This window comes from Prionailurus viverrinus, chromosome A3, assembly GCF_022837055.1.
Source record: "Prionailurus viverrinus isolate Anna chromosome A3, UM_Priviv_1.0, whole genome shotgun sequence".
NCBI classification, from domain to species: Eukaryota; Metazoa; Chordata; class Mammalia; order Carnivora; family Felidae; genus Prionailurus; species Prionailurus viverrinus.
This window is the reverse complement of record NC_062563.1, coordinates 91,573,741-91,645,829: the sequence shown is the minus strand read 5'-3', so window position 1 is coordinate 91,645,829 and position 72,089 is coordinate 91,573,741. Positions and strand designations below refer to the sequence as shown.

At 41.7% G+C, this 72,089-nt stretch overlaps 2 protein-coding genes across 3 annotated transcripts; both read right to left on the bottom strand.

Annotated features, from left to right (window-relative positions):
* Positions 1 to 38,465: 38,465 nt before the first annotated feature.
* On the bottom strand, positions 38,466 to 50,409 carry POLE4 (DNA polymerase epsilon 4, accessory subunit). 2 transcript variants are annotated; one of them, XM_047851156.1, is made up of 5 exons: positions 50,169 to 50,409; positions 49,503 to 49,587; positions 48,837 to 48,878; positions 48,249 to 48,395; positions 38,466 to 38,829 (listed from the first exon to the last, which is right to left on the bottom strand). In XM_047851156.1, the coding sequence occupies exons 1-4, from the start codon at positions 50,376 to 50,378 to the stop codon at positions 48,292 to 48,294; spliced, it is 441 nt and encodes a 146-aa protein (XP_047707112.1). In that variant the 5' UTR covers positions 50,379 to 50,409; the 3' UTR covers positions 38,466 to 38,829; positions 48,249 to 48,291. The 2 variants fall into 2 exon arrangements, with proteins under 2 accessions (XP_047707112.1, XP_047707114.1); XM_047851158.1 differs by lacking the exon at positions 48,249 to 48,395.
* Positions 50,410 to 60,216: 9,807 nt separating this feature from the next.
* LOC125162567 (60S ribosomal protein L12-like) lies at positions 60,217 to 60,726 on the bottom strand. The gene has a single exon (XM_047853742.1). The coding sequence runs from the start codon at positions 60,709 to 60,711 to the stop codon at positions 60,217 to 60,219; it is 495 nt and encodes a 164-aa protein (XP_047709698.1). The 5' UTR covers positions 60,712 to 60,726.
* Positions 60,727 to 72,089: the final 11,363 nt, after the last annotated feature.

Sequence of the window (72,089 nt, the reverse complement as noted above, 5' to 3'; positions counted from 1 at the left end):
AGTAGTGACTTCTGTTAATGATTACAGCATGCAAATAATGTACAAATTTGAGATGCTGTGCTCCAAAAAGCATCTGAGAGGGGGAAACAGTTCATAACTGAGACATTCAGTCTGAAGACATAGAGATAAAGCAGGAGTTACCCATTTGGTAACTTGCTAAGATGGAGAAACCAGGGGGCTAAAGACTGATGAGTAGAAACACAGGATATTTCCAGAACCCCAGAACTAGGTCACATGGCCACCTGTAGACCAATCACCAGAAGAGAATAGGATTGCCTCATTGGTTTAGATACCCACTGTTTGTTTCTTAGGGATCTGCACAGTACCCTGGGAATAAATTGAAATTCAATCACTAAAGAAGTAGAGCAGCTGTAGGGGGATTACACACACTGTTTGCCACAGCCAAGCATGAACAGCATGGTGATGAACACAATACACATAGTCTCTGCCCTAAAGGAATTTATACTTTAATGATAGTGGCAGATAGGAAACAACTCTTAAATATATTATGCCACATTGCATTAATTGCTATGAATGGAAAGTTGGGTTTTATGGGACAAAAACCTCATTGAGATTAGAAGGTAAGATAACCTCCATCATTCATTACTTCCAACTTTCCATCTTTCATTGTGTGGCAGCAGGCCTGGTTTCCCAAGCCACTTGTTTCAGACAAGACCCTCTGGTTTGAGTCCAATGTGGGAGGCAGAAAAATGCTCCCCCAAAGATGTCCATGCCCTAGTCCCTAGAACCTATGAAATGCTATCTTTATAAAAGGGACTTTGCAGATATGATGAAGTTAGGGATCTTGAGATGGAAAGGTTATCCGGGATTACCCAGATGGGCCCAATGTAATTAAAAAGTTCTTTAAGAGGAAGGCAGAGAAGGAGATGTGATGCTAGAAGCAGAGTGATGTGGCTACAAGCTAAGGAAAGTGGGCAACTCTAGAAGATGTTAAGGGCCAGGAGCAGATTCTCCCCGACTGCCTCCAGAAGGAACACAGTTATGCTGACATCTGACATTAACCCCATACATAAGACCCTGTTTCCAAATTCCAAAACTGTAAGATGATAAATGATATTGTTTTAAGCCACTTTGTGGTCATTTGTTACAGCAGCAATAGGAAACCAATACACCTAATCAGTCCCCATTCAAACTCTTCACACATGTGTGCACCTATAATTACCTGCAGATGAAAGCCAGGAAAGCATATCACCTGGGAACTTGGAGGAAGGGGTTCATGTCAATCATTTTGGTTTGGTTTCACAGCTTTTATCTAATGGTAGGTGACATGAAAAGAATTGCTGTAACATTTGTATGAATCTTTCTTCTTCCTCCCTCTAAAGAGATATAAGGGGAGGTTTGGTGCTTTACACGTGTTCTCTGAAAATACATTCTGAGGAGACGGTTATATTTGTCCCTCTGAGCTGAACTTCCCAAGTGCTCATCCTCCAGTGTACATAATAGAGAACATGATTTAAGGTCATAATTTTCCTCTCAGAGAAACAGAACAACAGCTAACAGTATTTTTCCAGCAGTTCTCCAGAACTGATGCCAGTGCTGGACACAGTCCATCTCCAGAGGAGGATTCTGACCTGCAACTCTCCTGTGAATTAATCTTGAGCCTTCCCTTGTGAATTGAATGAAGATCAAGAGGTGGATGCCAAGAAGGTCCTTGTAGAACTGAGGAAAAAAATCCAATGAGAAAAAGGCAACAAACCACCATCATTTGGGGACAGAAAGTATTACTAGAACACAAGTCTAAAAGGCAGTAAAATAAGTAAAAGTGGAACATTTAAATAAAAATTTAAAAACTCCTAATATGAAGTACAAAATCCCAATGAACAAACTCTTCAAAGAAGGCCCAAAATGTCATTTTAAGGAATTTAAATAGCAATCAAAAGCCTTTATCTCCTCTACATCCCTTCCTGCCCAGCCCTATGCCACTGGCATGGGCTCTTGACTTCTCTTGCCTTAATAATGAAATAGCTTTGTAACTCATCTCTCTGTCTCATCACTTTCCAGCCCACTTCCCACACTGCCACCAGAGTAGATTTCAAAAACATAGATCTTATCAAATCACTTCCCTGCTAAAAACAATTTGTTGACTCCCAACACCAGGCACATCTGGTAGGAAATGGCACATATAACCCTGTCTGAGCCAGTCCAGCTCTCATTCGTTACCTTCAGCCCACAGGTCAACCATATTGAGCTGTCTGAGCACGCCATATTGTTTCAAGACTTCATACATTCACACATGCTCTTCCACCTATCAGAAACGTCCTTTCTGCCACCTCACCCTAAATCCACCTAGCAAATTCCAGTTCATTCTTTCAAAACACAGACGTCTTTCAGTAGTCTTCTTGGCTCATTCAGAGTTGATTATCCTGATCACTGGTGCTTACCTCTATGGTAGCTATTATCAGGGTGTATTACTATTTTATTTTCCTTCTGAACCTGACCATGAGCTTCCTGAAGAAAAGACTCTGGCTTATTCACTGTTTTGTCCATGACAGCCAACACAGAGCCAGGTACTCAGTAAATTTTTACTGAAAGCAAATTAGCAAAAAGCTGTTTAGCTACATGTAACAAACACAAACAAATATTTGCGGGAATTATTTTTTCCTAGACTTAAGAAGTCTAGAGGTTGGAGTATCAGCTCATCAGAGCAAAACTTTCCAAATATATTCCTGGCAGACTTGTATTTACATCTCAATGGCCAGAACCATGTCACATGACCACCCTTAGCTGCAAGGACAACTGGGCAATGTTTGTTCACTGGTCACATTGCCATTTTGAACAAAATCTGTGTTTTCTTAGAAAGTAAGTGTATTGCACTGTATGTTAAGCAACTAGAATTTAAATAAAAATTTGGGGAAAAAAAGAGAGCAATAGTGAATGAACATTGGGTACATAATGAACACAGAATGTATCCTTGGGAGCATGCCTGAGAAATTGAACCTTAATAAGGCACTTAAGACAGCAATTCCTTTGCAAAGGGTATACTCAAAGCTTCTGAAGGTTATGGTGCCCAATCCAGAAACAAGCACAGAAAACAATTACTCTGATGGTTCTTCCCAAGTTGCAGAATTTTTGAAAATGCAGATGCCCACACCAAACCCTTGTGCCACAGAATCAGAATCTCAGAGGTTGGGGATCTAAAATGCAGGTCCAACAAGTATAACTGTGTACAGCTGATGCAACCAAATGGAACAGCCCTGAAGACATTATGTGGCTTTTGAAAACTCTACAAGTATTTCTACTACATGGTCAGTGTTCAACGTCTGCTTTAGACTCTTGCCCTTTGGCTTATGCCACAAAGCCAAACCTCAGATGGGAAGATGGAAGTACAATGCAATGGTTAAGTGCATGGGTTCTGGAGTCAGTCTGTCCTAGCTCCTCCCCTTATTAGCTGAGCTTAAGGAAGTTAGTTGATGTCTCTGTGCATTTTCTCACCCTAAAAATGGGATAATGGTAGTATGACAAGGTTATTCAGAGGATCAAATAAGACAACATCTATACAGAAACTGAATTGGGGGCTGACATTCAATAGGTGTTAGGTACTGATATTATTACCCTAGATCTGTCACCAAAGAATGAAGAACTTTCATTCAATTGTTTTTTTAAGATATCTTTTATAAGGTTAAAGAAGTTCCCTTGTATTTCCATTGTATTAAAAATTGAGAGTCTTGGGGCACCTGGGTGGCGCAGTCGGTTAAGCCTCCGACTTCAGCCAGGTCACGATCTCGCGGTCCGTGAGTTCGAGCCCCGCGTCGGGCTCTGGGCTGATGGCTCAGAGCCTGGAGCCTGTTTCCGATTCTGTGTCTCCCTCTCTCTCTGCCCCTCCCCTGTTCATGCTCTGTCTCTCTCTGTCCCAAAAATAAATAAACGTTGAAAAAAAAAATAAAATAAAATAAAAAAAATTGAGAGTCTTTAATCACAAATGAGTGTTGCATTTTTTCAAATCCTTTTCTGCATCTACTGAAATGGCTATTCGATTTTTCTCTTTTATTCTGTTAACATGATTATTGGACTGACTTTTTTGAATGTTCAATCAAACTTGCATTCTCAGAACTAAACCCTACTTGGTCATGAAATATTATCCTTTTTTTGTTGTATTTGATTTCCTAATTGTCAAGAATTTTTGTGGCTCTATTCAGAGGGTTATTAATCCACATTTTTTTTCCTGTTATGTCTGTCTGTCTGGTTTGGATACCAGAGTAATGCAGACCTCATAAAATGGGTTGGAAAATATTCTCTCCTCTTCTAACTTCTGAGAGAGTTTATATACAATTGACATTATTTCTCCCTTAAATATTTGCTAGAAATGGGGGCGCCTGGGTGGCTCAGTAGGTTGAGCATCCGACTTTGGCTCAGGTCATGATCTTGCAGCCTCTGGGTTCGAGCTCCACGTCGGGCTCTGTGCTGACAGCTCAGAGCCTGGAACCTGCTTTTGATTCTGTGTCTCCCTCTCTCTCTCTCTCTCTCTGCCCAACCCCTGCTCTCTCTTGTATGCTTTCTCTCTCTCTCAAAAATAAATAAAAACATTTTAAAAATATTTGCTAGAAATCACCATTTGGGCATAGAGTTTTCTTTGTAGAAATATTTATAATTATATATTCAATTTAGTGAGACATATGGGACTATTGATTTTATTCCATTCGAAATAAAACTCTCAGCATCTGTGAAGATACATCACAGTCCTGCTTTCAGTCTTCCTGGTAGGGAACACTCACAGTTATACACAACCACTTGGCTAAGGCTTACCCCATGGAGGCATGCTGCCTGCTGCAACACTGCTCACGAGAATTCAGGTCCTCTGCTTAGAGTCCAGACAAGTTAAGGAGAAACCCCCAACAGGTATGGGCTTTCCCACCTCTTGGCTCATATGGGGAAAAGATTAACCAGGAGGCTGAAAATAGGTCCACTTGGTCCCAGCTGGGGCCACAGGTGCAACTGACCATGCTAGATACTGCACAACTCTAGGGACCCCACTTGCATTAGAGATATAATAATTTGCATATTTGTAACAATGGTTTCCAAGCAGATGTTAGGGAAGCATCTCATATGACCAGTGAGGCCCATGGCAGCCTTGAAGAGTCTTCTGTGGCTGAGACTGCAGACAGGATCAACCAACTCAATCATTCAATCATTCAACAAATACATACTGTGTGCCTTCTATGTGTCAGACACTGTTCTAGGAGGTGGTGTTTTCCAGATGCATGTGTTAGGAAAATAACTCCACCTCAGAGTAAACCCAGATATGTTACTGAGTCAAGAGCACAAGTCAAAAAACTTTGAAGATAAAATAGAAGCCTTCAAAAATGGTTATGCTCCCCCATCCCAGCCTTGGACCTCCAGACCCTTGCAAGACAACATAATCCTTCTTTATTTGAAGGAGTCTGTAAAGGAAAATTTCCTTAAGGGAATAATTATCTACAACAACAATATCAAAAGTTTATGGAAGTCAGCCATCAATGGTAGTATGAACATTTTTATTCAAGTACATACACACAGAACATTTGCCAAAACTGAAAATATAATACTAGGCATAAAATAAGTCCCAATCAACTTCAAATGTTTAAAAGCATATAGAATATATGCACTAACCATAGGAAAATTAAAAATGAAAGAATTAATAAAAAGATAATGCAAAAAATCACAAATTAAGCAACGTGTTTTCTAAAAAAACAAAAGCACGAGGTCAAATAAGAAATCACAACAGAAATTACAAACTATTCTAAATGAAATAATTACAATATAACATATCAAAATTTTTAGGATGCAGCTAAAATAGTACTTAGAAGAAAATAGAGAGCTTTAAATGTTTGCATTTTTAAAAGGCTGAAAAAACAATGATCTAAGTATATATTTTAAAAGTTAAAAAATTAGCAAATTAAAATATATTCAAAGCAGGATTTATCTGGTACATTATAAGTACTATATACATGTTAGCTATTATTGTTATTATTATTATTACCTAGCTTAGTAGGAAAAAATGGGTGCTACATATGCTACATGGTTTACCAAAACTAACCAGATTCTCTATATTGGAATTTGGGTTTAAAGCCCTATATAGCAATAAAATAGCATGTGTAGTTTTTTTAATTAAGTGACACAAGGAACAATGGTTAAGATATACAACAAAGCTCAACTGCCTAGGTTGGACTCCAGGATCTATGGCTGGCAAATTACATGACTGTTTCAATTATCTACCACTGCACAACAAGCTATCCCAACACTCAGCGGCTTAACATGACACCAATTTATCTGTGCACACTTTGTGGGCTAGTAATTCAGGCAGTACTCAACAAGCAAGTCTCTGCTCCGTGTGGTGTTACCACAGCTCCTGCAAAATGGCCTTCCCCACAGGACTGGGCTTAGGTAGGGCTGTCCACTGGCACACTGTGGTTCTCCTCCTCATGGCCTCTTTCTCCACATGGTCCCTGTTACTATATGACCTCCCTCTCCAGCAGGATACCCTGGACTTCTTTCTTTACATGGGAGTCAGGGTACTAGGAGAATAAAAACAGATACTGCGGGGTGCCTAGGTGCCAGTTGGTTAAGCATTTTGGTTTCGGCTGGGTTCATATTAACGAACCCATGTGGGTTCAAGCCCCACATGGGGCTCTGCACTATCAGTGCGGAGCCTGCTTGGGATTCTCTCTCCCTCTCTCTCTGCCCCTCCCCAGCTCACGCTCTCTCTCTCTCAAAATAAATAAATAAACTTTAAGAAACAAAAACAAAAAAACGATACTTCAAGGCATCCTAAAGCCACCATCAGGAGGTGCCCCATATGCTTTCAGTGCACTGCATTGGTCAAAGCAAGTTACAGATGAGTTCAATTCAAGAAGAGAAATAGACCCCACTTCTTGCTAGAAGTGGCAAAGTCATATTGGAAAAGTAGGAATGATTGTTGTCAACATCTTTGAAAATAATACACCTCAGGGACCTTGAGCAATTTACTCATTCTTTCTGTGCCTCAGTCCCCATCTGTAGAGGAGCTAATACTAGTTCTTAGGTTAAGGATTGTTATGAAAATTAAGTGAGAAAAATTACAAAGCACTCAGATGCATCTAGTAAGGTGATTCTCAAACTTGGTGTGTATAAGAATCACAAAAGTCGGGAAGGAACACTTATTAAAAAGAGATTTCCGGGGTGCCTGGGTGGCTCAGTCAGTTAAGCGTCCAACTTTGGCTCAGGTCATGATCTCACAGTTCATGGGTTCAAGCCCCACATCGGGCTCTGTGCTGACAGCTCCGAGTCTGGAGCCTGCTTTGGATTCTGTGTCTCCCTCTCTCTATTCCTCCCCCATTCGTGCTCTGTCTCTGTCTCTCTCTCTCTGTCTCTCTCTCTCTCAAAAATAAACATTTAAAAAATTAAATTTAAATTAAAAAAATAAAAAGAGATTCTTAGACCCCATGCTCCAGAATTTCTGATTGAGCAGGTCCAGGGAGGGCCCTCAAATTTGCATTTTTACCAAATTTGCATGTGATGCTGATGCTGTTGGCGTTCGACCACATGTTAAATAGCAATGGGGTAGTATACAATAAGCACTCAATAACTGTCAGCTATTTTTTTAAATTTTTTAATGTTTATTTATTTTTGAGAGACGAAGAGAGAGTATGAGCAGGGAGGGACAGAGAGAGAAGGAGATGCAGAATCTGAAGCAGGCTCCAGGCTCTGAGCTGTCAACACAGGGCCAGATGCGGGGCTCGAACCCACAAACCGCGAGATCATGACCCTTAACCGACTGAGCCACCCAGGTGCCCCAGCTATTTTTATTTTAAAAGAAAAAAGAGAAAGAAAGTTATAGACAGTTTTGCTATTTAGACCCCGAAGGCACTTTTTTTGTCCCCACTGAAGGGGATAGTTTACATGTAAAAACAAACACTGGTACAAAGGACAAGAGGCATGAGGGAGACTTTCAGGGCTGTGGTTCGCTGAGGGCTGGTACCATAAGGAAGGCCACCCTGACAGAGTGAGTTGGGAGCTCTGCAGTGAAGGAGGGTAGAAACCAGACAAAGTGGAGTGCCTTCTAGGTAAGGGGAACACGCGATTAGGGGTTCATCAATCACAGTCACTGTGCGAGCTGTTTAATTTAATGAATTTTTTTTTAAATCAGGCAGTGTGGCAGAACTATATAGGCATAAAAGAATATTCATTTTGACCCAATCTCCAGGCCTCCACAGCCCCATTTTTCTCATCTAGAATCAGGATGCCAAGCTTTGTCAGCTCCACAGTGTCATCAGCCAGCCTGGGCCTCTCCAAGTTGCCATGGTAACAGAATACCCTCATCCCTCTGTTTTTTTCTCACAAAATATTCAAAAGAATGAAATGCCATGACACCAGGATTTCTCCCACTTCCCAGCTGAATTTCTTTAGAACCTGCATGTTCTCAAGAGCAGCTTCACAAGTTACTGGGGTTGGGCCCTCTTTTGTGGATAACCCTTATCAGAAACACATCCCACTGTGTTCTGAAGTAATGTATGACCTCGTATTTCAGCTCTGAGAGGCTTTGACTTTTGTGGACTGAGCCCCATGTTCCCTGTGGCTTTGAGTGTATCTCGGTTTTCTCAGTGAGAAATAAGTGTCTGCAGTTTTAATACCAAATTTATTCCAGCCCTATGCCATATCACCCTGCTCAATAAAAATCCCTAGACAGTGAAAAGGAAAACACAATTTGCCTTAATCTGATACTGTAAGGGTTGATTGGGTTTTTTAAGAGGCAGCTCTCATGTTTCATTCCATTTTACAGTCCTCCACTCTACCAGCTGAGCTATCAAAGGGGGCACTCATTCCATTTTAAGAGTATCCTCAAAGTTGTATTATTTAGATCACCTATGCCAGTGGTTCTCACATTTGAACCTGCATCAGAATCACCTGGAAAGCTTGTTGAAACACTGACTGCTGGGATTTCTGATCCAGCAGGTATGGAACTAAGTCTGAGACTTTATACTTCTAACAAACTCCTAGGTGATGTTGATGCTGCCGGGGTAGGGACAACACGTGGAGAATCATCAATGGTCCCTGAGGCTGGTAGGTAAGGCTATGAGTGACCAACTATTGTCAAACTCCTGGAATGCACCTCTGGAAAGGTACAGGGTGTGTGGGGCGGGAGACAGGGGTGGGCAGGGAAAGGGCTCTCAAATACTTGCAGATGGAAGATACTGGCTGCACAATATCTTTTCCTCCCCTGGCTAAATAATAGGTCACCTGAGGCAAGTCATAAAAGCTCTCTAAGCCTCAATCTGACCTTTAAAAAATAATAGTAATATCCCCTTACTTAACCTTGCAAAGTTATTGTTCCAATTAAGTAAGATAAAGTGTGTGAGGCTGCTCAGTCAGCAGGAACTGCCATACACATACAAATTGTTAAGAGCTTGGCTGCCAAGACTAATTATTTTTATAAACTGTTGCTCTGCCAAGACTAATTATTTTTATAAACTGTTAAAGTGAAATTGTATTCATCTTTCAAGGCTATCTCAAAGGTTATCTCCTCATGGGTATGGTCCCTAATACCCACAGAGATAACCGGTCATTTTCTCATCATAAAGCTCATGTTACCTGATTTACACCTCTCTCTTGACAATTTTTGTCAGGTTTAAATCTGATGCCTGTCTCCCCCATAAATTCTGAGCTTCTTGAAGACAGGGTACTTGGGTCTTTTTTTTTTTACCTTTCTGTGCCTCACACCCCAGCTTAATTCTTAAGTACAGTGTTATGCACTCTTAAGCATTTAATAAATACTTGTTTGAACTAATAAGTAAATGAATGAAAAGCTTAAGATTACATATCCCTGATTTTAGCTAAGATTGTAACATATACAGTATCTACCTGTATTCACCCACATGAACTCACCACCCAAATATATATATAAAATACATATACTATATATAATATTTAATACATCATATTATATATGAAACCACATACACACCATATATGCAAATAATAAAGAGTGAGCTCAAGAAACTAAAAGTTGTGGCCAGCATGGCTGGCCTGAGCCGGGCTTCCTGATCCAGCATTGCTCTGCCAGTTGCCATGGTTCAGGCTCCTGCAAGGTAGACTCTTGGGAAGATGGAAGCAAGCTTGACAGTGAGTAACTCCCATCCCCAAACCAGATGGTTGACCTCTACCTCTACCAGGATAAGCTCCCAAGAAAAGAAGCAACAGGACAGAGACTATCAGACCTCAGATCTCCCTGATGACCCTCAGTGTTATTCTGTGGGCATTGGCCTTGACCATGCAAGCCTAAGTAGGGTCAGAGAAACTAGAATTCATGAGGATCTATAGTTTTCAGCTGTCTGAGTCACTAGAATTCTGCAACTGCAGGACCCTACCTCACCTGCCCTTCTTTTTTGAGATCTTGGTTAGAAGACTGAGTGGAAAGTAAAGAACAAAACATTGTAATTATCACGAAGCCCATCCAGGAATTACTGGATGCCTTCAAGTAACCAGAAAGCTCCCACACCTTATTGGCATTTTGGCTGGTAGAGAGGGAAAACCTGATGAAGTCCTTCCATGAGCAAGTTTAGATGACTTGTCAATAGCCTTGACCTCAATCTCCGTAGGGAACACCAAATCAATGACACAGACCTGAACATAATAGGAGTTGCTTCTTTCTCTCCCTATGTGGAAACATCTTCCCCTAAGCAGCATGTTTATCTAGTTTATCTGGTTTTCTGATGGAAAACCTAGGCAATGCTAGCTAGCTACTGAAGTTTAAGATGAAGTAGAAGAGACAAGTCCTTCAAATGGCCCAGCTAGGGACCTCAGCCAAAGGAAGCCATGGGTGGGTCAAGAAGGGGTAGACCAAGGACAGTAACAGTGGGCAAAAAAGCACCTTCTCATCCTTGCCCACAGCCTTATGCAGGGGTGACCTCCAAGGTCCTTCTTCCTACAGAGGTAAGGAGTACCCATATGCATAAGTCTTCTGTGGATTTGGTTTTCATGAGACTGTCTCTGAATTTCCAGCACACAAAGACCTAGCCATGGACAGGATGGCCCAACACCTCTGGGGCCCTGACCTAAGCATCTAGATGGCCTTCTTCCCTTTCACCCCCTCTGCCATTCTCTTTAATGCCAACAATGAACAGAAAATATTTAAACAAAGCTTTCAAATCTGGTTTAAATTGTTTAAATATTTTAATTAACTCCATTTTTTATCACCTAAAGTTGAACACCACTTTGTTATCATCATATAAATATTCCCAGAAATACATTTCCTCACTTAAAGACCTCAGAAAATTGAATACCTAGGAGGGCTGTCATTTGTAACTGTCATTGAACCCTTCTACGTTCAGCAAGATAAATGAGTTATGGAGAATTTTCTTTATGTTCTGTACCTTCAGTGTCTGTCTGCTCACCTAAAATAATTCTTTCTATGTGCTGTAAAATATGAAGAAAGAAAATGTTCTGGTTATTTTTTAAAGTATATTTCTGATAATACTTTGTATAAAAATCTCTGTAAGATTCTCTCCTCAAAATGTGTTTACTGGAGCCCTGAGTGATTTTTTAAATCATCCTCAATGTCCTGGGTCCTTTGACACTTGTCCAACTTTGGTGGATGTGTTCACTAAAGCCTTGCCTGTCATCTTATGTCATTTAAGGAAATGGCCAGCCAGATACACAAAGCCTTGTGAGTTGTCAGAGCCTTGATTTTTTTTTTATGATTTTTTTTTCGATGAAGTAATTTGAAAGTTGTTTCTTTAAACCAGCTAGAAAGCTATTTCTGAATGTGACCCAGATGAAAGAAGACAACAAGAAAGCACTTCGATGGTCCATCAGAGGGAAGCTTGTCCAGTCCAAGGCACTTTTTGATCAGCTACACTTGGCCCAGAAAAAAATAAGGAAGAGAAATAAAATGCATAAGGGGTGGATAAAATGAGCAGTATTTACTGGTGGAGTGCCTGACAGAAAAGCAAGGATTTGATAGCTATTTGATATCTTTACTGTTAGAGCATTTCTAACTATTCAAAGTCATTTTACATGTTTTATTTCTTTGTGTTTTTCTAGCAGGACAGCAGGAATGCTTGTTATCATTCATGTTATTGTTGTTATCCTAATTGCTATTTCAGCTTAATAGAGAGCAAGATCAGGGCTGGAAGAATCTGGTAAATCACCTAGTGTACCTCAGAGCAAGGGGCTACATCCTTCAAGTCTCTTCTGTTGGATGCTTCTGTCTTACATATTATGAAGTATGATTTTTCCAAAGTCCCTCTTAGCGAGCACAACTAAAGATGGAACATGGTTGGAAAGTGAGGAAGATAAGGCACTGGGCAAGAAGTGGGATATAAAGTAGGCAGAGCAAATGGCTCATCATGTGGGCTGTGGACAGAGGTGACCCAAGCATGCTGGAGGCAATCACAGCATCTGGCTGGAACCAGAAAAACCCGCTGGCCTCACAGCCAGCTGGACAGAGGATGGTTGGGTTGTCTAGATCTAACCAGGAGATTCTAAGAAACATGGGGTTTACTGGGAAATGGGCGATGCTACACCAGCAAGCATCCATCTGTGGTCCCCAACCCAGACTAGAGTATATTAGGGAAAACTCTTTTGGTGGCAGACAGAAATTTTTCATCATTATAGAAAGTTCTACTAGACAGTGCTGGTCTAGACCATGTTTGAAATTATCTAGGCAGTAGACAATATCAGGGCCTTGAAGACAGTGGTATGGCTCTGAGCTAAGTCATCACCTTGTGAGGCTAACAGATCTGCCTGCAGGACTCCCCAGGTAGACTTCGAACTGGCCCACTGGGTCAGCACTTGCTCATGCAAGAGTGAATGGCTAAAAAGGAAACTACCTAGCAAACACTGGAGAAACAACTTGTCTTCTTGCAGACAATGCAATTCTAATTGAAAAGTCCTTTCAGAATCTCTGTATTGCTGCCCCTCTCCTCCAACCTCACCCATTCCTAAAAGGTTTTAGAAGGTCAGTTGGCAATACCAACAGGGATAGAGAAGAGATAAGGAGCTCCTCAAGGAAGATCCCCTCTTTCACCTGTCTCGGGACATGAATCTTTCCTCCCAGAGGCTTGTGTTTTCTTCTCTAAGAATGAGGAAAGATGGTATCAGAATTCCATTACCCACTTACTGTGAGTCTGGTTTGGGGACCACAAATGGGTGCTTGCTAGCACAGCACCAGCCATTTTTTCATTAAACCCTACATTTCTTAGAATCTTCTGGCTAAATCTTTATGACCTGCAAAATATACATCTCTCCCTATATACCAGTTGGCTGTCCCATGTGATTTTATTCAAGCTCAGCAAACTCTTGGGCCTATCAGGTCCAAGCAAGTGCCAAGACATCAGAGCCAAAAATAGTGATGGTTTATGATATTACTATGAAGGCTGGAGTCAGAATGAAGCAAGATGATATTGAAAGAAAGAAAGAAAGAAAGAAAGAAAGAAAGAAAGAAAGAAAGAAAGAAAGAAAGAAAGAAAGAAAGAAAGAAAGAAAAAATTTCAGAAATAGTAGATTCAGGTAAGAAATCAAGATCCAGGACAAAGAATGGAGCATGGAAAAAAACCCCAGAGATGGGTGGTCTAAATATCAAGGAGGGCACCAAAACAAAGAGCCCAGGACCTCCACAGAACTGTGCCTGGGGTCCAGTCTATCAGGGTGGTCATCTGCCCACAGCACCTCTTCTAAGTCTGATGGCCACATTGCCCTTTGGACATAACAAGTGATCACATCCTGGACCCAATACACACAGTTAAGGAGACCAGAAGCTACATCAAGGGCTTTTCTTTGCTCTCCACATCCCCTTCCCCCATTCCACCACAGCCATGTTCCTTCAAGAATATACACCACAAACCCCCAACCTAGAACTAGGTTATTTGGTCACCTCATTTACTTTGAATATAGCTGAAAGTCAAGTCTGAGAAAACATCATCATAAAGGCCTCCAAACAACCAAAACAATGGTGTTAACATTAACGCATTCTACCTACAGGATTAGTCTTCAAGCTCTCACTCAGAATTTATCAACCTTATTTTATACCACACAGTAACAAGCTTACCCGTCTGGATTACCAGTCCACAGCAAACAGAAAGCAAAAATTTGGAGAATTACGAGAGACCAGACATTATAACAAGCAGAAAGATGGTCACCTCTTAAAGCACAAGTTGAGGCCACTGGTACAACGTTAAACTGTTCCACTCTAGAACAGTAACTCCTGTTAATGCACAAAATGACTAAACTGTGTCTTGGTTTTTTTCTGCGTAAATCACATATTTGTCATACATAGTAACTCAGAGATTACAGATACTGCTTTATATGCTAAGCTGCATCACTTTTTTGTTTTGTTTTGGGTTTTTTCTGTTAATCTTGAAGAAAGGAAAAACAAGCTGCTTTCCTCTGTCCAGACCTGGAAGAGGTAGAGGCCCAGACCCAGCATCTGGAGAACTCTTAAGCTTGATCCTGCAAAATGATAACCCATTCATGGGAGTGGAATACACATCACCAGGGGGCTGTGGGAAGGGAGGTGTGGGGAGTTATTGTTTAATGGGCATAGAATTCTATTCAAGATGATGGAAAGGTTCTGGAAATAGAGAGTGATGATGGTTGCACAATTATGAATACAACTAATGCCACTAAATTGTACACTTAAAATGGTCAAAGTGGTAAATTTGATGTTATGTGTATTTTATCACAATAAAATGAATGAATGAATGAATGAATGAACGAATGAATGAAAAATAAAATGATGGCCCAGCCAAGGAGCTAGAGACAGAGGTGGGGGAGGAAAGAAACCTCCAGGGAGAAACTCTGCAAGGTACTTTGGATTTTCCTTTCTGTATTGTAATCACTGCCTCTTCTCACCACACCTTCTGTGAAAGCCTGCCCTAAGCTGTTTTCTGGAAAGAAAAAGTGGGTCACTCTTGGACTGTGACATTACAGTGAGTACCGTAGTCACCTGGGAAAACTGTAACAAGCAGCACTGACCAGCAGAGCTGCTTTGCACAAGGGCCAAAACACTGACTGGGGCTGCAGATGGGAAGGAAGGGCTGTGGAGGGCATGCGGGATTCCCTGAAGCCTTGCAGGAACAGCAAGGAGGAGATTCCTTCATAGTCTGGACCCCCACCAGACCACAGAATGTGAGCCAGGGACTGAAAGCTGCACCTACCATCCTAACCTCCTCCCTAGCTCCAGCATCTTCTCGGATCTCACCCAGTCAGGGCCCTACTACCAGCCCCACTAGCGGTCTCTTAGGGATACCTTGAACTTGACTCCAACTTTGCCCAGTCCCCCTACAGCTGAGACATTCTGGTCAGCTTCCCCCACCCCACCCCCCACCACCAACCCATCCTCTTCCCCTCACCCCCCAGCTCTCCTTGAATCCTCACCTCTCTTACCCTTGGGATCCTCACCAAAGCCAGATTTTCCCAAGCCCCAGGAAGGGTCACAGTGCTGCACTGTGGCTGTCACCTCTTCCTCAGACACAGAACCCCTTCTGCTGGTCCAGAGCTCCATCCATTCAATACAACCTTCTCAGCTCTGTGGTCACCAGGGTCTAAAGCACTCACTGCCTGGGTGCCATAGCCTTTCTCCACCTGGTCCTGGCTGCTCTATGGGACAGCATGGAGCTGACTGGCCTCTGGTACTACTCTGTGGCCCCTCCTGGACGTGGCTGAAGACTCTAACACCAGCTGTGGGTGCTGCTCAATCACTTTCCTTCTGATATAGGACCCACTGGATGCAGCTAAACACAAGGTGCCTGCATCAGTCACAGTCCCTAAACAGAAACAACATGTGCAACTTTGGACAATTTGTGGGCAGTTTACTAAAGAGACTATTTACAAAGGTGTAGGCAAGAAGTAGGGAACTCACAAGGAATACTGTGGTATCCCCAAATCAGAAATAGCCTCCATCTCACCCCTAGGCGGGAAGGGATGAGGGAAGGTGTGAATAAAGGAACTAAAGATGGGGTGGCTAAGTTGCGAGGTGGTTGCAATGAACTGAGACCTTGGGTCAAGGTACAAAGCAGACTGTGGCAATCCCACAGGGAGAAAGGAAATGTACACTGGCTTCCGTCTCCTTTCAATCTCCTGTGGGGCTCCTCACTGAGTGAACCCAACCAGCAGCTGGAGGGCAAGCAGCCCAGTGATGTAGGGCCTGCAGGCTGGCTTCCCAGGACACAGGGAAGTGTGGAGAAGGTCCTGCACAGTGCCTTTCCCTCTGTTAGTAGCACAACATCACTCACCTGCATGGTTCTGGCTAATGTGTACCCAGAGGGCTTGGTGCCAGGGCAGGAGGGGAGACAAATCCAGGGTAATCTGGTTTTTGCCGAATTTCAAACCCCGATGTCTAGACACAAACACAATGACAGAAGGAAGGGAAAAAAGCAGATTAGAGATCCTGGCCATATTCCAATGCCCCCATACGGGGTTCAGCTCACCCTCTTGTTCCTTACCCACTCACTCACTGGCTGAGTCAAAAACATAGCTAACAACACAATTTTTAAAAATCAATCTACAAAGACATATACATGCAATTTATAGAAAAATAAATACAAATGACTTACAAACATAAGAAAAGATGCTCAATCTTATTTATTATTTATGAATTACCAAGGTACTATTTTTTTAACCTTTCTTAGTGGCAAAGATGAAAACATCTGATGACACACTGTATCTGCATGGTTATGAGGAAATTGTTGGTAGCAATACAAATTGGTGCAATTTCTTTGGAGGATCATAAATTTAAACTTTACGTACTGGTTAATTTAGCAATCTTACTTCTAGAAATGTATTCTATCTTCCCACATGTAAGTAAAAAAAACTGAACATAGATATTCACTGCAACATTGTTTGAAAGCAAGGATTGGAAAAATCCAAATTATTTACCAAAAGAGGAATGGCTAAATAAATATGGTTTGTACATACAGTGGAATACTGCATAACAGACTTAAAAATAGGTGCATGTGGGTACACCTGGGTGGTCCAGTCAGTTGAGCTCTTGGTTTCAGCTCAGGTCATGATTTCACCATTTGTGGGATCAGCCCCCTTGTCAGGCTCTGTGTTGATAGCACAGAGCCTGCTTGGGATTCTCTCTCTCTCTCTCTCTCTCTCTCTCTCTCTCTCTCTCTCTGCTCCTCCCCTGCTCACATTTATTCTCCCTCACAAAATAAATAAGGATTTTTAAAAAATAGGTGCATGTGTGTGCTGGTAAGAAAACACCAGGTAAAAAGCAAGGTACAAAAGTCTGGGCACGATATGGGGGTGTTGTTTTGGGGATGGAGCCAGATTCAGTTGGAACAGGGTGCATGAAGAAAGTAAGTTCATTCTTTCCCACCACTTCTGTTTAAACTCACACTGTGGATTTGTTCTGGCTCTGTTCTAGGATGACATTGCTTGCAGGTCCATAGTTTTCTAGCTACTCCTAGATAATTTTGAAAGCCCCTAGTCACATTCACTTATAAGGAAAACCTCATTTTAGTAATTTAACCATTCAGTGTAACAACTAAAACTCCAGTCTTGTCCAGTGTACTATTTCTGTTTTTCTGTCAGTCTGGGCCTGTTTTCTGCAGGTGGGTGCTGTTGGGGCTGGGGGCAGGGGTGGATTTGGTTGTTTCCCTCTTCCCCACTAACCTCTCCAAACCACTTGCTGGCTATGGTTTCTGACCATGCCCTCACCCCACCTTGAGATGTGGGGGAAGAGGGTCTGGAGAGAGAGGGTGGTTTCTGTGGCTGGTGCAGAGGTTATGAAGATGGCTTCTTAGAGTGTGACAGACGCAGATCTTCCAGATGCTTGCTTTACATAAAGTTGTTCTCAGTTTTGACTTTTCTTTTTTTCCCTTCTTTGGAGCTTCTCCCACTGGGGACCCATGGGTATGGAGCTCTTACAACAGGAGCTGCCTCTTATCTGGCTATGGCCAAACACTCCCTTGGGCCCACAGACTCATTATGTAGGGATCACATGGCTCCACCAGGAAATCCTCTTGGGTGGGACCCAAGACAACTCCAGGCTGCTCCCCAAACCCAACAAAATCCAAATCTGGTACTCCCAAAACATGAACCTTTGCCCCACAGCTACTGAAAATGAAATCTCAACTCCAGGGCAGCTACCCCTCTTCACTCAACTCCCTGGTAGGCAGTTTCAAAACAGCCTTATCACCATCTCCAGGTAGAAATAGATACTATCTTTATTTCTAGCAAATGCCAGGAAACAAGAGTCCAGCTCTCTGGGAGATGGCCTTGACAGAGGTGGCCTTGAAGCCCCATTCACTTGGCCAAGCATACTGACAATACTCTCCAAAAAAATTCTCTCAGCCCCAACACCCTCTACTCCTATTGGCCAGGGGGAGGGTTGCTAATGCAGCCAATGCTCTCTTACAATCTCTTAGTACAACCTACAAAGGCTGTAAAACCAGTGCAAGTATAAGGCATCTACAATGTTGTTGCAGGCCTTTGGGCCTCACTCAAAGGGAGAAAGAGTACCATTTCAACATCTTTTTGCATACACATATACCCATGTATATATTTTTTTAAGTTCTGGAAGGATTATACAATAAATAATCCACAATAATCAACTGGGGGTAAACTAGGGGACAAAGATGAGAGGGAAATTAACTTTACATTGTATACCCTTTTATACTTTAATGATTTTTTTTTAATTTTTTTTTCAACGTTTATTTATTTTTGGGACAGAGAGAGACAGAGCATGAATGGGGGAGGGGCAGAGAGAGAGGGAGACACAGAATCGGAAACAGGCTCCAGGCTCTGAGCCATCAGCCCAGAGCCTGACGCGGGGCTCGAACTCCCGGACCGCGAGATCGTGACCTGGCTGAAGTCGGACGCTCAACCGACTGTGCCACCCAGGCGCCCCTATACTTTAATGATTTTTATGCTGTTATGTATTGCTTTTAAAACTAAACAAAAGTCTAGTTAAAACCTTTTTAAAATATGAAGGAGATTTGTACACATCAAGATCAAAAAGACCTCATTTGATACAAGGGCAAGTGAAACACCTGTTACAAAGCATACAGAAGAAATTATCTCATTTATAACTAGCAACCAGAGGGGCACCTGGGTGGCTCAGTCAGTTAAGCATCCGACTTTAGCTCAGGTCATGATCTCGCAGTTCATGGGTTCAGGCCCCATGTCAGGCTCTGTGCTGACAGCTCAGAGCCTGAAGACTGCTTCAGATTATGTGTCTCCCTCTCTTCCTGCCCCTCCCCTGCTCACGCTCTGTCTCACTCTCTCTCAAAAATAAACATAAAAAATGTTTAATAATAAAATAAATAGCAACCAAAGAGAGAAAATACAACACATGAGTAAAATCTATAAGCAGGAAACTTTTAAATTCTACTGAGGGATATAAAAGAATAATTGAATAAATGGAAAAGCATATTCTGTTCTCAAAAGACTCAATAATTTAAAGATGTCAGTTCTTCCTAAATTAAACTATAAATTTATATGATCTTAGTTAAAAAAACAAAAACAAAACAATGGGTTTTGGGCCTACACATGCTGACTATAAAGTTCATATAAAAAATAGCAATGAAAGATGGGCCAGGAAAACTCTTTTAGACCCTGCAGATAGCAGAACATTTTGTAGTGTTCTGGTAATTAAATTATTTGGGAGACTCCTGTGCAAACACAGCTATAGAAACACCACCAAAGGACAGTGAAATACTAATCAAAATTGAAAATCCAAAGAGAATGGTAGGAACAAAGAAAACTATAAACTGGTTTCCTTTATCGAGTAGAGGGAATTAAAAATGAGAAGGGATTGTCCCTACCGATCCTGATAAAGCTTCAAGAACAGAGGAACAATGCTCTGAGGAAAGTAGAAATCAGGCAAGAGGCTGAAAACATGTGATTGAAAGTCTATTTACAGAGAGGTTAGTATCCCATGGGTACCTTCTCCAAGGCTGCTAAAATAAATAATGTTCCCTACTCTCCCACCAGATGCCATTGATTTATTATCTGGGAAAAGAGAAGTTGAAAATTAAACTGATTTTCAACCTAGCATCTAGCCTATACTCAGCCAAACTATCAAGTCAACCTGAGGCTAAAATAAAGATATTTTAGGGCATGCAAGGACTCAGGGAACATACTGTTCCTGATTCTAGTTCTAATTCTAGTTCTAGGATCTAATTCTAGGATCTAGTTCTAGGATCTAATTCTAATTCTAGTTCTAATAAGGTGATTCTTGGTGGGCTCCTAGGTGTGGGTTGGTCACCAGAAAGACCAAGCCATGATTAGAAGCTTGAAATTTTCAGCCCCACCCCCATCCTCCAGAGAGGAGAGAGGGACTGAGAATGGAGTTAATAATTGATCAGGCCTGAGGAAGCCTCCATAAAATCTCAATAGTAGGGGTTCTGAGAGCTTCCAGGTGAGTGAACATATAGACATATGGGAGGGTGACACACCCCAATTCCACAAGGATAGAGCTCCTGCACTCAAGACCCTCCCAGACCTCGTCCTCTTCGTCTGGCCTTTCATCTGTATACTTTATTATATCCTTTAATAAACTGGCAGACATAATCATTTCCCTGAGTTCTGTGAGCCACTCTAGCAAATTTATCAGATCAGAGGAGGGTTCATGGGAACCTCAGATTTATAGCTGATCAATCAGAAACACAAGTGACCACCTGGGCTTGCAATTAGCATCTGAAGTGGGGGGTAGTCTTGTAGGACTGAACCCCAACCTGTGTGATTTGATGCTATTTCCTGGTAGATAGTGTCAGAACTATAGGACACCCAGCCAGTGTTAGAGAATTGCTTGGTGGGGAAACTCTCCTCACATCAGACATGAGAAGGGCTACAAGTGTGATGGTATGTGAGAGTGAAGAGTTACACCAGAGGAAGCACTGAGGATTTACCTCAAGTGGTGTTTCTCAAACTTTTCCTGAACATAAGAACCACCCGAGGATCTTATTAAACTGTACATTCTCATAGCCTGAGGGTCCACATTCCTAATGGATCCTGATGATATTGGTGCTGCTGGTGCCTGGACCATACTTTGATTAACAAACTACCACAACAGCAGTTTTCAAAGTGGGGCTGAAGGACTTCAGGGGACTCTGAGGTTCTTCTAGGGATCACTGAGGTCTTTGCTTTTCTAACTATATCTGTGTTGAGACCAAATTTTCTTCATACACTTCAACTTGAACAATGCATTGCAACAGGTATGAGCATCTGGCTGTCTTCTACTAAGCCAGACATTAAAGAAATTTGCAAAACATGTAAAACAATGCCTCTCTTCTCAGTAATGGTTTTGTTCTTTTAAAAAAAACTATACTTTTGATAAAGAATTTTATGTTAGTATGCTATGTGTTTTATCATTAATACTTTGAAATGAACTATTGAATATTTTAAAGATCTTCCAGCTTTAGTTTCTAAAATGGTAAATATTGATAGGTACAACCACATCAACAAATGTTCTTTGGGGTCCCCAATAAGTTTTAAGAGCATAAAAGTCTCCTGAGATCACTATGGTAGAGAACATATTCCAGGAAGAAGACAAAAGATCTAGAAAGTAGGGACTCTAACACAAGAAAGATGAGAGGAAGTCCATGATGACAGCTGTACTAGTTTCTTCTTGCTGATGAAACAAATCACCACAAGTTTAGTGACTTAGCACAACACAAGTTTATTATGGCACAGTTTCTGCAGAAGTCCAAGCACAGTGTGCCTTAGCTGGCTCTCTGCTTAGAGTCTCACAGGCCAAAATCAAAATGTCACAGGATGCATTTCTTTCTGGAAGCCCTGGAGATGACTCTGCGTCCAAGCTTACTGAGGCTATTGGCAGAGTTCAGTTCCATTTGGTTGCAGGACTGAAGCCCCTGATTCCTTTGGTTCAATCTCAGTTTCTAGACCACCCTCCAGACCATTCCTTGGCTCATGGCTTCCTTCCCTCATCTTGAGGGCCTGCAATGGCAGGTCAAATCCCTGTCACATTTCAAATCTTTCTGACCTCCTCATGCCCCCATCTTTACTGCCACATCTCTTTTTCTGCCTCTCTCTTCTGCTTTTAAAGGCTCATATGGCTACACCGGGCCCACCAAGATAATCTCCCTATGTTAAGGTCAGCCAATTAGTGACCTTAATAACACCTACAAAGTCCCCCATAGTAGTACCTTAAGTCATGTTTGCCTGAATAACCAGTGGATGGGAATCTTGGGGACCATCTTTACAATTCTAACTACCACAACAGCAAAGAGAAAGTTCCAGATGATGGCAGATAGCTGATCTAGGCCCCAAAGGTTCTGTATTGAAACAGGCAGACTGAACTCTGGAAAACAGTGTGGAGGTTCCTCAGAAAATTAAAAATAGACCTACCCTATGACCCAGAAGTAGCAGTGCTAGGAATTTACCCAAGGGATACAGGAGTACTGATGCATAGGGGCACTTGTACCCCAATGTTTATAGCAGCACTCTCAACAATAACCAAATTGTGGAAAAGGCCTAAATGTCCATCAACTGATGAATGGATAAAGAAATTGTGGTTTATATACACAATGGAGTACTACGTGGCAATGAGAAAGAATGAAATACGGCCTTTTGTAGCAACGTGGATGGAACTGGAGAGTGTTATGCTAAGTGAAATAAGCCATACAGAGAAAGACAGATACCATATGTTTTCACTCTTATGTGGATCCTGAGAAACTTAACAGAAACCCATGGGGAAGGGGAAGGAAAAAAAGAAAAAAAAGAGGTTAGAGTGGGAGAGAGAGCCAAAGCATAAGAGACTCTTAAAAACTGAGAACAAACTGAGGGTTGATGGGGAGTGCGAGGGAGGGGAGGATAGGTGATGGGCATTGAAGAGGGCACCTTTTGGGATGAGCACTGGGTGTTGTATGGAAACTAATTTGACAATAAATTGCATATAATAATAAAAAAAAGAAACAGGCAGACTGAGGGCATAAAATAAAGAAAACAGAGATGTTTAAGCATATGAAAAATTTTAATGAAAGGCATGGTACATAGATGTAGAGTGTCTGGGTAAACTTAATAAGAAGCTTGCAGAAAGCTAAGCAAATGAAAAAGCAATATGCTTATTACTACAGAACAAAATTAGGAATTTAAAACTAAAAGAGGCTTGGGGCACCTGGGTGGTTCAGTCAGTTAAGCATCTGACTCTTGATTTCGGCTCAAGTCATGATCTCAGGGTTTATGAGATCAAGCCCTGCATCAGGCTGTGCACTGACAGGGTGGTACCTGCTTGGGATTCTCTCTCTCCCTCTTTATGCCCCTCCCCTGCTCATTCTGTCTCTCCCTCTCCCTTTCTCTCTCTCAAAATAAATAAATAAATAAACTTAAAAACAATAAAAGAAAAAGATACTTAAGCATCACAAACCTCTTGGCATAGCAGTGAACAATTTTTGCACACTCATAAGCGCTGACTATTGACTTAAAAACAAAAATACATAACTATGATGGCAGAGAAAGAAGGGGCGAAGGTAGAAAGGTAGTCAATTGATAATTTTTTTAATTGTTTAAAGAGAAAAAGTAGAATGGCTGCAGGTGGTTGTCTCTAAGGAAAAGGACTGGAAGGGTGTGGAAAGGCATGGCTATTTCTCATTATAGGACTATCCCTACCCATCCACTCTTCACCCTTCTCAGCTCCACCCTGAGTCCCAGTAGGCTGGTCTTGGTGTTCCCTTACCCCTGGTTCTGCTTGAACTCAGTCAGTGGAAGGCACTGCAGAAATCAAAGGGTAGAAGGAGGGAGGAGGCTCCTGCAATCTCCCTGCTCTGAGAGGGTATTTCTGAGCAAAGGATACAATTTCTTCTCCAAGTTCTGGCTCTCACCAGCTCTCTCAAAATGCCCCCTCTCCTTGCTCCTTCAGGCCCAGGACTGGGAATATCTTCTCAATGTCCCTGTGTCCCTTAATCTTGCCCACACCTCTGAAAATTATCCCTTTACTAAAGTCTCTTTGGCTTCCTGAAGTGCCTTTGTTTCTGCCAGTGATTGATACAAATACTATATTATGTGACTTTTTAAAAGTTTGTATATGACCAAATAATAGTCTACAAAAATTAATGGGTAATTTTCTTAAAAAATGTCAAAATCATGAATAACAAATCTGAAGATCTGATACAGATTAAAGAAGACAAAAAAGATATGGAAACTAGATAAAAGAAATGATCCTGGTTTGCATGTGGACAAGAAAAAAATACTATGAAAATTACTTTAAAGGACATTATTGAGACAATTGACAGAATTTAAATAAATCCATACATCAGATAATAGCACTGCAATGACTTTAAATTTCCTGATGTTTATCATTGTCTCATAGGTATATAAGTGAATGTCCTTGTTCTTTTTTTTTTTTTAAGTTTATTTATTTTGAGAGTGACAGAGACAGAACAATTGGGGAAGGGACAGAGAGGGAGAGAGAGAGAATCCCAAGGAGGTGCACACTGTCAGCCCAGAGCCCAACGTGGGGCTCAAACTCACAAACTGTGAGATCATGACCTGAGCTGAAACCAAGAGTCCAATGCTCAACCAATTGAGCACCCAGGCACCCCATGAATGTCTCTGCTCTTAGAAAATAGTTACTGAAGTTGGGGCGCCTGGGTGGCGCAGTCGGTTAAGCGTCTGACTTCAGCCAGGTCACGATCTCGCGGTCCGGGAGTTCGAGCCCCGCGTCGGGCTCTGGGCTGATGGCTCAGAGCCTGGAGCCTGTTTCCGATTCTGTGTCTCCCTCTCTCTCTCTGCCCCTCCCCCGTTCGTGCTCTGTCTCTCTCTGTCCCAAAAAATAAATAAACGTTGAAAAAAAAATTAAAAAAAAAAAAAAGAAAATAGTTACTGAAGTATTTAGGAGTAAAGAGGTATCATGTTTGTAATCTACTTTCTTTTTTTTTTTTTTGAGAGAAAGAGAGAGAGCAGGGGAGAGGGGCAGAGGGAGAGAGAGAGAGAGAGAGAGAGAGAGAGAGAGAGAGAATCTCAAGTAGCCTCCACACTCAGCACAGAGCCTGACACGGAGCTAGATCCCACAACCCTGGCATAACCTGAGCCAAAATCAAGAGTTGGACACTCAGCCAACCAAGCCATCCAGGTGCAACCTACTCTTAAATGGTTCTGAATAAAAATTATAAAATAATAACATATGTGATAGAGAGACAAAGCAAACGTGAATCCAGGTGAAGGGAAGATAGTTCTTTGTCCTAGTCTTGCAACTCAAGTTTGAAGCTACTTCAAAATGCAAAGTTTCAAAAAATATGTATCAGTTATTTTGACAAAAGCTGTAAATATGCAATTTGGTACTAGTACACAAATAGATCAGTGGAACAGAACAGAAAATCCATAAATACATATATCCAAACACATATGAGATTTAATCCATTTAAAGGGTGGCATTTCGAAATATCATGTGCTAAGCAGGGATGGAGACATATTATTTCTTAAATGGCATATGGAAAACTGAGTTGCCACCCAGACAAGAAGTAATTATGGATCCCCATGTCACTCCATGGGCCAAAATAAATGCCAGATGGATCAAAAACTTAAGCATAAAAGAAAACAAAAAATACTAGAAGAAAAATCATGAGAGGAGCAGACTTAGCGGGGGGCAGAGGCCACCTCCCTGGGAGTCAAAGTCTGCAGACACCCGCAGGTGCAGTGCCTTTGCAGCTGACTTCCGGGCTCCTAACAACAGGGCCAGTCCTCTGACAGAGCCTTTGCACAGAGAATGAATGAATCAAAGAGCAGGCAGGGGTGGTGGCAGCAGCGGCAGCATTTGCTGGTCAGGGGCAGCTCCAGCAGCAGTGAGCAGCACCCGACAGAGGCGGTGGGGCCTGGCTGAGGAGTGCTGGCTCAGGGGACAGCTGCAGTGTCCGCACCAGACTGCCCTGTGGACTCTGGCTGTGGGTTGATCATCCAGCCTCCCGCTCTTCCCATTTCTCAAGCCTGCTTCCTCAGCCTGCTGCCACTTCCGGAGCTAGTAGACATTAAATTCCTTTTCTGTTTAAAATCACCCAAGTCTGTTTCTGTTGCTTACAACTTAGAATGTTTACTACACATGTGTGTGCACACACATGCACGCATACACAAAAATGGTGTGTGTGTGTGTGTGTGTGTGTGTGTATCATACATATATTATATGGCTTGTTTTTTCCTTTTGCCCTAAAATTACATATGCATGAATATAAGCATGTGTACAAAACTGGAAGGCTAACATAGCAAATGGGCAACAGTGGACACCTATGGGGATGCTTCATGGTGGAGTTGGACTAAAAGGAACTTCCACTTTGAATCTATCTTCAATGTTGTTTAGGGGTTTTTTTACAGTAATCATAGATTTACATACTACTTTTTTCAACTGTAAATATTTTAACACAATTTTTTCCAAACAAACCTTTTACTTGCCTCGCACCAGAGCCAGAGTGGGGACACCAAGGCCTTAACAGAGAAGCAGGCAGACACCATCCCTTCCTCACAGAGCAGGAAACCTAATGGGGACACATATAGGGCACCAGGCACTGATTCCACAGTGAGATGAGCCTTAAGAAGGGGAGAGGTGGGCCACCTGGGAGCACAGAGGAAGGTCAACCACCCTCACCTAGAGGGCAGCCAGGAAAATTTTCCCAGCCTTAGACTTTAGGTCAGCAAACAGGAAAGAAAAAATGAACAGAAACATACAGCAGGCAGAGGGAACAGCACCTCCCAAGCACAGAGACCATGGCTCCTGCAGGAAATGCCTTTGCTGGACCACTAGGAGGGCAGGGGAAAGAAGCAAGCATGGAGAGGTGGACAAGGTCCATCACAAAGACTTTGTGAAGAAATATTGTGTAAAATCTTCTTAAGCAAGTCAGACTTTACCCTGAAGGCCAATAGGTGGTCACAAAGGACTCTGAGCAGAAAGGGCTGGTCAAACCTGGCTTTTGTCATAATCAGTCATCAGCATCTTCCGTCCGGTTTACATCAGCTGTGAAGCAGGGCATTGTTCTTTTCAGCACACCCGACAAGTTTCCCTTATCTTTCAGAACACTGGGTAATGTTTTCCCACTGTCAATGGAGGAGAAGCATCTACCCATCTCTCCCAGTTTGTGACTGCTGGCTGTCAGGGCCAGCCTTAGTAGGTAGGCACCTTCCTCGGGGCTATTTACAGCATCATTCCTAAACCACTAGCTATATAAACTGATGAGAGTCAAACCCCAGGAATATCTCAGCCCTTTCCAGAAGTTTAACACAGAGGAATCCCCTGGTGAAATCCTCTGAGGGCAGGCCCGTTCAGCCACCGGAGGCCCTGTAGGCCCCTGGCTACCTTGGTGACCCTTAAGGCATACCACCTTCAATTCCTCACTCATCCTTGTTAGCACACATACTGATTTGCTGGCACCTGCTGGCATATTTGCTCTCCTCTCCCTTCTCCCAGTGCCACCCCAGCTTAGGATTTCCTCTTGTCTTATTTCCAAGTGTCTGCTATTAGGCCACAGTCTATGTGTCATGCTCTGAGCTTGAGGGTTTCCCATGACATTGAGCTCTTGGGAATTTTCTCTCTCCATTTCGGTTATGTCTGACATTTTTCTCTATTAGGACACACATTCTGACTTAAAGACCTTTTCACATTTTATGAAGTGCTTCATGAAATCACTGTGATTCATGTCACTCACAATTAGGAATGACAATTAGAAGAAAAAACAATTTGGCTTCTTGCTTTTAGTTGCACCATATAGCAACAGTGGCATGAGGAGGAAACCTGAAATTATCCCTAAGATTTCAGCCAACATTCACCAGATGAGTATTTTACTATTTCAAAGCACCAAAGGCACAAAGATTTTTTTTTCCAGCAAGGCAAATAAGCAATACAATTGCGCATTGTTTTGAAATAGTTTCACAGTTGTTTATTCTAAAATGATGCATTTCTTTAAAATGCACTGAGAGTCTTTGGTAAATTCATTATCTGCATTGTAATTTAAACAGCCAAACTTCCATCTCTGCTTTGTGACACTCTGGTGTGACATCCCTGAGGTAAGGACAGATGATTTCTACAACTCTCCCTGCCCTGTGGAGCCCTGATCAGTCTCTACTTATTATCTCTAACAAGGTAGAGATGTGCTAATTAGCAGCTCCTCAAGAAAACACCACGAAATGATGGACATAGATAACTTTTTAAAAGCATGTCTTTCCCCACTCACTGGACTAGACTCGATTAGGGAGTGGAAAGCAAAAGGGGCTTGTTGTCTGTCTTGGGTAAAAGCTCTCTAGCATCTCCAAGAGGTGCTTCACATTGACATTAATAAGCTCAGTGAGTATGTCTCAGGCTAAGAAACCTGGGACTGTCAGCACATCAGGATGAACCTTTTTCTCAGAAGCAGACTCTCATTAATGAAGCTCAATGTCTGATGTGCAGACACACTCCATTTATGGCGTTACCTTCATGTGTCTTTGGAAGAGTCCTCATTTCTTATTTAGAGCTTTTGTTACCACAGGTGAGCGATGTTCAGAATAAAAAAGGGCTTCATTGCTCAGTAAGCATTGCTGAAGACTTATGCTGCAGTTGGCAAAAGTTGTAGTAACAATGTCTAATGTAGGCTTGGTACTATGTGCCCCACACAGTGCTGAGGGCTTTATTAGCACTATTCTATGACCCTCCATATGGTGTAGTGACCGTTACTGTCACCGAGGCTTAGAAATATTATTGTGCCTACAGTTTTACAGTTAAGAGTTTCAAAGAAGAGATTCTGTGGCTAAGACTTCTGGTTATTTAAATTTAAATTAAGTAAAATTAAAAATTTATACTCCTGAAACCAACATTACACTATATGTTAACTAATCAGAATTTAAATAAAAACTTGAGAAGGAAGAGTTAAGATGACAGAGAAGTAGGGAGACTGGGATTTCCCTCATCCCTCAAAAACAACAGTATTGAGGTCAGAACACTTGGAACACCCACAAAATTAGTCTGTGGAGTAACAGAAAACTCTCCACAGGTGGATGGAGACAGCTTGGAGGGACATAGGTGTATGTATGCGAATTGGGAGAGATAAAACAGGCGGTGTAGGCATGGGGGAGGGGACCCCTTCTGTGGAGAGACAAAAGGGAGAGAAAGGCTGTGAAAGTGTGGTATTGGGTCTGGACAAGAGAAAAACTTCCAGACCACAGACTGGGGAACAAGAAATACAGAGAGTGCCAGTTTCTACTTTGCAAACAACCTTAGGTGCTAAATATAATTTTCAGGAGTGCAGGACGTTCTCCAGACTGGAGCTGCCACTCTATGTGTATGCACCTTCGGGGGGAAGGGAAGCCAGCTCCAGGGCTTGGTAGCAATCTTGGGGGTGCACTGGGAGACAACAATCCCCCTCCTCTGGTACTATAGGAAGAGGGTTTATTGCACCCCCAAAGAAAAAAGACCCTGTAGGCATCAGCCAAAGACCTTTTATCAGCAGGGTGGAGTGGAACTACCCCAGAACCAGGTACTCCTGGTGCGGGATGTTTTAAGACATCAGGGTTTGAATCTCAGCCAAAGGCGTAGGAGGCAGGGAGGCTGAAGCAGGACAAGCCACCCACCCAGGCTACCCTGTGAGGGCTGTCTCCCTGGTCGAGGGAGGAGAGACTGGGGTGTGCCCATTTTTCTCCCCAACACCAACAGGAGGTGGGGATGCTTCAGTTAACAGAACAGTGGCCGGCAGTGGAGGTGGGACTCGCTTATACCAAATCCCGCCCCTCCATGTCTGGCAACTGGTTATCTACCAGAGTGAGACTGACACTGACCGAACCAGACTGCCTGTCTTCCAGACCAGCACAGCCGCTGGTCCCAGGCACCAACAGACAACTGTCCTGCAGTTTTGTAAAGTAGTCTGGTGTTTTTTGTTTGTTTTTATCTCTTTTCTTTCCTTCTCTTTTCCCTTATTTTTCTTTCTAACCTCCTCTTCCCCCTCCCCGCTTTGGAATCAGGCTCATAGATTGATTTGATTTTTGGTAAATTCTTATTTTATATATATATATATACTTATATATATATATATGTATTATATGTATATAATACAAAGAAAAAAAGGATATGTATATATATATATATAATCGTATATATATATGATTATATATATGTATATATATGACCATAATCATATATATATGGTCATATATATACGTATATATAATCATATATATATATATAATCGTATATCTATACATATATATATGGCCATATATATATATATGAGTGTGTGTGTGTGTGTATATATATACATATATATATACACACACACACACATCCTTTTTTTTTCTTTCTCTGTTCTGGTTGTTTATTTGTTTAATCAGGCATTTTTACTCTATTCTTTTTATACCTTTTTCTGTATCTCCTTCTTTATTCTCTCTCTCTCTCTCTCTCTGTCTCTGGAATAAGTCTTATGATCTCTTTGATTCTCTGCCTGGTCTTTTTTATTTCACCCCTTTCATTTTTCTCTTTGTATGGGGGGGTTCCTCACCCCTTTTCCTTTTTTCCAGGGTTACTTCAATGAACAAATCAAAGGACACCTGGTAGAAGGTCCAATCAATCCACCACCATGAGCAGCGGGATAGAAGAGCCAAAGACACAACAACACAGTACACAAAATGTTCCAAAAAACACTTCCTGAAGTGCCAGGCCCTGGACAACGTATGACACCTTTTTAATATAGTAGTACTCACAGGTGCAGGACACATAACAAGCTATTAAAACACATAAAATACAGAAACCTAGCCAAAATGACAAAATGGAACAATTCCCTTCAAAAGAAATTCCAGGAAGAAATGACAGCCAGAGAACTGCTCAAAACAGATATAAACAATATATCTGAACAAGAATACAGAATAAAAGTCAAAAGACTAATAGCTGGACTTGAAAAAAAAAAGAATAGAAGACAGCAAAGAATCCATGGCTGCAGATCAAAGACCTAAGAACTAGTTGTGATGAATTAAAAAATGTTGTAAATGAGATGCAAAATAAACTAGATTCAGTGACAACAAGGATGGAAGAAGCAGAGGAGAGAATAGGTGAAATAGAAGATAAAATTATGGAAAATGATGAAGCTGAAAAAAAGAGGGAAAGGAAATTAACAGACCATGAGGGGAGAATTAGAGACCTAATCACCTAAGTGATTCAATGAACCAAATATACATATCAAAGGAGTTCCAAAAGAAGAAGAAGAAAGAGAAAGAGGCAGAAGGTTTATTTGAACAAATTATAGCTGAGAACTTCCCTAATCTGGAGAAGGAAACAGAGGCATCCAAGTCCAAGAGGCACAAAGAACTCCCTTCAAAATCAACAAAAACAGGCCAATACCAGGACATATCATAGTGAAATTGGCAAAATACAAAGATAAGGAGAGAATTCTGAAAGCAGCTAGGGACAAACAGGCCTTAACCTACAAGGGTAGACACATAAGGGTAGTAGCAGACCTATCCATTGAAATTTGACAGGCTAGAAGGGGGGTGGCAGAAAATATTCAATGTGCTGAACAGGAAAAATATGCAGCCAAGGATCCTTTATCCAGCAATGCTCTCATTCAGAATAGAAGGAGAGATAAAGGCTTTCTCAAATAAAAACTAAAGGAGTTCATGACCACTAAACCAGCCCTGCAAAAGATCCTAAAGGGGGCTCTGTGAGTGAAAAGCAGCAAAGACTACAAAGGACCAGAGACATCACCACAAGCATGAAACCTACAGATAACACAATGACATTAAATTCATATCTTTCAATAATCACTCAGAATGTAAATGGACTAAATGACCCAATCAAAAGACACAGGGACATTCTTATCAGAATGGATAAAGAAAAAACAAGACCCATCTTTATGCTGCCTACAAGAAATTCATTTGACCTAAGGACACCTGCAGAACGAAAGTGGGGGGATGGAGAACCATCTATCATGCTACTGGATGGCAAAAGAAAGCTGGAGTAGCCATACTTATATCAGAAAAACTAGATTATGGACCAAAGACTGTAACAAGAGATGAAGAAGGGCATTATATCATAATTAAGGGGTCTGTCCATCAAGAAGAGCTAATGACTGTAAATGTTTATGCCCCCAACATGTAGCACCCAAATATATAAATCAATTAATCACAAACATAAAGAAATGTGAAGATAATAATACCATGATTGTAGGGGACTTTAATACTCCACTTACAACAACGGACAGATCATCTAGGTGGAAAATCAATATGGAAAAAAATGGCTCTGGATGACACATTGGACCAAATGGACTTAACAGATTCAGAACTTTTCATCCAAAAGCAGCAGAATACACATTCTTCTCGAGTGCACATGGAACATTCTCCAAAATAGATCACGTACTGGGTCACAAAACAGCCCTCAACAAATATAAAATAATTGAGATCATACCATGCATATTTTCAGATCACAATGCTACGAAACTTGCAATCAACCATAAGAAAATATTTGGAGAGCCCCCAAATACGTGGAGATTAAAGAACATCCTACTAAAGAATGAATGGGTCAACCAGGAAATTAAAAAATATATGGAAGCAAATGAAAATGAAAACATGACAGTCCAAATCCTTTGGGATGCAGCAAAGGCAGCCCTGAGAGAAAAATACATTGAAATTCAGGCCTATCTCAAGAAGCAAGAAAGGCCCCAAATACATAATATAACCTCATATCTAAAGAAACTAGAAAGACAGCAGCAAAGAAAGCCCAAAGCTAGCAGAAGAGGGGGAAATAATAAAGATTAGAGCCAGAAATAAACAATACAGAATCCAAACAAAACAAAACAAAACAAAACTGTAGAGCAGATCAATGAATCTAAGAGCTGGGTTTTTAGAACAACAAAAGAAATTGATAAACCCCTAGCCAGATTTCTCATAAAGAAAAGACAGAGAACCCAAATAGATAAAATCATGAATGAAAGAAGAGAAATTACAACCAACACCACATAAATACAATTATTATAGAATATTATGAAAAATTATATGCCAACAAACTGGACAACCTGGAAGAAGTGGAAAAATTCCTAGACACCCACACACTACCAAAACTCCAAAGGGAAGAAATAGAAAATTTGAACTGACTCATAACCAGTGAAGAAATTGAATTGGTTATCAAAATTTCCCAACAAATAAGAGTCCTGGGCCAGATGGCTTCCCAGGGGAACTCTACTAGACATTTAAAGCAGAGTAAATACCTATTCTGCACAAACTGTTCCAAAAAATAGAAATGGAAGGAAAGCTTTCAAACTCATTCTATGAAGCCAGCATTACCTTGATTCCCCAAACCAAAGACCCCACTAAAAAGAATTACACGCCAATATCCCTAATGAATAGGGATGCAAAAATTCTCAACAAGATACTAGCAAATTGAATTCAACAGTGTATTAAAAGAATTATTCACCACAATCAAGTGATATTCATTCCTCAGCTATAGGCCTGGTTCAATATTTGCACATCAATCAACGTGATATCTCACAGTAATAGAAGGAAGGAAAAGAACCGTATGATCCTGTCAAAGATGCAGAAAAAGCATTTGACAAAATACAGCATCACTTTTCGATAAAAACCCTCAAGAAAGTCAGTATAGAAGGAATATACATCATAAAAGCCATATATGCAAGGCCCACAGATAATATCATCTCCAATGGGGAAGAACTGAGAGCTTTCCCCCTGAGATAAGGAACACGACAGGGATGTCCACTCTCACCACTGTTCAACATAGTATTGTTATTCAACATAGTGTTGGAAGTCCTAGCCTCAGCAATCAGACAACAAAATGAAATAAAAGATATCCAAACTGGCAAAGAAGTCAAACTTTCACTCTTCGCAGATGACATGATACTCTACATAGAAAACCCAAAAGACTCAGCCAAAAACTGCTAGACCTGATACATGAATTCAGCAAAATCGCAGGATATAAAATCAATGTACAGAAATCGGTTGCATTTCTATACACCAATAATGAGGCAACAGAAAAAGATATCAGGGAATCTATCCCATTTACAATTGTACCAGTAACCATAAAATACCTAGGAATAAACTTAACCAAAGAGGTAAAAGATCTGTGCACTGAAAACTACAGAAAGTTTATGAAAGAAATTGAAGAAAAGAAGACATAAAGAAATAGAAAAACATCCCATGCCCATGGACTGGAAGAACAAATATTTTCAAAATGTCAATACTACCCAAAGCAATCTACACACTCAATGAAATCCCAATCAAAATAGTACCAGCATTCTTCACAGAGCTAGAACAATCAATCCTAAAATTTGTATGGGGGGGCACCTGGGTGGCTCAGTCGGTTAAGCGTCCGACTTCGGTTCAGGTCATGATCTCAGTCCGTGAGTTCGAGCCCTGCATCGGGCTCTGTGCTGACTGCTCAGAGCCTGGAGCATGTTTCAGATTCTGTGCCTCCCTCTCTCTCTGCCCCTCCCCTGTTCATGCTCTCTGTCTCAAAAACAAATAAATGTTTAAAAAAATTTTTTTTTAAATAAAATAAAATTTGTATGGGACCACAAAAGACTCCAAACAGTCAATGTTGAAAAAAAAACAAAAACAAAAACAAAGCTGAAGGCATCACAATCCTGGACTTTAGCCTGTATTATAAAGCTGTAATCATGAAGACAGCATGGTATTGGCACAAAAACAGACACATAGACCAATGGAATAGAGAACTCAGAAATGGATCAAGAATGGATGGCCAACTAATCTTTGACAAAGCAGGAAATAACATCCAATGGAAAAAAGACAGTCTCTTTAGCAAATGGTACTGGAAGAACTGGACAGCAACATGGAGAAGAATGAAACTGGACCACTTTCTTATACCATACACAAAAATAAATTCAAAATGGATGAAAGACCTAAATGTGAGACAGGAAACCATCAAAATCCTACAGGAGAAAACAGGCAGTAACCTCTTTGATTTCAGCCACAGCAACTTCGTACTTGACATGTCTCCAGAGGCAAGGGAAACAAACGCAAACATGAACTATTGGGACCTCATCAAGATAAAAAGCTTCTGCACAGCAAAGGGAACCATCAACAAAACTAAAAAGCAACCAACAGAATGGGAGAAGATATTTGCAAATGACATATCAGATAAAGGGTTAGTATCAAAAATCTATAAAGAACTTAACCAAACTCAACACCCAAAAAACAAATAATTCAGTGAAAAAATGGGCAGAAGACATGAACAAACACTTTTCCAAAGAAGACATTCAGAGAGCAAACAGACACATGAAAAGATGCTCAACATCATTCATCATCAGGGAAATACAAATCAAAACCACAATGAGACAACCTCACACTGGTCAGAGTGGCTAAAATGAACAACTCAGGAAACAACAGATGTTGGTGAAGATGTGGAGAAAGGGGAACCCTCTTGCACTGTTGATGGGAATGCAAACTGGTACAGCCACTCTGGAAAACAATGTGGAGGTTCTTCAAAAAATTAAAAATAACTACCCTACAACCCAGCAACTGCACTACTAGGTATTTATCCAAAGGATACAGGAGTGCTGATTCGAAGGGGCACATGCACCCCAATGTTTATAGCAGCACTATCCACAATAGTCAAAGTATGGAAAGAGCCCAAACGTCCATCAACTAATGAATGGATAAAGAAGATGTGGTATATATACACAATGGAATACTACTCAGCAATGAAAAAGAATGAAATCCTGCCATCTGAAACAAGATGGATGGAACTGGAGGGTATTTTATGCTAAGCGAAATAAGTCAGAAAAAGATATATGATTTCACTCATATGTGGAATTTTAGATAATCATGGGGACGGGAAGGAAAAATAAGATACAGAAAGGGAGGCAAACCATAAGAGCCTCTTAAATACAGAGAACAAACTGAAGGTTATGGGGGTGGGGGTTGTGGGGATGGTTAAAATGGGTGATGAGCATTGAGGAGGGCACTTGTTGGGATGAGCACTGGCTATGGTATGAAAGTGATGAATCACGGAAATCTATTCCTGAAGCCCAGACTACACTGTATGTTAGCTAACTTGACAATACATACATACATAACAAAATAAAAACTTAAATAAATTAAAAATTAAATTAAAAATTTAGTTCCTCAGTCACACTAACCACATGTGTGGTAGCCACATGTTGCTGGTAGGTGGCTACAGCATGGATACAGAACATTTCCATCATCACAGAAAGTTCTCTTGGACAGTACAACATAGAAGGGACTGACAAAGCTATTGGATGGAAGGAGCCTAGATCCCACAAGGACCCCATGGACATTGGATATGACTACAGTGTTTGAAGGCACCTGAATGGGACAGGATGACACAGTTGGTCAACACCTCAGAGCACTAAGGTTCAAGCTACCCTACCTAGTGGAGAATGAGCCCTATCAATTTGTCTCTGGGACTCCTTCTTATTGTTCATAACTAACCAGTGCCCTCTACTGACTGGCAGATTCTTCTTGATGTATTCGATCAGGTCTGAGTCTGGGAGCCATTTAGCCTCTGAAAAGCCTTAGAGGTTCCACTTTCAAAAGGTAATCCTCCTAGCTTATTTCCAAATTCCTGGGGAGATCTACCATCACTCACATACTGGAGCATATTATTATGAGCAAACAGCTTTGATCATGCACTTCTGAGCAGAGCCTCATACTTGTTTCCTTTGCATTTCACCAGATCTTGCATACAGGGACAACACATGCCTGAGGTTCAGGTAGCTTGCAATGAAAGAGCAGCAAGAATTCTATATTGCAATTGACACACTACTTAGCGTCTGGAGGCTTCTGGACCAGAATCCAGAGGAAAAGTGTAACTGTCATTTCTCAGGAGACTCCAAGGAAAATTCCTAAAACTGTCCCAACCTTAACCTCATCTGGCAGAAGAGAACACATCTACCAAATGGTGGTCTAATGGTGGCTGCCTTCACCAAGGGCTCAGGGAGTCAGCCTCCTCCTACTGGTTATGGCCCAGGAATGTAGGAGCCTCTGAATTCCTAGGTCACGTGCAGGCTTTATGGCAGCATTCCAAGACCACTTCTTACCACGACACTGGCTATTTTATAAATGATGAATCAGTTCAAAAGATACGCATGCAGGACTCATGGGCCAGGTATTGCGCATCGTGAGTACTGTATAGACAAGAAGTGTTGATATACTAGAGATCACCAATACATTAAATAGATTCAACAAACGGCTTTGCAGACTGTCTCACTGGGGCCCTCCTTTGGTTTGAATCTTTCTCTGCACCTTTGTGTGCCCAGTCCTTTCCGTGATACAGGACCTTCACCAGGTGACCTACAATATCTGGTGTTCCCCTCTCACTTTTTGGTTTTTTTTTGGGGGGGGGGGGAGGAGAGAGGTAGCACGAGCTGGGGAGGGACGGAAAAGGGAGAGAATCTCAAGCAGGGTCCACATCCAGCAAGGAGTCCAACACCGCAGGCCTTGATCTCACAACCTTGAGATCATGACCTGAGCTGAAACCAAGTTAGAGGCATAAGAGACTAAGCCATCCAGGTCCCCCCTACCCCTTACTTCTTAAAGAGTGGTGGTTGTTTTCCTTCACTTCCTCTCTATTCTAGACATTCTACATACTTCATCTCCCTCTGCCCTTAGGAGGGAGATTTACATTTTCCTGTAGACTAGTCTGTGAACCAGTGGTGGGAAGAAAATTTCTTGGGGAATTTGTTTGAAAAAAAATAATAAGAGAGATTCTTGGAGCTCCACCCCCTGAGATTCTAATTTATTAGGCCTAGGGGTCCTAGAAATGGGCATTTTAAACAAATGCCACAGATGAATCTGAAAAACAATCAAGTGTTTAAATCAGCTTCCTGCTGCTCTCTTTAACCACTACTCTCCAAGTACTTTGCCTCCTTCCTGCTAGATCACCCAAGCCTTCCCTTAAAAACCAAAATTTAGCAGGACCTAAGGGAGGGGAGAATGAGCAGTTATTATTTAATGGCTACAGTTGCAGTTTCAGAGTATGAAAAATGTTTTGAAAACGGATGGTGGTGATTGTTGCACTACAGTGTGAATATACTTAATGCCACAAAACTGTACACTTAAAAATAGTTAAAACAATAAATGTCACGTGATGTGTATTTTGCCACAATTTAAAAAATAAAAAAAGGAATGGGTACTGATACATACTATAATATAAACAAACCCTGAAAACATTATCTAAGTGAAAGATGCCAGACACAAAATACCATGTATCATATGATTCCATCAGTATGAAGATATTTTAAAATTGAGTGTGGTGATAGCTGCACATATCTGTGAATGTACTAAAAACTACTAAAATGTACATTTTAAATGGGTGAATGGTACAGTATGTACATTATATCTCAATAAAGCTGTTAAAATTTTAACTGATTTTAAAACTATGATCACATTTATTTAAACTTCTGAAGAACTTAAATGGCATCCCATAAATCCTGGAATCACATCCTGGTGACATACTGGGGGAAAAAGAAGCAAATAAATCAAAGGAATGAGGTTTAGAACAGCTGGCAAGGAAGATCAGAAAGATCTGTAACTGGGCATGGTGGTCCTCTGGTCACAGCGACAAGGACAAAGGCAAGATTATAAAACACACTATGTTGAAATTGATCAGAAACCTTTATTATGTTCCTCATCATTCATTAAGCAACCTACACAAATCATTTACTTTTTCTCTGCCTCAAACAGCATAGGCTGCATCCAAGCCTAAATGGAAGACACAGTAGGTGGAAGACCTTGTAGAGAAAAGCTAACATGTGAGATTTCTGCTTATCTCGGCTTAGGTGAAGGTAGGACAGGAAAAGCATATAAGTACAATATTCCAAATACTCCGTTCTTCAAAGATGAGGCCTGCAGGAGAGGGGTTGTCCGAAGGACGCAGGTGAAGGCTCACAAAACTGCCCAGCTCAGCAATCAATCCAAAGGCTCACAAAACTGCCCAGCTCAGCAGTCAATCCAAAGTTCCTTTAAAACAAAAAACAAAAACAAAAACAAAAACAAAGAGCAACATGTAAAGCAAGATGCCTCAAGAACTGGATGAGTGTCACAAACTGGGCAAAGTTAGAGTAGAAGCTGCTCTGGTACTGGCAATTCTCTAAGATCAAATTACTCATTTGGGGGAATATCCATCCAAAAGATCTCAGAGAAAGAACATGTCACTACAGAAAGTGGGCAGCTGAGAGTTAAGCATACAGGTCTAGAGAGTTAGAATGAGATGTGGGGAACAGAGCAAAGAAGTTGTTGTGTTAGTTAATGAGCATTTGGGGATTCCATACAAAGTGTGATTAATACAGAATAAAGGAGAAAAGTTTTCTAAGCAAAAAGTTCATAACCTTTTGAGAAACTTCCAGTTCAAGATGGGAGACTGAGCTCACAAATTTGTATGCCCTCCCTTCCAAGATTCCATTCAAAAGAAATAAAAGGTTTTAAAAAGGTATAAATCCACAATAAAGAATGGGGCCCATCAGCAGTTAAGAGATTTCAACAAAAAGCTGAATAGAAATCTGATTGAAGTATGTTTATAAATAGAAAAACAAATCAGCCTAGAATGAATAGAGGGGGGCAACAGAGGTGGTAGCCCATCGCCTAGGAGACCCTTGGGGAAATTCCAGCCAGACTCAGACACCAGGAATGACAGAAAGAAACAGGTCAGAAAGGGTTAGTGACCTGAGGATCTACATAAGAAACAGCTGGCCCCATCTCCCTACAACCCTTCCAGCATGGAGCATTACCAGAAAACAAAATGGGAAAAAATCAGGGGTTCTCTTCTAATAAACTAAATGAATTACCTGAAGAACTACAGGAACCTCTGAAAATGCCAGCTCCCCAAAGTAAGGCTTTCTGGACCCCAGCTTAACATCTGGTCCCACCCCAGCCCACCCTAAAGTAAAAGTGCCAGGCAAAAACCACCTTCCCATACACACACACAGCTTCCAAACAGACTTCTTAACTACCTCATTCCTAAACGGAATGGAAATTACTGGGAAGACTAGAGAGAAAGGAAAAATTAAAATTTATTAAAAAAAAACAAAAAAACCCTAGAATAAAACAGATAATTCAGAAAAGAACACAAGAAAACCAAGCAAAAATACCTCTAAGTTAAAAAAGAAAAAAAGAAATAGCCTCTGTGATAAAGGCAAATTCCTGCTGAGATCAACTGATAACCTGATTGAAATATTTTTAAAAAGAAAATCCTTCAAGCACTGAAGAGGCACCAATAAAAGTGAAATCTAAAATCTAGAGAAGGCAAGAACACAAAGTAAACCCAGCCTCCAAACCTGTTTTTGCCCTAAGATCATTTGCCGTCCAAAAGATAGAGCTGAGAAATTTTGGCTGAGCAAATCAAGAGTCAAATCTAAGAGTGTGCCCAAGAGAGAAGGTCTGATTTTTTAAAAAGCTACAGTCCCAAAAAGTGGCACTCTCAGAGTAACACTGCACTAGAATTAAATCAGCCCCTTCGCAGACTTGCCATCAGGGTTCACATAGATTACCACAGAGAACCAAGAATCCTCAAGTCTTGGATCTGGATTAAGGAGATTAATACATTCCCCTAGGTGCCGTGCAGCAGCAAATGAAAATCTTCTTTGGAGAAAGGTTTCATCATACAAGCCTCAAACTATCCAAAAAATAATTTATTCAAGTACATTGACCAATACATCAAGAAAGCTAGGCATAAAGAGGAAAAGACTATGAAACAATATCAACAGAAACAAGTCAGGAAAAAAAATAAAATAAATCGGCCTCAAAAATGCTTTGGATATTAATTAGACTGGAGACTATAAAACAACTACACTTACTTTGTTTAAACAAATAAAAGACTAGCTTCAAAACACCTGGAGCAAATACAAATAACAAACAGGCAAATGGAATTCACAGAACTGAAAATACAAAAACAAACTAAAAAATTAACAGAAAAGTTTAAAGGAGACAATTCACTGGAGAGAGAATTAATAAACTGGGAGATCAGAAAAAAACTACACAGAATGCAGCACAGAGAGGCAAAATTATGACTGAGGTTTAACATACATTTAATGGAAATCTTAATGAGAAAGGAGAAAGAACAAAGCAGAGCCATTATCTGAAAAGATACAAGCTGAGATTTCTCCAGGACTGATAAAAGACACCAATCCCTAGATTTAAGAAGCCTAAGCATCAGATACATAGAGGGAAATCAGCACCCAGATACATCCAAGTAAAACTACAAAAATATCTTTTGAGACATAGAGAGACAGAACATGAACGGGGGAGGGTCAGAGAGAGAGGGAGACACAGAATCTGAAACAGGCTCCAGGCTCCAAGCTGTCAGCACAGAGCCCGATGCGGGGCTCGAACTCACGGAGTGTGAGATCATGACCTGAGCCAAAGTCGGTCGCCCAACCGACTGAGCTACCCAGGAGCCCCAAAAATATCAAAGACAAATATAAAAATCTTAAAAGTATCCAAAACAGGGACAAATTAGCTTCAAACAATTAACAGATTAACAGTGATTTCTAAACAGAAACAATGGAAGTCAAAACACAGAATGAGATCTTCAACACTATAAAATTAACTTTCCACCTAAAATTCTATATTCAGCAAGATGCCTTTAAAAACCAAAGTAAAATATAGTAGAAAACACTATGAAGGTTCCTCAAAAAATTAAAAATAGAACTACCCTACGCCCCAGCAATTGCACTATTACGCATTACCAAGGAATACGGGTGTCCTGTTTCAAAGGGGCATATGCATCCCAATGTTTATAGCAGCACTATTGACAACAGCCTAAGTATGGAAAGAGCCCAAATGTCCATCGACTGATGAATGGATAAAGAAGATGTGGTATATATACACAATGGAGTATTACTCAGTGATGAAAAAGAATAAAATCTTGCCATTTGCAACAATGTGGAATTGAACTAGAGGAATTCAAACCCCAAATCTGGCTCTAGGTCTCGCTCTGGCTCTGCGCTGACAGGGCAGAGCCTGCTGGGAATTCTCTCCCTCTCTCTCTGCCTCTCCCTGCGCTATGCTCACCTGCTCTTTCTCTCTCTCAAAAAAAATAAATAACTTTAAAAAAAAAGAGAGAGTATATACTTTCCGGATAGAGGGAAAAATGAAATAACAAATTATACTTAAAACAAGGGCAAAAAACTGAAAAAAAAAAAAAACAAACATAAAATAGGACAAATGGGAAACACAAAATAATATGGTAGATTTAAACCCATATATATATATATATCACTAATTGCATTAAACATAAATGAACTAAGTGCTGCAAAGACTGTCAGCCTAAAGTTTTAAAAATAATCCAATTATACCGTTTATAAATACGGAAAGGTAAAAATTTTTTAAACGAGAAAAATACACACCATTCAAATACTAACAAAAGAAAGCTTTTAAGTTTTAAAAATATCAAACAAAATAATCTTTAAGGCAAAAAGCACAAATAAAAGTAACAATGATCAATTTATAAATATAAAATGTTCAAACACTTAACTGCTAATAGCCTACTGCTGACCAATAACACAGTTGATTAGCACATATTAATCACCTAGATTATTATTACAATATAGTCACCTAGAAAAAAATGTTAATAATAAAATAAGGAAGGAAAAATACATTTATAGGGCTGTACTGTAAAAAAAATCCACATATACTGAAGCAGCTCGAACCTGTACCATTTAGGGTACCTGGTTGGCTCGGTCAATACAGCATGTGACTCTTAATCTCAGGGTCATGAGTTCAAGCTCCACACTCGTCATGCAGCCTACTTAAAAAAAAAAAAAAAAATGCCCACTTGGGGTGCCGGGCCGGCTCAGTCAGAAGAGCAGATGGCTCTTGATCTTAGGGTTGTGAGTTCAAGCCCCATGCTGGGTACAGAAAGTACTAAAGAAAAAGAAAAATAAACTTTAAAAACAAACAGAGGCACCTGGGTGGCTCACTAGGTTAAGCATCCAAATCTTGATTTCAGCTCAGTTATAATCTCACAGGTTTGTGGGTTCAAGCCACACATCAGGCTCTGTGCTGACAGCACTCAGAGTCTAGTTGGGATTCTCTCTCCATCTCCCTCTGCCCTTCCTGCACATACATGCTCTCTCAAAATAAATAAATTTAAAACAAACAAAAAACCTGTGCTATTCAAGGGTCAGCTGTACTATGAAGAACTTTATGCCAACAAACTTGAAAATTTAGATAAAATGTAAAATTCCTAGAAAAACTACAACTCTTATGGGGGAAAGCAGGGCAAGACGACCTCAAGAAAATAAAATAAAATCAGAATGGTCCCAATACCATCCAAAAACATCAATCAAAAATCTTCCCACAAGGAAAATTCTAGGCTCAGATGGCTTCACTGATGAATTATACCATTCAAATAAGAAATAATTCCAATCTTACAAATTTTCTAGAGAACAGATCAAAAAGATATACATACTCTCCAACTAATTTGTATGAGGCTCACATTCGATATGAAAAAAATCTCCAATCTCTCTTTATAAACATTGATAGAGCATTTGCAATCTATTAAAATTAAACTACAAAAAACCTTAGAGTTAAGTATAATTAATGGGGAAACACTGAAAGCTTCCCCTTTGAAATAAAGATGACTGCTATCAGCACATCTATTCAACATTAGACTGGAGAGTCTAGGGCAAGAAGAAATTAAAAAGAAAAGGATTGGGAAAATTTCACAAAATTGTCACTACTAGTGGATATTACTGTGTAACTAAGGAAATCCAAAAGAATCAACAGAAATCATTAGAGTTAAACAAGATGCTAGGCACAAAATTAACACAGAAAACCAATTATATTTCTATACTATCAACATTCAGAAAATTAATTTTTTCTTAGAAAGATACCAGTAACAAGAGAATCAAAATTATTAAATACTTAAAGAAAAGCATCTAACAAAATACATCAAGATTTCTTCCCAGAAAATAAAAAACCTTAATTTATGAAACATTAAAGGGGCACTTGGGTGGCTCAGTCAGTTAAGCATCTGACTCTTGGTTTTGGCTCAGGTCATGATCTCATGGTTTCATAAGTACAAGTCCCGCATCAGCCTCTGCACTGACAGTGTGGAGGCTGCTTGGGATTCTATCTCCCGCTTTCTGCTTCTCCCCCACTCACGCTGTCTCTGTCTCTCTCAAAAATGAATTTTAAAAAAAAAAGGTTTTTAAACATTAAAGATCTAAATAAATGGAGAAATATACCATGTTCATGGACTGAAAGATTCACTATTGTAAAAATATAGTTTCTCCCCCTAAATAATCTACAGATTCAATACAATCCCCACCGATATGCTTTTTACATGGAATTTGACAAGCAGATCTTAAAATACACATGAAAGTGCAAAGAACTTAAAATAGTCAAGACACTTAAAGAAGGTGGGAAGATGTGTTCTTTCAAATAAAGCAACTATAATTCAGACTGTGTGCGATGGGCATGGGAATAGACACAACAGAAAGCCCAGAAACAGCCCTGATTTCTAACAAAAGTAGCACTGCAAAGAAAATAATATGGAAAAGTATCTATCTAAATAATAAGATAAAAAATAAATTGACCCTCACTTCAGTCTGATACACAAAAAGTCAACTAAAGTTTTATGAAAGACAAGAAAACTACAAAAATTTTAGCATATAGGAGAATGTCTTCATGACATGGTATGGGAAAAAGGTCTTAAACAGGAAAACAAAGAGCATTACCTATAAAGAAAAACATTAATACATTTGACTATCTTTATTTTTGTTAATGTTTTAATTATTTTTGACAGAGCACAAGGGAGGGCAGAGAGATGGGGACATTAGATCTGAAGTGTGCTCTGTGCTGACAGCAGCGAGCCTGACGTGGGGCCTGAACTCACTAACCATGAGATCATGCCCTAAGCCTGAGTCAGGTGCTCAACCAACAGAGCCACCCAGGTCCCCCACATTTGACTATCTTTAATTAAGAACTCATTTATTGGGGTGGCTGGGTGGCTCAGTCAGTTAAGCATCCTACTCTTGATTTCAGTTCAGGCCATGATCTCATGGTTAGTGAGGTCAAGCCCCACATCAGGCTCGGTGCTGACAGGGTGGAGCCTGTTTAAGATTCTCTCTCTCTCTCTCTCTCTCTCTCTCTCTCTCTCTGCCCCCTCCCACTTGTGCATGCCCTTTCTCTCTCTCTCAAAATAAATAAACTTAAAAAAATAACCTCATTCATCAAAAAGCACTCTAAACAGTGAAAAGCCAAGTCTAAACCAGGAAAAGATACCTGCTTCCCATATGCTGAAAAAGATTCATATCCAGAAAAAAGAAAAAGAAAAAGAAAAAGAAAAAGAAAAAGAAAAAGAAAAAGAAAAAGCATATACATATATAATTACAGTTATAGTTATGAATCAATAAGGAAAAAGACAAAATATCCAAGATAAAAATAAGACACCACCTCACCCCCAAAAAAGGGACACACGTATGAGAAGATGTCACCAGTAATCAGGGCAATGCAAATTAAAAGTACTATGCAATTATCATTAATATCCCCACCAGACTGGCAGAAATTAAATCCCAAGTGTTGATGAGAATGAGGAACAATGGGAATTATCATATGCTCTTGGTAGAAATGTCAATCAGGCATGCAAGAAGTATGCGCATGGGAATAGACACAACAGTATCTATTAGACAGCAGTATCTACAAAAGATGGAGTTATACATATCCTATATCCCAGCAATTTTATCTATACCCACATACATACATACATACATACATACATACACACACACACACACACACACACACACACACACACCTGGAGAAACGTGTAAGAATGTTCATAATGAATTGTTTATAACAGAAAAAAAAGTTATCCAAATATCCACATTAAAATGGTTCAGTTGTGGGGACCTGGGTGGTTCAGTTGGTTATGCATCCAACTTCAGCTAGGTCATGATCTTGCAGTTCATGAGTTCGAGCCCCGCATTGGGCTCTGTGCTGACAGCCTAGAGTCTGGAAGCCTGCTTTGGATTCTGTGACTCCCTCTCTCTGCCCTACCCTACTTGCATTCTCTCTCTCTTTCTCTCTCAAAAATAAATATTAAAAAAAAATTTTTTTAATGGCCCAACTGTAATACTGTCACACAATCATATGCCATACAGCACAAAAAACAAACGAGATATGTACAACCACATAGATGATATATAAAACTAAATCCCACTGTTAAAGGATACATGCTTATGTGCTAAAACTATAAAGAAAAATCAAGTAAGTAATTACCAAAAAGTCAGGATACTGTTAAGTCAGCAAAGGGGATGGAAAGAAGATCTATCACAAAGAAGGAATATATATGGAACTTCTGGGGGCTGATGCTATTCTATCTCTTAACCTAGCTGGTGGTTACAATGGTGTTCATTTTGTTATTTATTGCCTTTACATTTGTTATCTGTGTTCATAAGGAAAGGCTTAGAATATACATATATCAATACCTTTGCATATAACATCCAGAAAATTACCCAAGAAACTAATAACAGTTGCCTGCAGGGAAGACATGTCTAAGAGGGATTAAAGGACAGGAAGGGTAGTGGTAGTGTCCACATTACTGTTTTTCAACTACTTGACCTACAGGTAAAGCATGGGAGATTTAACTATGACAAAAAGATATGTTATTAGCCTTGACAATGTCAAAGTATAAGTATTAATGACACTAAGTGAGAATTAAGAGTGGGTTAAAAAATGGGAAAGGAAGAGATAGGCTCACTGATAGTCATACCTTCCAAAGTGGAGAGTTAACCAAAAAAATAGATATTTTAGTGTTATGTAAACTGTAAAGGTAACAAAGGAACAATTTGTTCCTTTTATAATGCCCAACATTATAAAAATAATGACATAACTACCAAAAATCAGAAGGGGGGAAGAGGGATTTATGGAGCAGTACAGGTTACCCAAATCTTCATTTATCACAGCAGGAAGTTAACAGATAACATGTATAGTTGAAAAACCAAAGATGAAGCATATTATTTAGAAATGTAAGTGACCACTTAAAAAGCTAAAAAACAGAAACAACAAAAGGGCATGGAGCACCAGCTGCATTTCATTGTAAGACATTAGATATTTGATTTTCAAGCATGGATATATATCGCCTTGATTAAAAAAGAAAAAAATAATTTTATACTTAGAACATATACATCTAAGGACATAAGAACATTTATTTTACCAAGTACAAAATAAGAGAATACTCAATCTACAAATGCTAAAATGGCCAAAATTCAGATATATTAATGTAGAGAGAACAGACGAATGCAACTACTGAGATTATTGGATCAGAAGATGAAAATGAATATATCCACCACTCAATAAATGACCATTTATGAAAAATCCAACCTAAGGGGCACCTGGGTGGCTCAGTTGGTTAAGGGACCTGACTCGGTTTAAGCTCAGGTCATGACCTCGAGGTTTGTTGAGTTCAAGTCCCCCACCCCCACCCCCCCACCAGCCAAGGCAGGCTCTGCACTGACAGTGCAGAGCCTGCTTGGAATTCTCTCTCTGCCCCTCCCCCGCTTGTGCACGTGCTCTCACACTCTGTCTCTCAAAATAAATAAATAAACTTAAATAAACAAATAAATTAATAATAAAAATAAAAATCCAAGCTAAGTACTATGCCATGGAAGAGGATAGAGGGGAAAACTACATAAGATCTCTCCACTTCTATTCTGTGGTACCCTCCAATTCATCATCCACAGGTCTGTAGTGTTATCTCTTTAAAATATGTATCTTATTATATACTCTGAAAAACTGGTCACTAAAAGTAAGCTGGTAAAGCAGGCTCTGAACATTTTTGGAGAACTGATGGGAAGTCTGTCACAAGAAGTTGCCTTCCTTAGGTAGGCAGGTAACAAGTTACTAAGAAAAATGAGTAAGCAAAAAAAGGATTAAGACAGACCTACAAACTGAAAGAATACTCAATAATCTAGACTTAAAGCTAGCTATGGAAATGTATCTTGAAACACATTTAAAAGAATGTATCAAAAGGGTGAGAGGCCCAGATTGATATGACGCAGAACAAAAGAGAAAAATAGTGATATATATGACACAGAACAAAAGAGAAAACTAGTGAAATAAATAAAGCCACAAAGGATTTGTGGAAATAATGAGGCTTGAAAGAGATAATGAGAACACCCTGGTATTGTAAGGGCAAGAATGAACTGCAAGTGCACGGCTTTCACATATTCAAGCAGAATTTGTGCAGGGAACAATAAGCTGATCAGATATAGTAATTAAATAGGAGAAATAGCCCTGAAAGAAGATAGCTAAAATAAGGTATCTCAAATATTTTCTATTTCAATGACAAGACTTAGTACACAAGTTAATCCAAAATTCTTAACAACAAACAGGCAAGTACATAATCTCCCAGTGGCAAAATAATAACTATAGGGCACCTGGGTGGCTCAGTCGGTTAAGAGTCCAACTCTTGATTTCGGCTCAGCTCATGATGAACCCCGCGTTGAGCTGACAGTACTGGATTCCTGGGATTCTCTCTCTTTCCCCCTCTCTCTGCCCCTCTCGCTCAAGCATGCGAGCTCTCTCTCAAAATAAACATTAAAAAAAATTTTTTAAATAATGTTATACAGACTGAAGAAGAAAAAAGAACAAGAAGCAACCTTTTAAATGTTGGCAATTGTTTCTGATCTCTAGCATTATGATACAGGGAAGATTATATCTAGGAATGGAGATTAAAGTATGAATCAAACTTTTCAATGTACCTAACTCCACTGGAGTCCTTATATTGCCTCTCATTTTTTATAATTAGCAATTTTCAGGAAAAAGTTCTAATGACCCAAGAGAATTAGAATTGCTAGATCTCACCAGATTTAACATATTAGTTTTTCCCATCTTAATGGGAAGTAGAAAGAATTATCACTAAACAGACAAGGAAGAACCAAATAGCAGTTTTATAAGATTTTGAACTCAGCTCATTAGCATGGGAAAGACAGGTGGAAATGATTATCCATCCATAGAGAACTCACCTTCCAGAAAAGCAAATTCATCCACGGCTTCTATTGCATTATCTGAAACACAATGTAAAGGGACACCTGACTAACTCTGGTCATTTGGACACCAACCTCTTAAAAAAAAAAACCACAACCCACATAGTGAAGGGCGTGAGGCTTTATGCAAATGAGGGCATTTATAAAATTTGTCCCTTGCTTTTGTGAATCCATTTCTACTCCACCACTAAATCTTACATATCAGCTGCCTCTCTACAAGAGTAGAAAAGCCCAGGTAAACACTGTTCGGTAAGGGGAAACCCTTTGCTCTGAAAGTCATCAAAGAAGAGTCTGGCAAAATGAAGGGAAAGTGGAATTAAGGTACACAAAAGTTTACACATGTACAAGGGTTACCAACTAAAAAGAAACAAATCAAACCCCCAGTTTCTATGGGAAAAAGTAGTGTCAAGTCTGATTCAACATAGCAGACAGCATAAAGGGGTATAATCAGCTTTAGCAACACATGGACTTTCATTCCCTACCCCACCACCTATACAGCCACCCAAAGCACTGGGACCCTAAAGGTAGGACTTTCTATCACCGTGGCAGTCCAAAGGGATGTGGCACCTTTCATCTTACAGAGGTGGCTTCCCCCAGCCCTCCCTTCTTTGCCCCCAGATACCAAATACCACAGTGACACTCTACCCAAATCTCTCCTCTGAAGGGTTTTCCTCTTTCCTTGTTGAGCACAGCAGTAGGCATCTTTTGCAATGGTCTCCACAAATAATTCCTGTGAGGCACAAGGGGAGAGTTGTAGCAATGGGTTCTAGCACAATTCTTGTGAGCCCTTCTATTTGAGTGGTGGGAAGGAGGTGAGGGGTGCTCAGGTGCATGGAAAGGTTCTCAGTCTGGACTTCATGACGATCTGCTCCCATTCCCTCTACCCCAGTAGGACGTGACACGTTCCTGCTCCCTCACTTGTAAATTCTCCAGACTCATTCACTTGAGATTCCCACAAGCTGTGTCAGGCATTGTAAAAGCAATTTAAAGTCGTTGTCCGTGCCCTAATGAAGAGGCAGGTGTGTTAACAAACCAATACAACTACTGAAAGTATGTGTCTCTTTCCCCTAGCGTTCCCTCTTAGACTTTTATCTCAGAATCTGGCCCCGGCCCCTCACCTCCGCATTCTTCGCACACCCAGTCCAGACCCTCTTCCACCCCGGCTTCACCCTCTCCCCAAGCCTCCCAAGACGCCGCTAAGCCCCGCCCCCAGGAAGGTTTCCCCCCCCAGGCCCCGCCCCTCGCCACGGCCCCGCCCCTCGCCACCTCCCCGCCCCGCAGCCCCGTGTGGCCTTCGCGCTCCCGCCGCACCGCTGCTCGTGCCAGAATGAAGATGGCTTCCTGTCCCGCGAGGGTCACGTCGGGGTCCGCCTTCACCAAGGCCTTCACTCGCGCTAACGGCAACCTCGAGAGACGAGCTCCGGGCACACTTGTCGGGGCCTGCGGCGGCGGGGCCGCTGCCTCCCCACTGGGCCCCTCCTCCTCGCGGGGTGTCCCATTTCCAGCCGCCGCCGCCGCCATCCGGGCCCCAAGCGTGCTGCGCGCGGCCGCCGACTGTGCGCGCGCATGCGACGCCGGCCCCTTTCCCGCGCGCGCCGAAGGCCACGCCCCCTGTGGGCGCGTGGCTCCGCCCCTTACGCGGCTGGAAGCTCCCGGGACTCGCGGCTGGGCGTGGCGGCTCTCCCTGCGCCGTCGCTACCGCGCTACCGCGGACTCATTTCCCGGTACCGGTGAACCTGTGGGGCCTAGTTGGGCCCAGGCACCGTCCCTTACTGGTCTAATGTGGTTGGGCCCGGCTAGTGCGGGGGAGGAGCATCCTTGGTCTGGAGAAACCCAGACCTGGCCCGCAAGAATGTCTCAGTCAAGTGATAAGCAAGTGATAGCCAAAGCTGAGAAGGGCAGGTGCCCCTGCGAGGCCTGGGCTTTCCGGAGGGCGCAGTGGACTGGGGGAAAAGGGTACCGAGAAGGGCGCGAAATCTGGACCAGTGTCAAGGAGAACAAAATGCCCTAAAAGGAGGTAGGACCTTGGCAGGCAGAAATGGGAGAGTTTCAGTCCTGACTGGAAACCATAAGAAAAAAGCACAGAGGCTGGAAAGTATGAAGTTGTGGCGATCACAAGCCTGTTCAATCGCGAGTTGCACCACAGTGTTGGCTTTCAAAGTTTTTGTTCACAGGCTCCGTTTACACTCTTAGAAGTTACTAAGGATCGCAAAGAGCTTTTGTTTCTGTAGGTTATATTGATATTTATTGTATTCGAAATTAAAGCAGTTTTAGAATATTTGATACATTACACGTTAACACAATGTTTTTCATGACAAGTGAACAATTTTTATGACAAGCACAAAGTGCTTCAAAAAAAAAGTTTAATGAGGAAAATCTCTTGAATGTATGGCTTTAATAGAAAACAGTTGGATTCTCCAGCTGCTTCTGTATGTTAACGTTATCACTTTTCACATAGATCTGGAAACTCCTCTGCATCTTCTTGAGAAAATGAGAATGAAAAGGGCAAATAGCATCTTAGTATTATTAAGAAAATAGTTTTGACGTCACAGACGCCTGCAGAGAGACTCTCAGAACACACACCACCCCCATTAGTCCCCACACCAAAGTTTGAAATCTGGCATAAAAGATCAGTTCACGTTTGCAATAACAGTTTGAACCTAAGTCTGTTGTTACAATAGCTCACATTTTTTAGCGGTTACTATGTGCATGGTTCAAAGTGCTTTACATTTATGTGTTTATCGAGTAACGATTTTTGTAATCCCCTTTTTGAAGTAGGTGATATTTTAACCTTTATTTTACAGTTGAGGAAGTTAAAACACAAAGTGGCTAATTTATCCACTGCAGAATGTAGTCAAACCAAGATACAGTTGAATTAAAGAATATCTAGTGTCTGCATTCATCAATGATGTAGTAAATGCTACATGACTGGATTAGCAGAGGCTCCAATAGAGCAGAGCAAGAGGCTGGGCAAGATTAAAACCTTCAGAAAGGAGTCTCTGGCACCGAAAATTTCACTACAATCTCCTTTAGGATCTCAGTCCAGAGTCCACCTTCAGATTACATTTATGGGCACTCCTGCACAGGGAAAGCTCCACACAAAATTCGTAAAAGCACAGCCAGATTCTTGTGTCCCCTTACAGTGGGACACTCCATGGAGCAATATTCTAACTATGTCAAAGTAGTTAAATACTAATGGCTGCCTAAATTCTGAGTTAACATAATAAATGAATTGACCACTTTGGGGACAGGAATTAGTTCAGACTTCCTGAAGGGTAGAGGCAAATTGGCTTTTGGAGGATTCTCTTTAACCCCTCTTTCTTCCCAGTTTTCTCTGTTATCCATATTTTCCCTACCTTCTTCCACTTCCTCCTCTTCCTTTCCCTTTCTTCTCCTAGTTCCTTTCCACGCCCCCCCCCCCATCAGTTGTCCACTTGGCCTAGTTCCATTCTCCTTTCCTTGGTTTTACCATCACAATAAGAAGACGTTTATTTAGACCACACAGCAGTTCATGACTATGAGTGTTGAAAGGCACTATGTCGTGTTAAAAGGGGAATCGTATTTTACTGTCCTTGAATTTTAGTGGTAAAAGCGCGGAGGAAACAGGAAAACAGGGGTCAAAAAAGCCACACACACACACAAAAAAGGTTTGCATTTCAACCATATAGGACGAAAGGCTAAAATTATCTTTAAAGGCTACAAGAAGAAAATTAATGCAAAAAGGAAATATTATGTGAACATTTTATGTGATAAACTAATGATTTAAGACAAGTTATCATCTACCCTCCTCGGATAAGAGTTGTATCCATTAGATATATATTTTGTGGAAATACATTTCATTTATGAATTATTTTTTTAAAATAATTTCATATTGGGACAACTGGGTGGCTCAGTCAGTTAAGCATCCAACTTCAGCTCAGGTCATGATCTCACAGTTCATGAGTTCGAGCCCCGCATTGGACTCTGCACTGACAATGCAGAACCTGCTTAGGATTCTGTCTCTCAAAATAAACTATAAAAATAAAATAATTGCATGTGTGTTGTATGTGGTTAAAACTCAGTTGAGTACATTTTAAAGATCTTACTGGCTTTATTCAGCAACTCATGAATTGGGTAGCATCCAACCTAGCAGATAGAAAGCAGCTCTGAAGATCTGTACAAGGCGAGAGATTTTTACAGACCAAAGTGAACAGGAGTAAGGAAGTTATACTGGACATTTGCTGATTGGTTAAAGCAGGGTTAGTTTCCCTATATGGAGCAGAGAGAAGTCTTAGAGCCAGGTTAGGAAACTTGTGTTCAGCAGGCAAGCATTGATGGGCTTCTAGAAAAGCCCTCCTTTTCTAGAAGAACGGAACATAGAAACTAGTTAAGTTTTGACTTGCTGACATGGGGCTTAGCATAAGCAACTCCATCCTGGACCTAATCTGGTTGCTTTAACATATACATATATGTATTTTACGTATATGTATGTGTACACACACACACACACACACACTCACACTTCCGTAGGGTCAAATGTTAAGTAAACCATAGGGAACACAAGGTAAAAAAAATCCATAGGACTGTTTTAAAGAGAAAGAAAAAAATATCATGAACCTGGCCATGGAAACCTTGGGATGCAGGAATCGCTTAAGCACTTGAAAGTCAACTCATCAGAAAGAGAAAGCATATGGAGAAAAAGAAAAGGAAGAAATAAAAGGAAAAGTGTTTTGGGGCGCCTGGATGGCTCAGTCGGTTGGGCGTCCGACTTCGGCTCCAGTCATGATCTCGCAGTCTGTGAGTTCGAGCCCTGCATTGGGCTCTGTGCTGACAGCTCAAGCCTGGAGCCTGTGTCTCCCTCTCTCTCTGCCTCTCCCCCACTCACACTCTGTCTCTCAAAGATGAATAGATGTCAAAAAAAAATTTTTTTAAGTGTATTAAATCTTTAAAAGATACAAAGGAATAGTTTACTCTTAATTCAGTATTTAAAGATATTGTTTAGGCAGTGTTCCCAATCCTTCCCTTCTAACTTTGATTGAAATGATAATAATTTGGAGGGGAGTTAAGGTGGTGGATCAGCATGGAGACCCTGAGTTTGTCTCATCCCTGAAATGCAGCTAGATCAGCACTAAACCATTTTGAACACATAGGAAATTGATCTGAGGATTAACACAAACATCTGCATAATTTGAGCCACAGAACTTCACAAGTGCACAGTTCTGAGAGGTGAACTGGGGAAGAGAAAAGTCGTGGAGGGTAGGGAGCTCTTTTGTGGAGAGAGGACAGAGGAAGAGAAAGGAAAACTTCCAAACTCTTTCAATGAAGCCAGCAGTACCTTGATTCCAAAACCAAAGACCCCACTAAAAAGGAGAACTACAGACCAATTTCCCTGATGAATATGAATACAAAAATCCTCAACAAGATACTAGCCAACCAGATCCAACAACACATTAAAAGAATTATTCTTTTAATAATTTTATAATTTTAATAATCCCACCATGACCAAGTGGGATTTATACCTGGGATGCAGGACTGGTTCAATATCTGCAAAACAATCAGTGTGATACATCACATCAATAAAAGAAAGGACAAAAACCACATGATCCTCTCAATAGATGCAGAGAAAGCATTTGACAAAATACAGCATTCTTTTTTGATAAAAACCCTCAAGGAAGTAGGGATAGAAGGATCATACCTCAAGATCATAAAAGCCATATATGAAAGACCCAACACTAATATCCTCAATGGGGAAAAAATGAGAGCTTTCCCCCTAAGGTTAGGAACAAGACAGGTATGTCCACTCTCACCACTGTTATTCAACATAGTACTGAAAGTCTTAGCCTCAGCAATCAGACAACACAAAGGAATAAGAAGCACCCAAATCGACCAGGAGGAAGTCAAACTTTCACTCTTCACAGGTGACATGATACTCTACATGAAAAACCCAAAAGAGTCCACCAAAAACGGCTAGAGCTGATCCATGAATTCAGCAGTCACAGGATATAAAACCAATGCACAGAAATCAGTTACATTCCTATATACCAATAATGAAGCAACAGAAAGAGAAATCAAGGAATTGATCCCATTTACAATTGCACCAAAACCCATAAAATACCTAGGAATAAATCTAACCAAAGAGGTGAAAAGTCTATACGCTGAAAACTATACAAAGGTTGTGAAAGAAATTGAAGAAGACATTCACACACACACACACACACACACACACACACACAAAACCTGGAAAAATATTCCATGCTCCTGGATAGGAAGAACAAATATTATTAAAATGTCAATACTACCCAAAGCAAACTACATAGTCAATGCAATCCCTATCAAAATAACACAAGCATTCTTCACAGAGCTAGAACAAACAATCCTGAAATTTGTATGGAACCAGAAAAGACCCTGAATACCCAAAGCAATCTTGAAAAAGCAAACCAAATCTGGAGGCATCACAATCCCAGACCTCAAGCTGTATTACAAAGCTGTAATCATCAAGACAGTAGGGTACTGGCACAAAAAACAAAACAAAACAAAACAAAACAGATCAATGGAACAGAATAGAGAATCCAGAAATGGACCCACAAATGTATGGCCAACTAATCTTTGACAAAGCAGGAAAGAATATCCAATGGAATAAAGACAGTCTCTTCAGCAAGTGGTGCTGGGAAAACTGGACAGCGACATGCAGAAAAATGAACCTGGACCACTTTCTTACACCACACACAAAAATAAACTCAAAATGGATGAAAGACCTCAATGTAAGACAGGAAGCCATCAAAATCCTCTAGGAGAAAGCAGGCAAAAACCTCTTTGACCTTGGCTGCAGCAATTTCTTACTCAACATGTCTCTGGAGGCAAGGGAAACAAAGGCAAAAATGAACTATTGGGTCCTCATCAAAATAAAAAACTTCTGCACAGAGAAGGAAACAATCAGCAAAACTAAAGGCAATTGACAGAATGGGAGAAGATATTTGCAAACAACATATCATATAAAGGGTTAGTATCCAAAATCTATGAACTTATCAAACTCAACACCCAGTAAACAAATAACCCAGTGAAAAAATGGGCAAAAGACATGAACAGACATTTTTCCAAAGACATCCAGATGGCTAACAGACACATGAAAAAGTGTTCAACATTGGTCATCATCAGGGAAATACAAATCAAAACCACAATGAGATACCACCTCACACCTGTCAGAATGGCTAAACTTAACAACTCAGGTAACAACAGATGTTGGCAAGGAAGCAGTGAAAGAAGAACCCTTTTGCATTGCTGGTGGGAATGCAAACTGGTTTAGCCACTCTGGAAAACAGTATGGAGGTTCCTCAAAAAATTAAAACCCTACCCTATGACCCAGCAATTGCACCACTAGGTGTTTATCCAAAGGATACAGGAGTGCTGATTCGAAGAGGCACATGCACGCCAATATTTATAGCAGCACTATTAACAACAGCTTGGAAAGAGTATGGAAAGAGCCCAAATGTCCATCAACTTATGAATGGATAAAGAAGATGTGATGTATGTACACACACACACACACACACACACACACATAAATACACAATGGGATATTACTCGGCGATGAAAAAGAATGAAATCTTGTCATTTACAACAACGTGGATGGAACTAGAGTGCATAATGCTAAGCCAGGTAAGTCAGTCAGAGAAAGACAAATATTATATGATTTCGTTCATATGTAGAATTCAAGATACAAAACAGATGAACATTGGGGCACCTGGGTGGCTCAGTCGGTTAAGCGTCCAATGTCAGCTCAGGTCATGATCTCGCAGTCCGTGAGTTCAAGCCCCACGTCAGGCTCTGTGCTGAAAGCTCGGAGCCTGGAGCTGCTTCGGATTCTGTGTCTCCCTCTCTCTCTGCTCCTCCCCCACTCACACTCTTTCTCTCTCTCAAAAATAAATAGACATTAAAAAAAAATGAAAACAGGGGCGCCTGGGTGGCGCAGTCGGTTAAGCGTCCGACTTCAGCCAGGTCACGATCTCGCGGTCCGTGAGTTCGAGCCCCGTGTCAGGCTCTGGGCTGATGGCTCAGAGCCTGGAGCCTGTTTCTGATTCTGTGTCTCCCTCTCTCTCTGCCCCTCCTCTGTTCATGCTCTGTCTCTCTCTGTCCCCAAAAAAATAAATAAATGTTGAAAAAAAATTTAAAAAAAATGAAAACAAAAACAAAACAAAGAAATAATAAAAACTCAATGTTGTCTACAAAACTTTCCATATTTAGGTTCTTCTAACCTTTCTAGTCCCATTTCATCTGTGTGCTCAAGCCATACAGATTTTGTTTCCAGTCTATAGCAATTCTGCCATGAAAGTTTTTCTCATCTTCCTTCAAATTGCAAAAGTCTTCCCCTATCAACTCATCTTCCCACAGAAGAGGTTAAGTTACACATACCACTGAACACCTGTCCTTCATAGTATTGATCACAGGTTGCAATTCTGCATTTACCTATGCGATTATTTGATCAACATTTGACTTCTCTCTTCCCCCCATCCTCCACAATAAGCTCCTTTAAGGGAGTGTCTCTGTCCACTTTTGTTCATTGAGTCTGTGGTACAGTACCTAGCACTTAATGGGTGCTTAATAAATATTTAGTGAATGAATGAATCATTAACTGTGGCTCATCTGGAATTGCCAGCCCCTAAGAAAGCATGTCAGAACCCAGAGAAAGAACTGTTATTTGGAAATGTCTACCAAGGGTACTAGTACTATTGACTCTCGAACAGCACGGGGGTTAGAGGCACCGATCCCCCTGTGCAGTTGAAAATCCATACAAGCAGCACCTTACACAACTATGCTAAGCTTGCAACATGCATCTATAAGGTTTGCCTCCACTATACTAAACATTGTGAACCCATGTGCCTTCCTGGGCCAAGATGATAATACACATCAGAGCCCAGCAATCTATGGTCTGTGGGCCAAGTCCAGCCTGCCACCTGTTTTGTGAATAAGGCCAAGTGTTTATGTATTTTCTATGTAACTTAAAGGTGACGTTAGCAAAGATTTATCATTATGGAAAGAAAAGCACTATGTCTCAGGATTGCTTTTATGCTATTTACACTATTCTTGTGTAACCATGTGACGAGGAAGAAATAATCAGTGACCCAATTAATAAATCAATAAGTAGTAATTAAGATGAAAATTATCTACAAATGAGAAAATAAGTAATTTGACCTAGTACAAAGATGGGACAAACAGTGTCTGATAAGAAGTTCCCCCAAATATATATTTTGAATGAAGTAAGGTAAGGTAAAAATATAAGAACAGAAAATACTTATTTGGTTATTGAGGAATTTGGTGAGGTGAGGCCTCCCTCAAGTACATGTAAGTTAAAGAAATAAAGTTATGCTTTATTTGTAGAGAATTAAACCCTACAACTACACAAAACAGATCAGAACAGATATAAAGTCATCTTAAGGAAAAAGAATAAGTCTGAAAGTTTAAGCAAAGAAAAAGATTTAAAGGGTCATCAAAGCAGGACTGGTTGCCAATGAAAGCATAGAAAAAGGGGCATCATGATGGTAAACATCAGCAGAGCCCTTTTAAGAAATGCCCACTAGAGATGGCCTCTCAGCTAATGGTTGTAAATATTCTGGTGCCATAGGTATGGCCATACCTACAGTAAAAAATGACCGTGTCAGGCTTTCTCGGCTTAATGCCACTATAAATTTCAATCATCTAACTTGTTCCCCTCATTTGGATTCCATGCTCACGAAGCAACCTGCTGATAATTTGCCTTCCTCAGAGGTCTGTCTTCAGTGAAAGAACCTGCCAGCCATGTGGAGACAAATATTCCAGACACAGAAGTGGTTCTAATCCTCTTGTGAATTGATAAGTAGACATTCTGGTTTCATGCATCAGCTCTGAGCTTAATTAAAAAGAGAACAATGAGGTGGATCCACACTCAGTGTGTTGACAGATCCAGTTTCTAAACCAGTGGGGTGTGGACCAGACCCTTGGCAGAGGGAATGCCACCCTGTGAGGTATCTTGGGAGATGACCAAATACTCACCCTCTTATATCCCTGAATTGCCTTTGCAATGAAATTCCTCTAAGATTTGTATCTGTCTGGTGACTCTGAGAGCATTGATTTATAGGGAAGGAACCAGATGTGGATTGGCAGATCTCTGATTCTGATTAGAGAAAGGATACTAGAGTGAATTCAGAGCAAAAACGACCCTTTTCACTAACCAGCTAAAGCAACTCCTAATGTAATTGGTGCCTGAACATGTTATTTGATTTTTTAGTTAATTTTGATCAAGAAAATTCCATTTGTATCTCTAGGTTGTGATTATTTAAGTATCTTTTCATATCTGTCAATTTTCTCCACTATAAAATGAGGATAATAACACTTCTTATTGATTTACTAATCATTCATTCAACAAATATTTATTGAGTGCCCACTATGTGAGAGGCACCATGCCAGGCACTGGTGATATTGGGGAAATAGAGATGGTACTGGGGAAATTGGCTTCTAACGGGGCAGACATAATTTAAGCCAGTTGTGTTGGTCTGACTAGGCTGCCATAACAAAATACCATAGATTAGGTGGCTTAAACAACAGAAATTTATTTCTCACAGTTCTGGAGGCTGTGAAGTCCAAAATCAAGATGTTGGTTGATTTGTTTCCTACTGAGAGCTCTCTTCTGGGCCTATAGACAGCAACCTTTTCGCTGTGTGTGCATATTACCTCTTATTCGTGCATGCACAGAGAGGGAGAGCTCTTTGGTGTTTCGTCTTATAAGGACACTAATCCTATTGGATCAGGGCCCCACTCTTATGACTTCCTTTCACCTTAATTACTTCTGTTAAAGACCCCATCTCCAAATATAGTCACCTCTATAAAGATTCTATATCCAAATAAGGTCATATTTTGAGGTACTAGGGGTTAGGACTTCAACATATACATTTGGGAGGACACACATTATTAATACCAACTGAATCCACCGTAGCTACACCTTGATTTCAGATGTCTAGCCTCCAGACCCAGTCTATGGCACTTTGTTATGGCAGCCCTAGCAAACGAACACACTAGTGTTCTAGGGTCCAACCTTAGTATCAATATCCTCTCCATCAATTTACTCAAGTAAACAACACTCCTTAAGGCCTGCCCTGATATACCAGGACTCTCAAAGTCCTCATGTGGATCAGCCTTTCTCTCCACCATGGCTGTCCCTTCGTTGTTAATGCACTCTCCTTACTGTCCATATGACTACCATATCCTTGGGAACTAGGGGGTAAATGAGTAAGACTCAAAGTTTTGAAAATATAATGAAATCTTGGATTTTTTTTCTTGCTTTTATTTCTTTTTTCTTGTTTTGTTGTTGTCAAATGATCCTGTATTGAAATATTCTCCTTTGTAGTTCTTAACTAGCTAGGCATGCCACTGAACCACTATTGATGTCATCTACGATGTCATGAGGGTGGCCATCAACATTATAGCCTGCAGACTGGGTGGTCCCCAGAATCTCTTTAATGTTTCCAGAGAGTTCTCTAGCTAAAAATCGGTGCCGCATCTGCCAGGCAATGTTGACAATCTCATCAAAAGTGATATTTCCACTGTGTTTAATGTTTTTCTGCTTCTTTCTGTCTCTTGGAAGTTCCTTGAGGACTTTGATAATCAGGGCAGAAGCAGGAGATACCACTTCAGTCTGGAGCTGTCTGTTCCGAATGATCAGTTTCACTGTAATCCTCAGACCCTGCCAATCACCAGTTGCTTTGGCGATATCATCACCAATCTTTTTTGGAGACAGACGCAATGGGACGATCTTTGGGGCCAGGACAGATGTGGCACCCACTTCGCCATCGGTGCACCTCAGGTATACAACTTTGATTTCATTGGGGTCGAACGTAGGTGGCATGGTGGAGGCCACTGGTGTAGGATACACCTAGATTCAGGACAAGCAAAGACTGTTGCAACCTCACCTCCTCTGAGCCAAAAGTCAAAAGTGCTTTTCTTTGTTTCTGAAACTAAGATAGTACCAGGGAAGAATGGAAAGGAAAGCTTACTATAAAAAAATTACTAACTCTAATGGGGATTGACTATTAAGGAGTAAAGTGAAATCTAGGGGTGCCTGGGTGGCTGTGTCGGTTAAGCCTCCAACTCTTGATCTCAGCTCAGGTCTTGATCTCAGGATCGCAAGTTCAAGCCCCGCACTGGGCTCTGCACTGGGCATGAAGCGTACTTAAAAAAAAAAAAAAAAAAAAAAAAAAAAAAAAAAAAAAAAAGGAAAGTGTAAAGCATAGACAAATTGCATGTATAGGGAGGAGTCACTACCCCCAGGGCTAGATAAAAAAAAACCCAAGGGTGGAACGAACATGGGACACCACCCTTACCACTGGACCTGAAATTGAAACCTTGTTGGACAGGGTGCAGACCTATGACTCAATGAGCAGTGAAGTCATTGACGTGTCTGCTGGAAAGACTTGCTGGCAATTCACCTTTTGGGTGCTTTGGGAAGATGCCTTTGAAGAAGTGTTGCACACTGCCCCGCCACTGTGTGCTACAAAAGCCTCCTCCAAAAAAAGCTCATAGGAACCAGGAAATGCCCCCTTTTTCCTCTAGTTCCCTTTACTGATGAAGCATAACATCATATCATCTGGCTAAGGAGGAACGTGCCAACATCACCATCAAGTAGTGAAGCTGGATTTGGAGCTGAGAGGCAACAGACTAATAACAGCATATTAACCCTGGTTAGATCGAATCCCATGCCTGTGCTACGCTGACACTCATGCAGTTATGTGTGAATACAGAAAACAGTATCAATAACAAAAACCAAACTGACTGGTCTCACTAGTCTTGTCAGTCTCGAGTGGGTGTCAGGGCAGCCAGCAATCCTACCACATTTCCCTGGCCTGCTCCCTCACCTCCTCAGCCAGATGGTGATTCCTCACTCTCATCTCCTCAAACTTGTATCACCTTCTCACCATACACTCACTGTGCCACTGACCTCACTTCCTGTTTCATGAGAAAATAGAAGCACTGTGAAGAGAGCTTCTGCCAACTCACCACCACACCTACACACCGGGTAGCACCTGTACCCACATACTCTGCCTTCCTACCTGCTACCAGGCTGAGATGCCCATGCCCGTCTCCATGGCCAGCCCCACAACCTCTCTCTATTAGATTCCCATCCCTTCTTTCCTACTCAAGGAAACTGCTCTCGCTCCTACAACATCAACTTTTCCTCCCTCTGCTGAACCATTCCTTTCAGCATACACTTAAAAAAAAAAAGGCAACTCTTCACCCCACACACCCCTCCAACTTCTGCCTCGTTTCTTTGCTCTTATTTACAGCAAAAGTCTTTTTAAAACTTAGTCTATATTCATTGTCTCCAATTTTTGTCTTCTCAGTCCCTCTTGCACTTACTCCAACGAGGTATTTATTGCCACCAGTCCACTGCAAGAATTTTCAAGACCACCAGTGACCAAGGGCACCCCTGCTGTGCAGAGCCCTGAAAGCATTTTGTCAGGGTCCTTGTCTATCTAAACAATTTGACTTTAAAATGTATTTCAAAATTTATTGGCTCATGTGAGATGTTGACATCAATCAATGAAGATTTAGAATCATCAGTAGCAAAGAGGCATTTACATATTTGTTTACTGTTCTATCACTACATGTGAAGATTCTTCATAGAGTCCAGGCACCAAGTGGTTCTGTTCAGATGCAGGAAACATCTCTTTGTGCTCTTTTGGCTAATGTTCTATCTCTCCCAGCAAGAAAAAGACAGCAACACTGTTACTGCTCACAGTGTCATGCTTGAAACCTGTTTGTATTGAAACAAGATGGTTTGGGATTTGGGCTGTTTGTTTTTCTTTTGTGCCTCTGCAGTTCTCTGATACCATTTATTTAATGCTGATTGCCTCATTACTTATGACGTTGCATCATCCATCAGGGCATCTGTGCATGCTGGCTTCCAACCACTCTATCAAAGGCTATTTCTGTGCTTCATTGCTGAAGACCAAATAATGCAAGCCTTACCCAGAAAATGCAGGAAAATATGAATGATAATCCATTTTCTGATTATGTTAAATTTTCTGATTGGAATTTTACAGTATTAACATAGAACAACGTGTCTTCAAACCACGTATTCTCTTTAATTCCTCAGACCATAATCACTGCATGTTTAGAAGCCAGGGTTGCCTGTACTCCTGCTTCCACGTACCACTACCAACAGGGAGGAAAGGCAGGGAGACATGGAAAGAGCAAGAAAAACAGTCTCATTCACATCAGGAATGTCCATTCCTTTTTGGGGGTCACCATACAGCCAGCCTTCTGGAGTCCCCACCCAAATAAGCACTCCTTAGCCAGTTTGAGAAGCAACAGAAGTCAGGGTATGGGGCCAGTGCTCTATAGCAGCATCCTGTGGCGGAGAGGGCAAGAATGGCTGCAGCTTGCAGGCTGGCCAGGGCACCATTTGCTTAGACAGAAGCCTGGGGGAGCTCCGCTCAGACTTGCACAGGCCCCCAGTGTTCCAGCAACACATGTGAAGGAGGCAGGCTTCCAGAGATGAACACTGGGCCCCCTGCCCTGTCTTGGCTGATGATAGGGGCAGGAGGGGGGCAGGGGAAGAGAGAGCTGGTTACATATTAATTCTAGAAAAGCCCAAATGTGATGTTTCTTCACCTTGTTGCACTCGCTAATTTTAGGCTTCTTCCCAGCTCTGCCCACCACCATCCCCTCTCCTATACTCAGACGTCTTGAGTTTACTACCCTTCATTTTAATACCTAATACATTTCTTTATTTAAACCTTTTCCTATGGAGAAATTCAGATAAATGTAGAAGCAGATGGAAGAGTACAGTGAACGCCCTCCCTCCCCCCACCTCACCCCCGCCATGTGCCCTTCATCAAAGCTCAGTACCATCAGCTCAGAGTCAATCTTATTCTGGCCAAACTCCCACCTATATCTCCCCTTCTATATTGAGGCAAGCCCAGGTTTGATTTCATCAATAAATATTTCAGTGTATGTCTCTTAAAAATGATCCTTTAAAAAAATATGACCTCAATGCTCTTATCACATCTAGATTTTAGAAAACACCTTAACATCATCAAATATGCAGCCAGTGTTCTCATTTCCATATCTACTAAGTACCACTCATGGTGCTTTGGGAAGGGCACTGGCAGAAGCACAATCCGTGACAGGACAGCAGTGGACCTGGCCGTGGCCCAGACCACGTGGGTGCCAAAGGTTTGAATGGGGGAGGAAATGGTGAGAGATGTCGCATGAGGACCATAGGCGAGTATCGAGCAGAGGGAGATGGAATTCTCCCCCATTCCTTCCCAGCCCAATGGGGGAAAGGGGGGTGGTGGGGGACTCGAGGAAAAAAGGGTTGTGAGAGAATAACCAAGTGAATTTTTCTCCTTGAATGCTGGGTAGTTTTTATTATCAGTGAAGAGAACTGTATAAGTGTCATCTTGGCATGTTCGGAGGATAAAACTGAATTTCCTCAGGAGGTAACCAATGTGCTGGGGAGGAGACAGGGCAGAAAGAAGTGTTGGATTTGGTTAGTGAATAAGTGTCAAGACCTAACACTGCCCCTTTGGAGAGGGAGACATAAAGGGAAAAGGATGTAGACTTTGTCCTCACACCAACCTAGGCTTAGAGGTGTGCCAGTTACCAGCTATGTGACCTGGAGCAACTACTTAACCTTTCTGAGCCTATTCCCTCATCTTAGAACATAAAAGGCCCGTAAAGGAATAGATCCAGGAACACAGGTGAAATGCCTCATCAACCCGTAGCCAAGGAGAGCACAGCCACCTGTCAGTTCTTCCCCATCCTCTGTCTTTTTTCCGTTGATGTCTAGATGCAGTCACACAGGTAGCTAAGGAGGCCAGGCTCTGAGAGGGCTCACTATGACAGAGATTCTCACGTCTTTGTCTACCAGCCCGTGTGGTCCAGATGGCTTTCACACAGGTGGGAACTCCGGCCTTTCTCCTCCACTCAAGAAAACCTTCCAGAATGCAAGCAAGGCTGGAGAAATGTCGTCTGGGACTGGGATGTTATGGGATAGCTGAGGACAGCAACGGTGGCTGGCCAATGTAGAGGGCAGGAGAGGCAGCAGATCTGAGGCATCAGGGTGATCGGATAGCCCTGGAAGCTCTGCAAAGCGGGAAGCTATGTCTAAGACCTAGCACAGAGCTTCAAGGGAGTGTGACCTGTACAGTCTCACCCAGTCCTGTGCTTGGAAGGGCCTGCACTTGATTTAATGCTTTGCTGTCACCATCTTGGAATTGTTAAAAATCTTAACAGGGACCCCACATGTTCATTTTGCACAAATCATGTGGCCAGTCCTACCTGCCACCAACCTTCCAGCTGTGTGAACTCCTGCAGCATCTCCAGGGAAGAGAGAAAGCAGACTCCAGCTGATCCAGCCTGGCAGACTTGGAGAGCAGGTGTTGACGAGGAGACAGAAAAGTTGAGGGACCATCACAGGGTTCCAGTGATCACCCATGACATCTAGGATGGGTGGGGAAGGAAGCAAAGCCAGCAGGGGACTGATGTATTAGAAGAAAAGGAAAGTGGGGCGCCAGGGTGGTTCAGTCAGTTGAGCGTATGACTTTGGCTCAGGTCATGATCTCACGGTTTGTGAGTTCGAGCCCCACGTCAGGCTCTGTGCTGACAGCTCAGAGCCTGGAGTCTGCTATGGATTCTGTGTCTCCCTCTCTCTGCCCCTCCCCTGCTCGTGCTCTGTCTCTCTCCGTCTCTCAAAAATGAATAAACATTAAAATTGTTTTTAAAAAAAAGGAAGAAGAAAAGGAAAGAGTCTAGAGTCTGCAGGTCTTATAGACACCACCAATTGGAGTGAAGTAGAAGTGTGACTGAGCCAGAACAAGTGATTTTATTATTTACTGATAATAAAACCTACCCAGCACTCAAGCTGGGGCTTAAAGATTTCAGAGGTGGAGCAGATGGTATGGCTGGGCTGCGGCCTCGGAAAGCAGAGCTTAGTGGAGGACCAGGCAAGCTGCGGCTGTAGATGATGAGGTCAGGATGGTGATGGGAAAGTGTGGGGAGAATGGGGGCAGTGAGTCAGTTGGTTGTATAATAATCAAGTGCAGCAGAGTCCTTGAAATCCAGAAGTCTAGGCAGCAGGCAGCTCTGGGGAAGTTAATCAGTAAGCACGGGGGGCCCAGCACTATGCAAGCGTTCCGGGACAAAATTGGAGAGGGGAATGCCTGAGCCCCAACAGGTTTCCAGTGCCAAGATTGATGGACAAAAAAAAAAAAAAAAAGACCAATAATAGGAATGGGACACCAGAAAAAAGCCAGGCAAGCTGCCTGGGAAGACAGGGAAAAGGCTGGCATCTCCATTTCCGCTACGCGTCCCTGGGTACCTACTTGGCACATCTCCCTCCCAACACTTTGGTCTCCCTTGACAGCAGGAGGCTCCTGAAAGGCAGATGCTCTGTTTCATTCACCCGCTTAGCCCTAAGGCAAAGGAAGTACTTGGCACATGGTAGGTGCTGAATAAATGCAGTCTGGTTGGCTGGGCATTAGATAGTTGGACAGCTAGATGGCCACTCAGCTCAATAGTGAGAGAGAAGCCGGCTTGTAGAGTGAAAAGCCTGCATATTCTGGTACCAGTCGGCCGGGGTTCTAACCCTACCTGGGCTACTTGTTAAATGAGCAATCTTGGCCAAGTTATTTAACCTCTTAAACCTGAGTTTCCTCACTACAAAATGTAAATTTTAACTTTTTTAATCTTATAATGAGCCTTTGAATTAATGTATATAAAGTACTTAGAACAGTGCTTGACACCTAGCAAGTGTGGTGGACAAGTCATGCACTTGTTATCATTATTTTGACCAATAAATAACATTTTGCGTGTGTGCATGTTGCAGCTGTTAGCCACGGGCAGAGATGTGCCTCCTTCACTTGCTTACACCGGAGGCTTAGATAACACCCAAGAGGCACCGGAAGGCAGCAGCCCCTTCCTCCCTCCCTAGTTAACATTCCTAAAATATCTGCAAGGAGGCCCAAATGCACAGGGAGGCCATGCACCTCTGACACAGGCGGCACTTTTGTGGAGAAAAGGCAGCGTGGCCACCCAGAGGCGGGAACCTGGCCTCGCCCCAAGTGCCCGCTCCTCTGGGCGGCGGGCGCCACCTGGAGGCCGTCTCAAGAAATGAGGGGATGCTTCAGGCACTTGGGAAGGTGGCAGAGTCCATGCCTTCAATTTTATCCTTTTTTTTTTTTTAGTTGAGCCACTGTTGTGTGTTAGACTGTGATAACATGGGTAGTAAAAAGCTAACGTCTCGTCTCCCACGACATTTGTGGCTTAATGGAGAAGACAGACCCCCAACAAATAATTCAATGCGCATCACTAAGGGCTGGAAAGAGATAGATACAAAGGAGGGAATAACCGAAGTGGCCATCCCCAAGGTGTTTATTAGTGCCAGAGGCCGTTCAAGGCACTAAAAATAAAGGAACAAAACAAGCTCCTGCTCATGAGGAGCTCATCGCGGGAGGGACAGACAGGCAAACTTAGAGGTAGGCGACAGACCTAAGAATGAGCTGTGCTGACAGCTCAGAGCCTGGAGCCTGCCTCGGATTCTGTGTCTCCCTGTCTTTCTGCCCCTCTCCTGCTTGTGCTCTATCTCAAAAATAAATAAGCTCTAAAAAAATTTTTTTAACAAAGTAAAAAAGAATGAGCCGGCCCAGGATCAGAGGTGTGCAGAGTGAGGTCAGGGACATCCTCCAGGAAAACGTATTACTTAACTTGAATTTTAAAGAATGGGCAGAATTTCTCAGAATTTCTCAGGGAGGTGAAGGCGGGGTATCTTTTGTGAAATTGTGGAAGCAAAAAGAAAAGACACGGGTTGGAGAGTGGCAAGTTTCTGTGTCTGAACTACAAGGAGGGTGGAAGGGAAGTGCTGAGACACGGAGCTAGAAAAGGAGTTTGGAGCCAGATCGTGAAGGGCTCCATCTGATGAGTGAAGAAGTTCGGTTCAGAGCCAGAGGGCAACAGGGACCACCCAAGGTTCTACAGCAGAGACCTGCGCGGTGGAAATCCAGCGCGAAATGCAGAAGTGAGGGCAGGTGAGGATACTAGCAGCTCAAACTCTCAGATGCCGAGAAACAGCTGAGCACTTGGCACCCTCTAAATGCATCAGTGGGGTAAGTACTATTATTATTCCAATTTTACCAATGGGAAAAAACAGGTATCCGTCAAGTGCCGGCTGCCCTGAAGCTAGGTTCAAGCTCATGGGCCGGCTGCGGGGCCTGAATTCTTCTACGGGCTACGAGCAGAGTCAGCTGCGCCAGGGGGCGGAGGGCTAGAGCCAATTCCCGCTCAGTGGGGGCAATCAACACTACATAATGACTGTCCAGTCTGCAAGATGAAGAACAGCAAAGAGCTGATGGCTAGATTATTAGGAAAAGTTCGCTTTTGAGATAATAAGTTGTTAGACCTGCAAAAAACCTTATTGCTCATCCAGAACAACCCCCTGTTCTGCCTTCCATTCGGGCACTGAATCAATGCACGGGAGTCTGAGCCACCTCCTCCTTCCCCTCCACCCCTCCACCCCTCCACCCTAGCCCCGCCCCCCAGAAGGCAGGGGCCCTGAACCTTCCGAAGTGCAAGCGTCTGCAGGATCAGCAGCCTTATGCGACACCACTTCATCCATTGGCTCCTCTCGCACTACGTGAACAATTTTTTATCTCTCTTTTTCTACTGAAGGAAACATGCACGTGTTCCCAAAACATGTGTATGTACTATAATTTTTTCCATCTGGAAAAAAGTTTTTAATTTAAAAATTCCTTTGGCCCGAAACTTCTCCCACAACCATCATTCTATTACATCAATTCTCTTCAAAAGAGTTTATACTCAGACTGCACTTTCCCTCCTCCTAATCTTTCTTGAACCCACTTCAATCAGTTTCATTCCCCTGATGCCACCAGAATTGCTCTTGTTGAGGTTACTAATCACTCCACATTGCAATCTCAAGTCAGTTGAGAGTTCTTACCTTGGTGACCTGTCAGCAGCATCCGACACAGTTGTGAGTCTTCCTTTGGTGGCTTAAAGCTGTCTACACTTTTCTCTACCTGCACTCACTTCCTAGTGATCTTACCTGGCCTCCTGCTCACAACTCCCGAGTGTATTAAATGTCCAGCCTGACTTTTCCCCAGAAATCAGATCCGTGTATCCAACTGCTGATTCAACGTCTGCACTTGGATGCCTGATGCAGGATATGAAGTTCAAACTCAGTGTGTCCAAAAACAAGCTCAGAACTCTCCCCTCAAAACCCACTCCTCCCACACTCCCTCTTATCTCAAGAAATGAAAAACTCATCTTGCGGTTGCTCAGAACACATCCTGTTATCTGAATTTGTCAGGATACATTCGGTTATGCTGCAATAACAAAGACCCCCAAATCTCAGGGGCAAACACAACAAATGTTTATTTTGTTGCTCATGTCTAGCCTAAGTTTGTCGGAGCTCTACACCTCATGTTCACTTAGGGACCCGACCAAATATTTCCACAGTCTTTGAGGCAGGAGAAGGCATATTGCAAGGTCTCGCTCTCACACTTCAATGCCATACACATCTCTTCTGCTCATATCTTGTTGTCCAAAGCAAGTCGTGTGGCTTGAAAATGCAACAGGTAAAAATGCAAATCTATGTGCCAAAAAAAAGAAAACAGCCCAAATACCATGCACAGCCCCCACTCTCCTCCAGCCCTCTCCTCCCCAGCACTGCACTTGCAATCCACCAGTAGTCCTGGCCTTACTTTCAAAATAATCCAGTCTGACCTCTTCGAACACCTCTGCCAAGGCACCCACATCCTTCACCTGAATCATTGCGATAGCTTCTTTACTGAACTTTCTGCTTCTGCCCTTGCTCCCCTTAGTCTATTCTCAGCACAGAGAATCACCTGAGTGATTCTTTTAAACACGCCCCCTCTCTTCTCAGACCCTTCCAGTAAGGTAATAAATAAGTCTAATAAAAGAAGACTTAATACAAGTGTTTATGGGGGAAAGGTGTGTTGCCAAAAAATCCACAAGGGCTAGAGCTCCTCCAGTGACTTCATCCCCAGCACCTGCTCTGGTCTCAGCTCAGCTTTCAGAGGTAAACCCCAGCCTTACCTCCAGCTTCCTCCTCAGACCCAGAAGCAGGATCTCGACTTCCTGTGCCAGCAGAGCCTGGCCTCAGCATGGACTGTAGTGCTGACCAGCTGACTCTCCCCAGGTCTTTCTGCAGCACATGGCCTGGCCATGCCTCATCACAGTGTCCTGCATCACAGACAGCCACAAGGAGCAGCACAGCAAGGACACAGCCTAATTGGAATCAAAAGTCATCAATTCCTTCGCAGTTCCACCCAGTTTGCAGGAGTAAAGGACTTTGCTAAGAATGTGTACAGGTTGCCCAAGAAAGTATCTCCAAATGTACTCAACCTGGGCTGATGCAGAACCTCACAAAGCACCCTGTGCTGATCCTTGAGTCCTACGCTTGGGAGGCCCCCAACTTCATGCCCCCACTGTGGACTCAGCTCCAGAATGGCTATATGAGCATCAAAGCTACATCAGCACTTCTACAGAGCCCCTGGGAAGGCCATGGGCTGATATTCAGGCTTCAGACAGTGAAGTGTGTGTGCATAACACCAAATGCATTGTAGTTAACCTGATCATGAACCTGTTTCAGACCCACAGGGGTGATTCAGGACATCCTGCTGGTAACTGCCTCCTCCCTTCATCATTATTTATTCTGTCTATTCATGATTCCCACCAGAATAAAAACATACTGTAACTCCTCCCACCTTGAAAACTAACCTGTCATCCCTGTACCCCTGCTCACATATCTGTGTAATTTTTCTGCTGCTCTCTTGCAAAATTCCTCTAAAGATTCAACCATGCTCACTGCCTCTGGTCTCCTTCTCTGCCTTCCAGAAATCACTGCAACTTTCCCCAAACTGCTCTGGTCCAGGTCGGTGATGGCCACCCTCTGCCAAATGCAACGTTCAGCAGAGCACCTCCTTTTCTGCCTCCTCTTCCAGACCCTCAATTTCGGAAATCCTCAAGATTTAGTCTGTAACATCTCTTTTCTCTTATTCATATTCATTTTTAAGGTGATCCCAACCAGTTCCATGATTTTCACACATATATAAATTTAGGACTCCTTAGTTTTTTTTTGTCTCAAACTTTAATATTGTCCTGAACTTCAGGCCCACATACCCAACTACCAACTTGATGTTTCTGTCAGGACATCAGATTAGCAGCTCCAACTTCACATGCCCAAAACACAACTGTCTCCTTCCTCTCCTTTCTTCCTCTCTCCTTCCCTTCTCCTTTACCTTCCTCTGTTCCTTACTTTCTTTTTAAATATGCTCTCTTGGGGCGCCTGGGTGGCGCAGTCGGTTAAGCGTCCGACTTCAGCCAGGTCACGATCTCGTGCTCTGTGAGTTCGAGCCCCGCGTCAGGCTCTGGGCTGATGGCTCGGAGCCTGGAGCCTGTTTCCGATTCTGTGTCTCCCTCTCTCTCTGCCCCTCCCCCGTTCATGCTCTGTCTCTCTCTGTCCCAAAAAAAATAAATAAACGTTGAAAAAAAAATTAAAAAAAAAATAAATATGCTCTCTCTTTTACTTATAATGGGAAATTTCAAACACCTACAAAATCGATAGACAGATTGGTCTAATGAATTCCCATATACCCATCACACAGATTCAACATGACTAACTCATGGCCAATCTTGCTTCTCTTCCCCTTGAACCTTGCATTATTTTGAAGCCAGTCCCAAACATACAGGCTGCATCATTTTATCTGTGCATATTTCAGTGTGTGTCTCTAAAAGATAAGACATCATTTTAATTTTTTTAAATGTTTATTCATTTTGAGAGAGAGAGACAGAGACAGAGACAGAGACAGAAAGTGTCCACAGGAGCAGGGGAGGGGCAGAGAGAGAGGGAGAGAGAATCCCAAGCAGGCTCTGTGTTGTCAGCACAGAGCCCAATGCAGGGTTCAGTCCGAGAACCCGTGATATCATGACAAGCCAAAATCAAGAGTCAAACGCTTAACTGACTGAGCCACCCAGGCGCCCTGATAAGACCCCATTTTTAAACATGACCATCATATCATTATTGCAATCACAGAAAATAACAACTCCTTAATATCATCTAATACCCAGTCACTGTTCCAATTTTCAATGGTCTCAATTTTTTGTAAGATTGCTTGTTTGAATCAGGATCCCAAAAAGATCTACAGTGCGATTGTTTGATATACCTTTTAAGTCTCTTTTAATCTATAG

Excerpts from the sequence above, each read along its gene's own strand:
- POLE4 (XM_047851156.1), bottom strand. The coding sequence starts at position 50,378 with ATGGCGGCGGCGGCGGCTGGAAATGGGACACCCCGCGAGGAGGAGGGG. Across the intron at positions 49,588-50,168 it reads TCATTCTGGCACGAGCAGCG|GAATTATTTGTGGAGACCAT; the intron begins GTGCGGCGGGAG and ends TGTGCCTCACAG. Across the intron at positions 48,879-49,502 it reads CCTTCAGAGGAGAGATTTGG|ATAATGCAATAGAAGCCGTG; the intron begins GTAGAGTGTCAC and ends ATTGTGTTTCAG.
- LOC125162567 (XM_047853742.1), bottom strand. The coding sequence starts at position 60,711 with ATGCCACCTACGTTCGACCCCAATGAAATCAAAGTTGTATACCTGAGG.